We start from the raw sequence: 65,513 nt of genomic DNA, 5'->3' as shown, positions 1-65,513 counted from the left end.
GAGATCAATGACACACCTATGGTTCAAACCCCGGAGATTCCAGACTATTAAATAACCAATCAGACAAAAACGATTAACACACACCTAAAACAATTTCCTCAACACTTGGAAACATCGAGACGGGATGGCTAAGGTCGAATACTGTAAATAAAGTATTAGCATTTGAATCGCAAACTGCACTGAAGTTCAGGTATAACTATAGCCCCCTGCGAGGGACGGGCAGAGCGCTTTCGGGACAGTCCGATTGTATGTCCTGACTGCGCTTCTCTGTTGACGTAAAAGACAATAAAGCTGTGCCGTTATTGAACTTCACCCTGAGTCCATAGTGGTCGTTTCGCCCACTCGTGCTAACAACACCAATGATTGATGTTACAGCTCATGAATATTAGTGGAATCATCGGCAGTGACATTTACACAGCACAGTTTCACAGCTCAGTATAACCACAGCGAGTCATAGCCAGATTTCCAAAATTCGGTTACTTGCAAGCTAATCAGAAGTGAAATATCAGTTACTGTCCATACAATCTCTTTTGTGTAGAACTAACAAACATTGACATGTGGAAATACCACAGATTTGACACGTGGTGTTTTTTTTTAATAACAGTGAGTGTTTGGTTTGTACCAAATGTGCCAAATGACGCACAATGGATGTTGACTAAAAGACAGATGCTGTGGAAATGAAACATGGTTGGTTAGATAGCCCAGAGCAACTGTTATATTTTCCATTTATCTTCCACTTGTGACTTCATTTTTTTTTAAATGTGTGAAGGTGAACTCCTTCCATTCTTGGTGAGACGCATCAAGTTTAAATCCAACTTGGATTCAGAACCTTCTGGGAGGGATTTCAGGTCTTGTAGACAACAATTTGTATGTACATTTTCAGAATTGTAGAGTTATACGGAACAGGAAGTGCCCATTGTGCATGTGCTCGTTCTTTGATGTTTATCCAACTAGTCCCAGTACATTCCCTTTCCCCAGAGCCATGCAATCTTTTCCCCTTCAATATTTAGCCTATTTTCTTTTGAATGCTGAGGTTGAAACCACTTCTATCATACTTTCAGGCAGGGTGTTCCAGGATGACACATATTTTTGACAGACTGAGATAGCAGCCATTAAAGCTGAGGTTTACACTCATTTTGTGACCTTGTCATGTTGCAAGGTGATTTATATCCAAAGAAATGCTTTTGAAGTGTAACCACTGGTGTAATATAGAAAATGAGGCAATCAAAGTGTGTACAGCAACTCCTCACAGACCCTAATATGATAATCTGTTATTGTAACAGATATTGGCTGAGGAATAATATTTAATTCGGTGGAAGGGAGTTAGGAAGAACTTCTTTGCTATTCTTGGAATAGTCTCATGGGACCTGAAGCCACAACCTTCTGACCGGATCAGCAAGCTGCTACAGATCCAAGACTAACACCGGATACTCATGCTTCTGGCTTATCACACAGCTCTGTTGTTAAGTGAGTTACCCAGTGGGGACAGCAGCAATGAATTCAAAGGTTAGCCCTGTTCTTCCAAGAGCTGTCAGTCGATGTTTCTTCATGTGACGTCCTTCACATAATCAGAGCATCACAGCTGCTTCCTGCATGGTGCCCATGGACACTCCGAGTGATGCTTCTGTCATCTGTATCACTCTTAACATGTCTGACCACAGAATTATGTACATCATTGTTTCAAAGCGAGTACGGCAGCACAGTAGATATGTTACTGGGCAATAATCCAGAGGCCTGGACAAATATTCCAGACACGTGGGTTCAAATCCCACAGCTAATTAAATAACTCTGGAATTAAAAAATAATGGGTGAGATTCTCCCAGTCTCCTGTTTTCCACTGGAGGAAGGTGGCACATTGTTTGTTAGTGGTGGAGTTCTCTGGTCTCACTGCTATCCTTGACGTCACCCTACACCAGCGGGAAAACCTTGGCACAGGCATGTGCTGCCGGAAGGACCAGAGAATTCTGCTGGCGTGGATGGCCGGAGAATTGCGGCCAATTTTGTTGATGTTAGTAATATAAAAGAAATCAAAACTGTGTACATCAAAGTTAAAGCAATTTTGCTGAACCAAAAGATGGCTGCCACAGGCCGCATGATGCACAGGATTGGCCATTTGTTTTGGCAATTTACAACAGGAGTTACAGGAACTAGAAGAGTTCCCCTCTCATCCTTGTGGAATCTCATACACATTTGTACAGATCTTATAGTCAAGAAAACAGAGGACTCCCAGAGATCAAACTCATTATCCCTACAGAATTGTTAACAGATTCACCTCCTACCTGCGACTGTTTGGTCCCTTTCAAAAGGTGATCAATCAGGTGAAAAAGGGCATCATTTCATATTACCCCTATAGCTGAGTGATAGGATCCGCCCAGGCAATAGTTCCCCTCAACAAGGTCTTCAATATGGATCTCATAGTTAAGGATTCCCCTCAGGAAATAATGATTACAATATGAAAGAGTTTCGCACTTAGCTTGAGTTTGAGAAAATTGGAACTGAAATATTAGCGTTGAACTTACAGGAGGGGAATTAGAAAGGTATGAGGATGGAATTGGCCAAAGTGGACTTGTCGTATAGATTGATAGGCAAGACATTAGATTACATCTGACAGTGCCCTGCTTAAGGATGTTTTCAAGTACCCAAGGTGTTGTTGTTGACTTCTCCAAACTCAGATGTGCAAGAACTTCATGACCATGTGAATATCCTTCACACTCCTTTGCAAATTAAGCATTTCCTGTGTGGTTACTGGGTCTGGCCAGCTACATGAAGGTCTATGTTTGTGAGAGGAAATGAATAAGATGTGGCTTTTAGAAGGATGTCTATAGGATTGAAAGAAAACTTACCCTGACGTAGGGCCATCTGACATTGTAGTTTATGGAAATCTTCAACAATGGAGGACAAATAAGAATTGTTCCAGAAAATTTTCGGATCTGTCCAATTTATTATATAGCTACCGATCTGAGATAAATAACAATAATAACCTGCATTTAAATATTGCTTTCAACAGGATGAAGCATCTCAAGACACCTCACAGGTGTGTTATTAAATAAAATTTGGCATCACACCATATAAGGAGATATTAAGACCTGTAATCAAAAAACCATGTAATCAAAGAGACAGGGTGGGATTTTCCTGTTGTTTTCCTGTTGATCGTCCAGTCCCGTTGATGGCAAGTCCCCGCCTTGGGTTCCCCAATCGCAGGGGATGCAGACACAACAGGAAATTCTGTTGACAGTGGCAGGACTGGAGGATTCCGTTGCCAGCCAATGGCAGACCACCCCTGATGCTGCATAGGCTGGAATTTTGCCACCTCGCAGAATGGGCTTCCCCGTTGGCCCGGAGCGGTGTTTATGAACCTCGTCCGAGTGAGGTCGTAAAGTCTCAGCCATAGTTTTTAAGGAGAATCCTAAAGGAGCAAGAGAAGTGGAGAGGTTTAGGGAGGGAATTCCAGAGTTCAGGAAACCAGGCAGCTGAATAATCTGAAATGCTCATGAAGCCAGACTTTGGGGGAGTGGGGAGATTGTCTGCAGCTACGCACAACCCTCCCCAGGAATGGTCACACTTTCATTTAAGAAGCAAATCCAAGGTTCAAGTTTGAAACTCAAGTTGTTTGACACACTGTTGGATCGAATTTCAGACAGTGTCACAGACAATGTGAGGTTGTTCCTCAATCTGTGTACATCTAACTTACAGTCAAATCTACAGTCCTAGCCTAACCGCTGGGACACTGGCCTCACTGTGGTTTAAGTGCAGCCCACCCCAGTGGTACAGGTCTTTCTGGCCCTAGTATTGGTGCCAGTATCCTTTGGAATAGAACCCCTCGTTCCCACTCTCTCAGCTACACTGACACCTTCCTGATCTGTCTAACCCCACAGCTTGGGTAACACTGACGAGACTAGTAACACGTTGTCCTGCTTGCTGACTTTGCTCCTTAACGGGATCTACACCCTTACATCATCGATCCTGACACGGACCACAGCAATGGAACCTTTTCCAGCCCAGAACCATAGAAACGGCACGGTGGTTAGCATCGCTGCCTCACAGCGCGCAGGGACCCGGGTTCAATTCCAGCCTTGGGTCACTGTGTTTATGTGGGTTTCCTTCCACAGTTCAAAGATGGGTGGGTTAGGTGGATTGGCCATGCTAAATTGACCTAGTGTCAGGGGAATTAGCATGTGGAATTATGGGAATAGGATCTGGGTGGGATTGTGGTTGGTGGACTCGATGGACTGAATGGCCTCCTTCTGCACTATAGGGATTCTATAAAACAAAACAGTGTAGGGAAAGGCCATTTAGCCCACCATGTCTGTGCTAGCCAAAAAAAAAAGAGGTAGTAGCTGCTCATTTAATCCCATTTTCCAGCACTCGGGCCTTGCAGATTCCTGCACCTCAGAAGCAGTTCCAGCTGCCTTTTAAATTTCAGCCTCCACTACTAACTTAGACAGTAAATTCCAGACCCCCCTCACCTTCTGGGTGAAATAACATTTCCTCAAGTCCCCACTAATCCTTCTACCAATCACTATCAATCTATGCCCCTTGGTAATGGACCCCTCAGCTAGGAGGCCAATCAACCTAATCAAAACCCTACTCTGAAACCCCAAAGGAAGCCTAAGTAAACACAAATGCATTAACATGGTTTTTAAAGTCAATCATTAGTGTGCATTCTCGACATGGGGCTGCATGTTTCTCTAGACAAATTGGCACTGTGTAAAACGGAGCTAAATTTTAAAGATGCCTCTTACAAGAAATGTATTTCTTAAAGGCGCTGATTCGTCACACCAAGAAGATTTTTTTTAAATACCTCTTAATGGAGGAATAACTGAGTGGAGTTACTCTCCAGTTGGTGAATATCTGGTCTCAAATGGACCACACACAGGAAATTTCCTTTCAAACATCTGCTGTGATCCCAGGAAAATTAACCTTCACTGAGGTAGCTATGATAAAGCAGTACCCATAAAACAGCTGAAATCACCACCAGAATTACTGCCCATCTACAAACACAGACTGACAGAAATGGGAAATGGAACTGCATCAACTGAAAGAGGATTTGACCTTTCCAAATAAAACTGACAATAAGGAATTGAAAGCAGGTTTTGTAATCGCAGTCATCTGAAAGCTCTGCAAATCAGTGAAACATTGCATAAAGTATATGGACTGAAACACCCCAGGACATTGAGTGTATTTAAGACAGAGATGAATAGGCTCTCGATTGGTAAGGAGGTCAAGGGTTATAGGGAAAAGGCAGGAGAATGGGGTTGAGAAATTTATCAGCCACGATTGAATGGTGGTGGAGCCAACTCGATGGGCTGTGAATGGCCTAATTCTGCTCCTATATCTTATGATCTTATGACATTGTCATCCTCAATGTACACTTATTCCACATCAATCTCTCACTGTTTCCTTTCCTTCACCATCTGGTGCTTCTCTCCTCCGTATGTGTTCCTCGGTTTTGTGAAAAGTTCCACTTATATAAAAAACATCCTGCTTTCTCACATTGAGCTTGTTGGAATTGTTAATGTGATAGCATTTACCCAACTTTGCTTGTGGTAATAGCAACGAATAGGAATCCGCCTTATCAAGGACAGCACAGTGGTTAGTACTGCTGCCTCACAGAGCCAGGGACCCGCGTGCGATTGCCGGCTGGGGTCATTGTCTGTGTGGAGTCTGCACATTCTCCCCATGTCTGCATGGGTTTGCTCCCACGATCCGAAAAACGTGCTGGTTAGGGTGCATTGGTTGTTAAATTCTCTCTCGGTGCACCCGAACAGGTGCCGGAGTGTGGTGACTAGGGGATTTTCGCAGTAATTTCATTGCAGTAAGCCTACTTGTGACACTGATAAATAAACTTACATTTGTTTTGAGGGATGGGATTAATCTCCATGGCTGGGCAAGAAACTGATGAGGAATTTGGCACAGCGCCTAATGTCCGGTTCCTGTTGCCAGTTAGGTGCCATCATTTGACGTGGTCAGTCCAGCTTCTTCTAAACCCACATCCACTACCACCTAGAAAAATAAGGCCAGCAGCCAACTGGGGACACCACCACCTGCAAGTTCCCCTCCAAGCCACCCGTCACCCTGATTTGGTAATACCTCGATCATTCCTTCACTGGGTCAAAGTGCTGGAATTCCCTCCCTAACAGCACTGTGGTTGTACCTGTACCTCACGGACTGCGGTAACTTCAAGAAGGCAACTCACCACCACCTTCTCAAGGATAATTGGTGATGGACAATGAATTCTGGCTTGGCTAGCAACACCCACTTCCCATCGAGTTCATTGGCGTTCTTTAGGGAGGGAAATCTGCCATCCTTCTCTGGCCTGGCCTACATGTGACTCCAGAGCCACAGCAATGGGGTTGACTTTCAACTGAACAAGGGCAACTGGGAATGGAAAATAAACGCTAGCCAGCCAGTGGCGCCTGTGTCCCACGATTGAATGAAAAATAAATAAATTTTAATAAAAGGAGGCGGATGTAAATCCGGGTTGATTTCAGGTTGTGTAAGGCTCTTTAACTGTTTTGGTTTGCTGGACAATTCCTGAAGCGGCCAGTGAAACGGGTGCTACCGAATGCAGACACCATCACACCAAACTGGCAGGTGTACAGAAGAAAAACCACCCTCTAAGAACTAGACAATGGAGAAGTGGACATGTTGGATGTAAGCCATGGAGCAGATTCTTCCTCAGACAGTTAGGGATCTGACGTCAGGACCATTTCCCAGTCCTTGTTCGAGGACATTGTGTGACATCCAGCTCAATCTTGCGGCCAATTAGTGGGAGGCCTTTGTGACCTTAGTCCACTTAAAGATGGCAAGGTGGGTTCAGGAGCCCCATTGCCAGATTCAGCCTCAATTATAACCACCTCAACTGCAAAACTTCCTTAACGTTTTTGAAGTTTATTTATTAGTATTACAAGTAGGCTTACATTAACAGCACAATGAAGTTACTGTGAAAATCCCCTAGTTGCCACACTCCAGCACCTATTGGGGCACACTGAGGGGGAACTTAGCGTGGCCAATGCGCCCTAACCAGAGCGTCTTTCGGACGGTGGGAGGAAACCCACGCAGACATGGGCAGAACATGCATACTCCACACAGACAGTGACCCAAGCCGGGAATTGAACCCAGGGCCATGGCGCTGTGAGTCAGCAGTGCCAACCACTGTGCCACCCTAACCGTGGCTACGGACTGACTGAATACAGCCCCAGCTCTCACAGCCAGGGAACCCTGCTCCCACTGTGGGTAATCTGAAGCAACGAATGATCTCCTCACTGCTGATGGCTCACTTTTACACAAAAGATTTCACTTCCACTTTAGTCAAAGGTTCCTTGCTGTGGGAGTTGTTTCCTTTTTAGAACAGGATACCAACTCAATGTGGGGCCCATGGGTCTCTGATAGCTACTGCATCTCGGTGACAGAAAGCCTCACAAGAGCCAGCTCAGCTGGTTTCTCTGGAGCGGCGGAGGCTAAGGGGAGATCTGATAGAAGCCTATCAAATTATGAGAGGCATAGATGGGGCAACACGGTGGCACAGTGGCTAGCATTGCTGCCTCATAGCACCAGGGACCCGGGTTCAATTCCCGGCTTGGGTCACTACACAGAGAGTGGTAGGTGTCTGGAACATGCTGCCAGGGGTGGTGGTAGATGCAGATACGATAGGGGCATTTAAGGGGTTTTTAGATAAGCACATGAATATACAGGGAATAGAGAGATATAGAGCGAGGGCAGGGAGAAGGGATTGGTTCAACGTGGCATCATGTTCAGCACAGCATTGTGGGCCAAAGGGCCTGTTCCTGTCCTGCGCTGTTCTGTGTTCTATGCCTGCCCGCTGCTTCTGGCTCAGTGTTATCCCTGAGAGCCTGCGATCTGGAAAACTCACCGCAATGCGTTGGACAAACTGCACACCGTCTCCATGCACCAACTTGCCAGCCAAGCCCGGCTCCGTGGCACAAATCAGCACAAAATCTGAGAGCCAGGAAAGGGTTCAGAGAAATATTCAAGGGACAAAAGATTCTCTTTAAGCTGCTGACAGCATCGCGGGTGGGAGGAAGCTTTGGTGAAGCGGTAACAGCATTGGGTCAGTCGGGCTGAATGGCCTGTATCTGTGCCATAATTCTCCACACGGCCCTCAGCAGATGTCCAATACAGCACTGCACCCTCACAAAGTAAACCACAATAACCTCCACCACCTCATGGTAACGCATAGCTTCTTATGTTATATTTGCATCAATACAGATGGCTGCAGCTTTGAGGTAGAAATTGGCCAACGCGTGTCACATTTTTAAAAAAAATAGCACCCACTTTATTAAGTGTTTCAAAATGTGTTACCCAGCAGTGGGTTAGTCAACGTGCTATTTTTAAACCTGTCTCTGACTGGCATAAGGGGAAGTCAGATATTGTCGGAATGCTGGGATGACGTTGCTAACAAACCACATAAGAAATGTTTACAGGAAGTTTTTTTTTGTGTATCGCTCAATGCCAACCAATGTCCCGGGAGATCAGAGTTCCTGCGCACTGAGTCACAGAGTCGTAGGGTGGAATTTTCTCACCCTGCCCGGGCTGTATGCAGAATGTGCAAATGTCCATTGACCTCGGACGGGATTTTCCAATCCAGTGGCAAGAGCGACTGGAAAATCCCAGAGTTGTACATCGCAGGAAAGGCCCTTCGGCCCATCGAGTCTAAACCCATAATAATTACCACTAAATGCGGGCTAGTCCCACTTTCCTGTATTTGTCCCATTTCTTTGAATGTTATGATATTTCAAGTGTTCACCCAAAATATTTTTTAAAGGTTTCTGGTCTCCATTACCTTTCCAGGCAGTGATTTCCAGATTCCCATCACTCTCTGAGCAAAAAAATGTTCTGAAATCTCCTCTGAATCTCATGTCCTTCACTCTCAAACTCTGCCCCCTCGTGAATGACCCCTCAACCAAGGAGAACAGTTATTCACTCTCCCCATACCCCTCATAATCTTATACACCTCAATCCTGTCCCCCCTCAGCCTTCTCTAATCTAGAGAAAACAATCCAAGCCTATCCATCTCTCCTTATAGCTCAAATGTTCCATGCCAGGCAACATCCCGGTGAACCTCCTCTGTACCCCCTCGACTGCAATCACATGGCGACCAGTCGGATTCTGCTGAAAGATTTTGCCAAGAGGTTTGCGTGACAGATTAGGCACGGCCAATCCACCTAACCAGCATGTTTTTCGGACTGTGGGAGGAAACCAGAGCGCCCGGAGGAAACCCATGGGGAGAACGTGCAGAAGGGGCAATTTAGCATTGGCCAGTCCACCTAACCTGCTCATCTTTGGACTGCGGGAGGAAACCGGAGCACCTGGAGGAAACCCATGCAGACATGGGGAGAATGTGCAAACTCCACACATTTAGGCAAAATAACTACCACATGTACAACACAAAAACAATGTCCGTCCAAATTTTAATTCCATCTCCTGCCATTGTAAATGGTCTACGTTTAACTCAGCGGTTTAATTTTCATATCCATTGCCCAATTGGTTTACCCCAGTGTTGTTTGATGCCAGATATTTAGGCTTTTCTATTTCACCCATTCAGCTGCAGTGTGTCAGCTGCTCAATTTTAATACCACATCCAGTGCTTACTTCTGCAAATCCACCCACATTCAAATGTGTTTCTGCTCTCTGGATTATTTTGGTTGCTTAACTCGTGTCAAACTATATGTGACATCCGAGAGCAGTGCTGGATTAGATCAAAGTGTAAACTTATCACAGTTTGCCAAACGCTCACCGCAGAGCAGAACAAAGATCGAGCATAACAAAAGCCCATTCAACCTCCCCCACTTTGCTTTAAATCAGGAGAAAATTAGTTCGGATCACAAGATTATTTACATTTATATCACCAGGCTCTCGACAGGGTGGCACGCTGGGGTTAGCACTGCTGCCTCACAGCGCCAAGGACCTGGGTTCGCCTCCCGGTTTGGGTCACTGTCTGTGCGGAGTCTGCACATTCTCCCCATGTCTGTGTGGGTTTCCTCCAGGTGCTTTGGTTTCAAAGAGTAAATAAAATTACAGCACAGGAACAGGCCCTTTGGCCTTCCAAGCTTGCACCGACCATGCTACCCGTCTGAACCAAAGCCTCCTACCCTTCTGGGAGCCATATCCCTCTATTCCTATCCTATTCATGTATTTATCAAGACAACCCTTAAAAGTCACTACAATATCTGCTTCCACCACCTCTCCCACAGCGAGTTCCAGGCACCCACCACCCTCTGTGTAAAAAACTTGCCTCGTACATCTCCTTTAAACCTTGCCCCTCGCACCTTAAACCTGTGCCCCCTAATAATTGACTCTTCCACCCTGGGAAAAAGCTTCTGATTATCCACTCTGTCCATGCCCCTCGTAATCTTGTAGACTTCTATCAGGTCTCCCCTCAACCTCCATCGTTCCAGTGAGAACAAACCAAGTTTCTCCAAAGCCTCTTCATAGCCAATGCCCTCCATACCAGGCAACATCCTGGTAAATCTTTTCTGTACCCTCTCCAAAGCTTTTACATCCTTCTGGTAGTGTGGCGACCAGAATTGAACACTATATTCCAAATGTGGCCAAACTAAGGTTCTATAAAGCTGCAACATGACTTGCCAATTTTTAAACTCAATACCCTGACCGATCAAGGCAAGCATGCCTTATGCCTTCTTGACTACCTTCTCCACCTGCATTGCCATTTTCAGTGACCTGTGTATCTGTACACCCAGATCCCTCTGCCTAGCAATACTCTTAAGGGTTCTGCCATTTACTATATATTTCCTATCTGTATTAGATCTTCCAAAATGCACTATCTCACATTTCTTTAAAAAGAATTATACCTCTAAGACAGCCGTGACCCAACCCATCATACTTTCCTGGTATTAATAATGTAATGACTTCAACGAGGGTCGTGAGTTACCTGCTGGAATATGAGCTCTCTGATTGAGGACTGTTAAGGCTGCTTGGTCAGGGAGCTTCACAGACACATATAATGTGGAACGCCTGGGTCACTGGCGCTGGGGCGAATACTCGGTACCGCGGATGGGACAGTGGCCCAGTAGTCAGCACTGCTTCCTCACAGAGCCAGGGACCCGGGTTCGATTCCCGGCAGGTTCACTGTTTATGCGGAGTCTGCATGTTGTCTGTGTGGGTTTCCTCCGGGTGCTCCGGTTTCCTCCCATAGTCCAAAAGGTGCGCTGGTTAGGGTGCATTGGCTGTGGAAATTCTCCCTCAGTGTACCCAAACAGGGTGTGGCGATTTTCACAGTAACTTCATTGCAGTGTTAATGTAAACCTACTTGTGACACTAATAAATAAACTTCAAAAAGAAAAGGACCTAGCTGTGTGTTGTAAAACCATTGTAAATAAAACCGCTTTAGTGAAGGGACACCAGTCTCACAGAATCTATTTTAAAGAGAAAGCAGGAGTGTGGGAAATTGGATAAGCTTGGGAGAGGGGGGAAGAAAGGAATAGAAGATAGAGCCAGATGGACAGGGGTGGGAGCAGACATGTGTGCAGCCAAAACACCAACATCGACTAGATGGGCTGAATGGCCTGATTCACAGCTGCAAGATCATGGTGGCACAGTGGGTTAGCACTGCTGCCTCACAGTGTCAGGGACCCGGGTTCGATTCCCGGGGGCACAGTGGCACAGGGGTTAGCGCTGCTGCCTCACAGCGTCAGGGACCCGGGTTCGATTCCCAGGGGCACAGTGGCACAGGGGTTAGCACTGCTGCCTCACAGTGTCAGGGACCCGGGTTCGATTCCCGGGGGCACAGTGGCACAGGGGTTAGCACTGCTGCCTCACAGCGTCAGGGATGCAGGCTCGATTCCCAGCTTGGGTCACTGTCTGTGTGGAGTCTGCACATTCTCCCTGTGTCTGCGTGGGTTTCCTCTGGGTGCTCCGGTTTCCTCCCACAGTCCAAAGATGTGTGGGTTCTTCACGACACACGACAGCGCAGAGTCGCTGAACAGAGACACATGAGGACGGTCTCAACAGGGATCTTGGGTTCATGTCGCACTATCTGTAACCCCCGTGACTTGCCTGGGTTTGCAAAACCTCACTCACTGTACTGTCTGGAGACAGTACACATCTCTTTACCCTGTGATCAGTGCTCCTTCCACTCACATTGTCAGCCACTTCAGGTCTTGAACAGCAGGTTAGGTGTAAGGATTCGCATTCTAATCAGTAATCTCTAAACTGTCTGTGCTTTATATGCTCTGTCTGAGGCCAGAACTCTCCATTCACCTGACGAAGAGGGAAACCTCAAAAGCTTGTGAGTATTATCAAATAAATCGGTTGGACTAAAACCTGGTGTTGTCAGACTTTTTACTGTGTTAGATGGATTGGCCATGCTAAATTACCCCGATTTGATTTATTATTGTCTCATGTATTAACATACAGTGAAAAGTACTGTTTCTTGTGCGCTATACAAAGCATGCCGTTCATAGAGAAGGAAACAAGAGGGGGCAGAATGTAATGTTACAGACCTACCTAGGGTGTAGAGAAAGATCAGCTTAAGGCAAGGTAGGTCCATTCAAAAGTCTGACGGCAGCAGGGAAGAAACTGTTCTTGAGTCGGTTGGTACGTGACTTCAGAATTTTGTATCTTTTTCGTGATGGAAGAAGGTGGAACAGAGAGTGTCCGGGGTGTGTGGGATTCCTTGATTATGCTGGCTGCTTTTCCGAGTCAGCGGGAAGTGTAGACAGAGTCAGTGGATGGGAGGCTGGTTACCCCGCGGGGTCAGTGGGTTTAGTAAGGTAAATGCATGGGGATAGGGCCTGGCTGGAATTGTGGTTGGTACAGACTTGATGGGCCGAATGGCCTCCTTCTGCACTGTAAGGATTTATGAATTCTGTGTAACGGTGATTTGGTAAGGGGTGGATTTGAATCAAAAATAAAAGGAAGCGTTGATGTTCAGACGGAAGAAACATTTGATTGAACAACTGGTGTGACAAGAAACACATTTTGTTCCGATAGACTCCCGTGAAATGTTCTGGGACATCTCACTACATAAAAGGCGCTATATAAATACAAGTCACGGCTAACCAGAACAGGGGACGGCTTTACGAATGTGAACGAGAAAGAAAACATTGAAATACTTCCACTGCGGTTACCAAAATGAAATGTTTATTAATAAACCGATGGAAAAACTTTCTTAGTATAATCATTTATTAAAGAATTTTTCAACTCTCGCAATTTGACTTTCATCAAACGCTAGTCCAGCAATCTGTATTAGATTTTTCAGTTAGAAAACACTCTTGTGGACATCACAAACAAAGAGTCTCAAAACAGAAAAGGCTGGGAAATCCCAGCAGGTCAGACAGCATCTGTGGAACGCGGTAAGAAGTCTCCATCAGTCTCGCAGCAGACACAGAAGAATTCATCAGGCGGAGAGACTTCTGACTGTGTTTACCCCAGTCCAACGCCGACATCTCCACATCACAGCGTCTGTGGGGGCCACGAGGTGGAATTGCTGGGGTGGGCACAGTAACAAGTCTCACACAACACCAGGTTAAAGTCCAACAGGTTTATTTGGAATCACGAGCTCATCTCCACCCATTCATAACCTGGCTCTCTCCTTATTATTTGACGACTGGACTATGTTTGAGGTCTGATATAGGGACTAATAAAAGACCACGGGGTAAGCGGAGGTAAACTAAATGGAATCGGGAGCTTCCAGAGCGCTGCTCAGGTGAGTGAAGCGGTGCTCCAAGAGCTCCTGATTCCATATAAACCTGTTGGGCTTTAACCTGTGAGATTTACAGCATCTGTGGGGAGAGAATAGAGCCAACATTTCGGGTCTGGTTGACCCTTCATCGGAGCTAAGAGCAAAGAAAATTGGGAGAGATTTTTAAAACGTTGGGGGGAGCTCTTAGCTCTGACGAAGGATCATCTAGGTTTGAAACGTTGGCTCCATTCTCTCCCCCCAGATGCTGACAGACCCTGCTGGGATTTTTCCAGCACTTCCCGTTTTTGTTTCAGATTCCAGAATCCACGGCATACAACTGGCTCGTATCGTTCGCATTACTTTTCCAGATGCCAGGAGCGGGAGTGTATGTCCATTCACTACATCAACGTCAGACAGTATTAACCATAAATATGCTATTAATATTTGGTACAAATAACAGTTAAGAAGGTTTTAGAATAAAGCCTGCGATGAGGGAAGAGGACGTGAAACTCAGCTGATAATTCCAGTAGCAAAACTGTTCACAAGTTACTGAAACACTATTTTAGTATTCACACAGCGTACATGTATTACTTATGTTGCTGACCCCAGCAGTAAAGGGGTCATTTATTTTGAGTGCTAGTTAATGTTATATGCTTTAAATAGCTCTAGAACACCAGCGAGGAGGCATTTGTTGAACTCTGCCTTTACTTTCCAGTACTTGCTACAGTTTTAATCACTTTAATCCAGTCAGTGAGTTCTTCTCGTGTGGCAGCCTGTATCAGGTAATGCACTTCATCCGCGGTGATTATCTCAAAGAGGTTTCCCTTCACCTCTGACTTTTTTCCTGTGAAGTAAATTCTTTGTGTGAGACACTCGGCGACAAATAGTCAACATTTTTTTTCCATCGGTAAGCACCTATTTACAATAAACTCCCCTCCAACTTTTCTAAAGCAGTCTTTGTAAAAACATTGGGTGGGATTTTCAGGCCACGCTTAACCCCAAAGCTGGAAAATTCCTCCCAAGGTGAACAGACCTTTCCATGGCCCACCCAATTGCTACCATTCCCATGGCGGGCAGGCAGGATGAGAAAATCCCCCCGTTATATCTAAAGTGTTTTGATGTGGAGATGCCACTGGAGTGGGCACAGTAAGAAGTCTCACAACACCAGGTTAAAGTCTCGCAACGCCAGCTTAAAATACGGGCCAATAAACCCCCACCCTCTACTAAAACACTTTTGTTCAACACATTTATTTGGAGCTCACCTCATGAAGGAGCAGTGCTCCAAAAGCTTGTGATTCCAAATAAATGTGTTGAACAAAAGTGTATTAGTAGAGGGTGGGGGTTTATTGGCCTGTATTTTGTCTGGACAGATCCCTGAGGTTATCAAAGATATAAAACCTATTTCCACCCATTCATAACCTGGTTCTCCCCCTTTTTATTTAACAACTGGACTGAGTTGGAGGTCTGATATAGGGACTAATAAAAGACCTCGGGGTAAGTGTAAGTAAACTAACTGGAACAGTTTATTTACACATCTATTCTCCGAGCACAGTCAGTACTAGACTGGCTCGACAAGATCCACCCAGGGTTGAGATTAAGTCCTGGGTCACCGACCCATTCTCTTAAAGGGCCATGCCCCAACATACATAACAGATTGTTTCTGCCTCTACTGGCACAGTAGCTCAGGGTTTAGCACCGCTGCTTCACAGCGCCAGTGACCCAGTTCCATTCCTGGCTTGGGTCACTCTCTGTGTGGAGTCTGCACATTCTCCCCGTGTCTGTTTGGGTTTCCTCCGGGTGCTCCGGTTTCCTCCCACAGTCTGAATGATGTGCTGGTTAGGTGCATTGACCCAAACAGCATCAGGGATTTTCACAGTAACTTCATTGCAGTATTAATGTAAGCCTTATTTGTGACTAATAAATAAAACTTTAATTTTCTGTTTTTGTTTAACTCCTTCCCTTAATTTCACTCGACCTGTGTTATGACTTCAATCAGATCACTCAGGTTGGTCTATTGGAATATGAACTCCTTGATTAGAGAGTTTCCTGGGTCTGGCAAGGTGTTCCATCTACAGGTCCAGGCAGCGGGTGATTAAGGGGGTCATCCAACCTGACCATTTGCTCCTCTATCGTGGCTATATTTGCGGCCGTGTGTCCATGGAGAGGGAGCATGCAGTGTCCAAAGGCACAGCTGATGCCTTCCATGCCCGCTGGGCACCGCCGGGGCTGGGGTGTATTATTGACCCCCTTAATCACATTTTAATTTGATGTTTTAAGCTTCCTTTCTTTCAGCTTTGTCTTTCATTTTGGGCAGTTCCCCTCCTTTTAGGGAGTGCCCTTTCTGAGTTGTCCCCAAGTTAAATTGATTTTATTTATTTGGTCAAACACAAAATATATCCCTGATTAAGGAGTCAATTGATGGGTCAGTCAGGGAGTCTTTTCCTTGGATTTATCCAGGAGTGTCAGTTCCTCTGGAACTCCCGAAGGTAGACTGCTGGCTGTGAGCACTCTGTGTACTGCTATTGGAATTGTAAATAAAGGGATTTGGGTGAAGGAACTCTGCCTCCAAAGACTCATTATAATCTGTTCAGTCTCCCACGTGTCTTGCAAAATGTGCCTCCTATAACTTGCTGATTGGCCATCAACTCTCCATGGTTTAAACTGATATCTCACTGCATTTGAACGATCTCTTTGGCTTTTTAGTTAGCTTTGAATATTTTCATCGCTTGCTTTTCTGCAAACATTACTGTGATGGGCAATAGAAAGGTTAGGCGTTTAGGGATCTTTCAGCATGAAAGCTGTTCCAATTTTCACTCCCCACCATCCAGATTCCACGCTGAAGCATTAGATATCTGTCAACAACAACTTGCATTCAAATAGCACCGTTAAAGTGGTAAAATATCCCAAGACTCTTCATAGGAGCAGTATGAACGTTTGACACCAAACCACGTAAGGAGATACTTGGACAGGTGACTACACACTCTGTCAAAGAAGTAGGTTTTGGCTTAAGGAAGAGAGAGGCACAGAGACTCAAGGAGGAAATTCCAGAGCTTGGGGGACTAGGCAGCTGAAGGCATGGCTGCCAGTGGTGGAGGGATTAAAATTGGGGATGGTCACGGGGCCAGAATCGGAGGAGAGCAGAGATCACCCAAGACTGCAGGACTGGAGGAGATTGCAAAGATAGGGATGAGACGCGCAAGAGTCAAAGCTGTGTGGGTTAAAGTTTATTTAAAGTTTTTAAAACCTTATTTATTAGTGTCACAAGTGGGCTTACATTAACGCTGCAATGAAGTTACATGAAATTCCCCCAGTCGCCACACTCTGGCACCTGTTCAGGTACATTGAGGGGGAATTTAACATGACCAATGCACCTAACCAGCACATCCTTTGGATGTTCAGAGGTGAGATAGGTTGGCCATCCTAATTGCCTCTTAGTGTCCCATGGTAAGGGGTTAGCAGGATAAATGTGTGGGGTTGCAGGGTTAGGGTCTGGGTGGGTTGCTGTGTTGGAGAGTCGGTGCAAGCTCGATGGGACGAATGGCCTGTCTCCGTACTATGATTGGAAAACAAAGATGGGAATTTGAAAGTTGAGACGTTGACGTCTCAGGTGAAATTATTCTGAAGGCATTTCCCTTGATGAGTAACCGGGGATAATGGTCTCTTGGGTCAGAACAGGAGGGACACCTACCATCTGGGAGACCATCTGTTGCGGTCACCACACAACTCCGCAAATGAATGGAACCAAGAGGCTGATCCTGATCACCCTGCACAGGAAGGAAATGGGAAAAGAGTCAATAAATTCCAGCACAAAGCAGGGGCCGCACTCTCTAGCCACACGGAAGAACAAGCAAAGAGAAGTACAGCACAGGAACAGGCCCTTCGGCCCTCCAAGCCTGTGCTGATTATTACGCTTAAACTATTTCCTCCCGAATCATGCATCCATCCAGAAGCCTCTTAAATGTTGCTAATGTTCCTGCTTCCACCACCTCCTCTGGCAGCGCGTTCCAGGCACCCATCACTCTCTGTGTGAAAAAACTTTCCCCACACATCTCCCTTCAACTCTCCCCCTCTCACCTTGAACCTGTGACCCCTTGTAACTGACACTTCCACCCTGGGGAAAACACCTCCGACTATCCCCCCTGTCCGTGCCTCTCATAATTTCTTGAAGGTTTTGATCGAAGAAACGAGAAGAAACCATTTCGGGTGCGAGGAGGCACAGGCGACCTGGTGGCACAGTGGTTAGTGCTGCTGCCTCACACCACCAGGGACCCAGGTTCGATCCCCAGCTTAGGGTCACTGTCTGTGTGGAGTTTGCACATTCACTCCGTGCCTGTGTGGGTTTGCTCCGGTTTCCTCTCACAGTCCAAAGATGAGCGGGTGAGGTGGATTGGCCGCGCTAAATTGCCTCTTAGTGTTGGGGGATTAGCTAGGGTAAATGCATGGGGTTATGGGGGTATGGTCTGGGTGGGATTGTAATCATTGCAGGTTCGATGGGCCGAATGACCTCCTTCTGTGGGATTCTATGATTTTACTATGACAGAGAAAAGGAACCAAAGATTAGGTGAAGAAAAGAATTTGCAGCGATCTGGAATAATAACCTTTAAAAGAGAATTGGATAAATACTCCAAGGATAATGATTTCCAGAGCTGGGGAAAGAGCTCAGGGGGAATGGGACTGATTATATCGCTCGACCAAAGAGTAGGAACTGGCATGATGGACTGATTGGCCTCCTTCTGGGTCATTCTGTGACTCTCTGAAGTCAATTATTAAATGAAATGAGTTACACCTCCTTTCTTTACATTTGTGGACGGCACGATGGCACAGTGGTGAGCACTGCTGCCTCACAGGTCAGGGACCTGGGTTCGATTCCCAGCTTCGGTGACTGTGTGGACTCTGCATGTTCACCCCATGGGTTTCCTCTGGGTGCTCCAGTTTCCTCCCACAGGAAGACACATTGATTAGGTGCATTGGCCATGCTAAATTCGCCCTAAGTGTGCTCGAACAGGCACTGCAAGGTGGCAATTGGGGGATTGTCACAGTAACTTCATCGCAGTGTTAATGTAAGCCTACTTGTGATTAATAAATAAATAAACCTTTTCTCTCAAACTCTCTTTCATTGCGCTGTTATCTGGAGCTATGATACTGAATGGGCTGTTCTGCTATTGTCAAAGTCATCCTGCCAACGTATGGAGATAATCTGGGGAAAGCAATGGTCCAGGGCTTCTTGGTGAAGTCTGGAAGCGTATTCCACCAGGACACGGCAGGAAGGGGACTATATGTTTCACCTCGGCCTGGTTTCTTCCAAATGGGAGGTGTTAAAATTGCACCCTGGACCTTGGAGGTGAGGATGGTGCAGGAGCAGTGAGGTTTCAGAAGAACAGTGTACTCGATCCTTACCGCCGCAGGGTCATAGTAATGCAAATAGGCCGGATCATCTCGCAAGACAAACTTCCGAACTTTCCAGTTTTTCCTCCTGTGACCCTGTTGGGGAGAGAAAAAAAAAATGACAGAGTCAACATCCTCAGTGAAACCTTTGGCACCACATCCGTGCCCAGTGAAAGCTTCGAAATCGGATCAACTCCCAGTGAAACAGGTCAAAGATCAGCGTTTCGGCATTTCTGAAACCAATTAGTGTGCCAAAGCTCGCCGACAAAGATCAGTGGTGACCAGGCCTGTACGCCAAGCCCTACCAGATCTCACCACTAACGGTCTGCTGTTACATTTTACTATTTGTGCCTTTGGTAATGCCACAGTGAGTGTCATTGGGCCTCTGAATGCTGTAGGCATGGACACACAAGGGAACATTAGCAATCAGTGTTTGCAACACTGTGCGACACCAGGCTGATTCCGGGGATGGCGGGACTGATGTACGAGGAGAGATTGACTAGGTTAGGATTGTTTTCGTTGAATTTCAGACGAATGAGGGGAGAATCTCACAGAGACTTATAGAATTCTAACAAGTCTAGACAGGATAGATGCAGGAAGGATGTTCCCAATGGTGGGGGGAGTCCAGAACCAGGGGTCACAGTCTAAGGATTCATTTAGGGACGGAGATGAGGAAATATTTCCTCACCCAAAGAGTGGTGAGCCTGTGGAATTCATTACCACAGGAAGTAGTTGATGCCAAAACATTGAATGTATTCAAGAGGCGACTGGATATAGCACGTGGGGCGAATGGGATTAAAGGTTATGGGGAGAAAGCAGGATTAGGTTATTGAGTTGGACGATCAGCCATGATCATAATGAATGGCCTCCTCCTGCTCCTATCTTCCGTGTTTCGATGACGAGGTAAGAACCCAGGTTAAGTGCAGATAGTCTCAGGGAGAAGTTACGGGGAAAGAGAAAGCAATGAAGAAGAGGGGAGAAGGGGTTTGAAAGGAGAAAGAGCGCCAGTCTGGACTGAGGGAATGGAGGCAAGATGGCCAAATGAAAGAAAAGAAAGGCTTGAATTTATATAGCGCCCTTCACAATAATTGGACATTGCAAAATTCTTCACAGCCAATCAAATCCTTTTGAAATGTAGTTACCATCGTAATGTAGGAAAGAGTTAATTTGCACACAGCCAGCCTCGAGCAGCAGGATAATGACCAAATAATCTTCATTTGTGGTGTTGATTGAGGGATGAATAAATATTGGCCAGGACTCTCCTCTGCCCCTGTTCAAAATACTGCCATGAGATCTTTTCCATCCACCTGAGCAGGTAGATAGGGCCTCAGTTTAATGTCTCATGCAAAAGACAGCTCCTCCAACAGTGCTGCACTCCCTCAGTACTGAAGTGTCAACTTGGATTATTTTTTGTGTTTAAACACCAGAGTGGGATTTGAACCCTGTGCCTAGTTATTCAGAGATGAAAGTACTATTCATTGATCCTCGGCTGCCTCACCATAGAATCCCTGAAGTGCAGAAGAGGCCTTTCAGCCCATCGAGTTTGCACTGACTCTCTGACAGAGAATCTTACCCAGGCCCTCTCCCCCGGCAGATCCTTGTAACTCCATACATTTACCATGGCGAACCCATGTAATCTTGGGACACTAAGGAGCAATTCAGCATGACCAATCCACCTAACCTGCACATCTAAGTTTAAAATGTATTTATTTGTGTCACAAGTAGGATTTCATTCACACTGCAATGTGAAAAGCCCCAAGTTGCCACACTCCGGTGCCTGTTCGGGTACACTGAGGGTGAATTTAGCATGGCCAATGCACCCAACCAGCGCAACTCTGAGACAGTGGGAGGAAACCAGAGGAAACCCAAGCAGACACAGGAAGGATGTAAATAAGATTGAAAGAGTGCAGAGAAGGTTCACAAGGATGTTGCTGGGACTTGAGAAGCTGAGTTACAGAGAGAGATTGAATAGGTTAAGACTTTATTCCTTGGAGTGTAGAAGAATGAGGGGAGATTTGATAGAGGTGTATAAGATTTTTATGGGTATAGATAGAGTGAATGCAAGCAGGTTTTTTCCACTGAGGCTAGGGGAGAACAGAGGGCATGGATTAAGGGTGAAAGGAGAAAAGTTTAAAGGGAATATTGGGGGGGGGGGGGCTTCTTCACGCAGAGAGTGTGGAATGAGCTGCCAGATAAAGTGGTAAATGCGGGGTCACTTTTAACATTTAAGAAAAACTTGGATGGGTTCATGGATGAGAGGGATGTGGAGGGATATGGTCCAAGTGCAGGTCAGTGGGACTAGGCAAAAAAATGGTTCGGCACAGACAAGAAGGGCCAAATGGCCTGTTTCTGAGCTGTAAATTTTCTATGGTTCTGTGGTACATGGGGAGAATGTGCAAACTCTGCACAGTGACCCAACCCAGGAATCAAACCTGGGTCCCTGGGTCTGTGAGGCAGCAGTGCTCATCACTGTACCATCCCTGGCACCCATTGCAATATATCATGTACTGGGTTAAGCAGCCAGTGATACAGTAAAATAATATAGGTTTGGCACTATACAGTTATCCATTTACTGGTTCTACCCTGGTTCCACCTGTTGCAATGCTGCTGTCCATGTATCCCTGGGCTCTGGTGTTGTAATGCACATTCAGTCCTTTATCACCAACCTGTTTAAGCAAACATCCTTGTTTGATAATAACTCCTCGAAACTCCTCTTTTAAAATTTCATCTTCGTCACTTGAACTTCCCTCACTGAAAAAGCCACTATCCGCCTGGAAGATGGGGAAATGCAAGATAGTTAGACACACGACCATTAAACATCTTGCCAAAGCAAAAGCAGTCCACACAATCTCACCAAAGCCATCAAGACCTGGATGGAATTTTCCAGCTCTTCCCGCCAGCAGGATCGTCCAGTCCCGCTAACGGTGAGCCCCTGGGATTCGCGGTGGTGGAGGATATGAACAACGGAAGACCCCATTGACAGCAGTGGGACTGGAAGATCCCACTGCCGGCCAACGGTAGGTCACCCCCTCTGCCATAAACCACGCTGCGGGGAGTAGGGAAAATCCTGCCCCTGATCTTTATCTGTGCAACAAAAGGGAAAATTTGCAGGAAACACAAACATAAAACAAAGGAGATGGTTGTCAAATTCAGGAAGTGTAGTGGAGAACATGTCCCTTTCTATATCAATGGGGGTGAAGTGGAAATGGTTGAAAGCTTCAAGTTTCTAGGTGTCCAGATCACCAACAACCTATCCTGGTCTCCCCAAGCCAATGCTATAGCTAAGAAAGCCCACCAACGCCTCTACTTTCTCAGGAGGCTAAGGAAATTCAGCATGACTCTCCACTATGACTCTCACCAGTTTTTACAGATGCACCATAGAAAGTTGTGTCACAGCTTGGTCTGGGCTCCTGTTCTGCCCAAGACCACAAAAAACTACAAAGAGTTGTGAACGAAACCCAGTCCATCACTCAAACCAGCCTCCCATCCATTGACTCTGTCCACACTCCCTGCTGCCTTGGAAAAGCAGCCAGCATAATCAAGGACCCCACGCACCCCAAACATTCTCTCTTCCATCTTCTTCCAACCGGGAAAAGATACAAAGGTCTGAGGTCACGTACCGACTGACTTAAGAACAGCTTCATCCCTGCTGTCATCAGGCTTTTGAATGGGCCTACTATATATTAAGTTGATCTTTCTCTACGCCCTAGCTATGGCTGTAACACTATATTCTGCACTCTGTCCTTTCCTTCTCCTCTACGTTCTCTATGAACAGTATGCTTTGTCTGTAGAGCGTGCAAGAGCATGTATCCCAATACATGCAACAATAATAAATCAAATCAAATCAAATCATTCTCAAAACATAGCCCTTGAGAATTGTGTAATGGACTCGTCTGATTTGTTGTGAGGCAGTGTGAGGGGGTCCTATGTTAAAAATGGTTGCTATTGAGGGAGTGCTGCACGGATGACGCAGTTAACGGTGGGACAGCCTGTCCTTTTAACTACACAAAGCCCTGGTGAAGCTTCACCTGTGAGCATCCTGGACACCACTCAGCAAGAAGGATATATTGGCCTTGGAAAGAATGCAGCCTGCATTCCCCAAAATGATGCCTGGACTCCAAGGGAGTCAGGGCTAAACAAGTCAGGGTTATATTCCCTGGAGCTTAGACAGTTAAAGGGCAGTTCGATTGACATTCACCAGATACTAAGAGAATGTAGAATTCCTGCAGTGCCGAAGAGGCCATTCAGCCCATCGAAACTGCACTGACTCTCTGACAGAGTATTTTACCCAGGCCCTCTCCCCCCGCTTTACCCCTGTGACCCCACTCAATTACCATGGTTAATCCATCAAGCTTAAACATCTTGAGATGCTAAAGGACAACTTAGCATGGCCAATCCACATCTTTGGACTTTGGGAGGAAGCACTCAGAGGAAACCCACGCAGGCATGGGGAGAACGTGCAAACTCCACTCAAACAGTGACCCAAGCCAGGAATTGAACCCAGGTCCCTGGCGCTCTGGGGCAGCAGTGCCAACCACAGTGCCACTGTGCCTCTAATCTATAGAAATAAACATTTCAAACTGGTCGAAATCTAGGAGAGGGGAGTTAGCCTGTAAATTAATAAAACTAATACTTTTTTTTATTATTGAAAGGTATTAAAGGATATGAGGTAAAGGTGAGTGTATCACAGATCAGACAAGATCTCATGGAATGGTGGAACAGGCTGGGAGGGTTGAAGGGTCTCCTCCCAATTCTCTGCTCCTATATTCCTATGTTTTGATGAATGTCAGTTATTGTGTGACAATTTGAAGGGTTATTCTCCTAATGTCTCAGGTGGCAATTATCCCCCAACTAAGATCGCTCATATAAAAGCACATCTAATCATTCAATCTCATTACTCCCTCTGGAACATTGCTGTGAGCAATCTGGATTGTGTGTTTAAATGGGCTGCACACCTCAGAAATGGGTAGAACACAGTTATTAAGCCAGTGGGAATCAGGTGAAGAATTTAGCGACACAAGCAATGTTTTTTTAATTGGAGAACAATTAATAAAGATCAAGGGTGGAAGAAATTGACACTATTTATTTCACCAGAGTGAAATGAAGGGGACAGGAGAAGATCATCTGTGTCCTTGAACCATTCAGTGCCTGATCTGCACTTTAACCCCATTGACCCATCTGAATTCCCAAACACCCTTCATCATCGAATTAAGGAATGTTACAGCAGAGAGGAACAGAACTTGACCCACTGGCTGGAATTTTACTGCAGATTTCAGGGCGGGTGAGGCTCACAAGACGAAATTCTCCATTGGCCTCAAGCGGGATTTTACAAGCCTTACCCAAGCGAGCTCGTAATACCCCACCCGTGGTGTCTGAGCTGAATCGCTAGTTGAATTATCCAAATAAACTCACTTTCCGCTTGGAATCATAGAGTCTCTACAGTGTAGCAGGAAGCCATTTGGCCCATCGAGTCCGCACTGACACCAATCCCAGCCCCCTAACACCACAATCCCATTTACTTACTCCATAATCTCCCTGGCACTAATGGCCAATCTAGCATGGTCAGTCCTCCTAACCTGCATACCTATGGACTGTGGGAGGAAACCGGAGCACCCAGAGGAAACCCACACAGACACGGGGAGAATGTGCAAACTCCACACAGACAGTGACCCACGCCAGGAATCGAACCCAGGTCCCTGACACCGTGAGGCAGCAGTGCTAACCACTGTGCCACCATGCCAGCCCTCGTTGCTGTGTAATTTTTCAATTTTCTTTTGAATGTTACTACTGAATCTGGTATCTGGTTCCTCTAACTTATCCAGCAGCGCATTCCAGATCACAACAACTCGCTGTGTAAAACAACAATGTTTCTTCATGTTGCCTCTGGTTCGTTTATTAATCATTGTAAGGGGCGGCACAGTGGCACAGTGGTTAGCACCGCCGCCTCACAGCATCAGGGATCCGGGTTCAATTCCGGCCTGGGGAGACTGTGCGGAGTCTGCATGTTCTCCCTGTGTCTGCATGGGTTTCCTCCGGGTTGCTCCAGTTTCCCCCCACACTCCATAATGTGCAGGTTGGGCAGATTGACCATGTTAAATTGTGTCAGGGTAAATTTGTAGGGTTATGGAGATAGAGTGAGATTGTTGTTGGTATGGGCTTGATGGGCCTAATGGCCTCCTTCTGCAATGTAGAGATTCTATGTTCCTGGTATCTGACCTGCACGCTACTGGAGAAATTCTCTCCTTATTCACTCTCCCAAAACCGTTCAGGATTTTAACTGCCTCTACTAAATCTCCTCTTAAAGTTCTCTGCTCTCTGAGGAGAACAATCCCAGATTCTCCAGTGTCTCTGTATAACTAAAGTCCCTCATTAGTGGGTTCATAGAATCCTACAGTGCAGAAGGAGGCCATTCAGCCCATCGAGCCTGCGCGGGCCACAGTCCCACCCAGGCCCGTCTCCTCATAACCCCATGTATTTACCCTGGCTAGTCCCCTAAGTCTAAGGGGCAATTTAGCACGGCCAATTCACCAACTGGCACACCTTTCGGGAGAAAACCAGAGCACCCAGAGGAAACCCACGCAGACACGGGGAGAACGTGCAAACCGGTGCAGATCCATTAAATAACAGATTTGTCAAATTCAATTTCACACAGGCAGTGACCCAAGCCAGGAATCGTACCGGGGTCCCGGGCGCTCTGAGGCAGCCGTGCTAACCAGAGGTGCCGGACGGCAAAAGAATCAAACAAATTTCCTGACCACTTACGAAATAATAATATGCATCAGAGTCGTCGATGAAGCAGCTTTCCGCGATCTGTTCTGCCGCAGCTTTGGCTTTAACCTCAGCGGGTTGGATATATCCATCACAGATCAGCGCTGAAGCCAACAACATCCCCTCTCGGCGATTCCGCACAAAGTTTGAGGATAGCAGCCAATCAATCACAGAGGCGCCTGCAACCAGATTGAAAATGGATGAAAAGAAAAAGCCCCTGATTCTTTTCCCGGGCATCATTTATTCTCCGCAACACGGGCAAAGGTGGGAGCCGTATCATTTAATGCCCACCCCTATTTCCTGCCTAGTTGTACCAGGGCAGTTAAGAGTCAACCACGTTGCTGTGGCGCTGGACTCACGTGTCGGCCAAACCAGGTAAGGATGGCAGATTACCTTCCTTAAAGGGGTATCCAAAGATATGCGGGTCAGGTTGATTGGCTGTGCTAAATCGACCCTAGGGTCAGGGGGACTAGCAGGATAAATATGTGGGGGTTATGAGAATAGGGCCTGGGTGGGATTGTGGTTGGTGCAGACCCGATGGGCCAAATGGCCTCTTTCTGCACTGTAGGGATCCTATGACATTAGTGACCCAGATGGGTTTTTCCAACAATAGTTTCACGGTCATCAGTAGATTCTTAATTCCAGATTTTTTTAATTGAGTTTAAATTCCAACCACCATGGCAGGATTCGAACCCAGATCTCCAGAACGTTAGCTGAAGTTTCTGGATTAATAGTCTGGCGATAATACCACGAGGCCATCGCCTCCCCATGTTGTTTATCAGTAGTTAGAGCTTCACATATAATTAACCCAACTACATCTCATCGTCAAAGCGGTTTTAACAGCGGAATGACAGTGTGATCGGGGATGTTCTCATCAATTCTGTCATTTCTAAAGATTTCTATCTGTTGGGGCTTCAAAAATGCATCCTGTGGGGGAGCAAAAAATCACAGACAGCAGCTTCAGGATTTCCGCATTCAGCTGCTTATACGCGAATGCTAGAAGTTGCTCTCAGTTTCACCAGAGATGACATCAAAAGCTGACAGTTTCGTTACGACTGTAAACTTCGGTCCATAACTTTCTCTTTCTGAATGCTTTCCAGCAGGATGTCAGGCTCACTGGCATAGCTCACAAATGTTTGGGCATCAGCTCATCCAGGTAACAGAATACATTAAACCCATCATCGTAGACAAGTTCATCTGCTCACTCAAGAATAAATTCATTCGCAGAGTGCCTTTGAAGAATCAAAGTGTCCCAAGGCACTTCCCTGCCCAATTAAGGACCCGACATACCACAGTCATTCTCTCTTCCACCTTCTTCCATCAGGAAAAAGATACAAAAGTACCAACCAACTCAAGAACAGCTTCTTTCCTGCTGCCATCAGACTTTTCATCGAATCATAGAATCCCTACAGTGCAGAAGGAGGCCATTTGGCCCATCAATCCTGCACCAACCACAATCCTACCCAAGCCCTATCCCCTATCCCCATGTATTTACCCTGCTAGTTTCCCTGACACTAAGGGGCAATTTAGCATGGCCAATCCACCTAACCTGTACATCTTTGGACTGTGGGAAAAAACTGGAGCACCCAGAGGAAATCAATGCAGAATGGGGAGAATGTGCAAACTTCACATGGTCACCCAAGGCCGGAATTGAACCCTGGTCCCTGATGCTGTGAGGCAATAGTGCTAACTACCGTGCCACTGTGTCGCCCCATGGACCCACCATATATTAAGCTGATCTTTCTCTAAACCATAGCTATGACTGTAACACAGCATTCTGTCCCCTCTCCTTTCCTTCTCTATGTATGGTATGCTTTGTCTCTGCACACGCAAGAAACAATACTTTGTATTCAAACACATGTGACAATAATAAATCAAATCAAAATTTGACATTGAGACATATGAAGAGATATTAAGATAAGTGACCAAAAGTAAAGATTTTCAGAACTATCTAAAACAGGAAGAGCTCCCTAGAGAGGCAGAGATTTTAGGGAGAGAATTTAAGAACTTAGGGTCCAGGCAGCTGAAGGCATGGCCATCAGTGGTAGAGCAATCAAAATTGGGGATGTGCTGGAGCCAGAATTAGTGGAGCGCAGAGATCACGTAGGGCTGTGGGATTGGAAGAAACGACAAAGATTTGCAAAGAGGAATGAAAATTTTAAAATGTAGAAGAGTTGTCAGACCAGATCAGTGAGCTTAGGTCTGAAGGGTGAAGGGAACTTGTTATGAGTTAGGATATAAGCAGCAGAGTTTTTTTCACAAATCATTCACAGCAAACAGCAAGTAATTCTCTTAAAAAATAGAAGCAAGACTCGCAACAGCAGCGTAAAATTTGGCACACAGGAGACGACAGCCAAGTGGTATTACCGCTAGTCCATTAATGCAGAAACTCAGCTAATGTTCTGGGAGCCTGGGTTCGAATCCCACCACGGTAAGTGGTGAAATTTGAACTCAATAAGAAAGGAAGTATCTGGAATTTAGGATTCTACCAATGAGCACTGAACCATTGTCGGAAAAACCCATTTGGTTCATTAATGTCCTTTAGGGAAGGAAATCTGCTGTCCAAAGATATGTAGGTTAGGGGGATGGTGGGGTAAATACATGAGGTTATGGGGATATGGGCACTATCAGACAGTCAGTGCAATCTCGATGGGACAAATGGTCACCTTCTACACTGTAGGGATTCTATGGAGATGTTGTTGGCATGAATCTACTTGGTCACACCACCGATGGGTTTGATGAACATGAGCCCTGAATAACGAAAGTCTGTGCGCCAACGTGACAGAGGGTTATGAGTTTACAATGTTGTGATGAGCATGTAAGACATTGGCTCAATGACACTGTCACAGAGAGGAAGACATTCTCTTGTTTTGAATTTACCTGCAAAGCAATGATTGAAGACTTTCTTGCTTTTTTGCAGTTTCAGCTCTTTGACTCCCGTCTCCTGATCCTTCATAGAAAGATATAACGCTCTAAACATACAGGAGAAAGAAGATTTCAAAAATAAGGACCCGGAAGCCAGTCTCTTAATTCACAGCATTGAACACGAGTTCAAATTCATTTTTAATAGGACAATCGCTCAGTCTGCATTTCATAGAATCCCTACAGTGCAGAAGGAGGCCATTCAGCCCATCGAGCCTGCACTGACCACAACCCCACCCAGGCCCTATCCACATACCCCATATATTTACCCTGCTAATCCCCTGACACTAAAGTTCAACTTAGCATGACCAATCAATCTAACCCGCACACTTTTGGAGCGTGGGAGGAAACAGGGACACCCAGAGGAAACCCACACAGACACGGGGAGAATGTGCAAACTCTACACAGACAGAGACCCGAGGCCGGGAATCGAACCTGGGTCCCTGGTGCTGTGAGGCAGCAGTGCTAACCACTGTGCCACCATACCACTCATGAATATTTGGTGAGAAATGCAGAATAGATCATCCCAGGATGCTCTTCAGCAAAGACCTTTATTTTCATTCATTTGTGACATTGCTGGCTGGCCAGCATTTATTACCCAACCCTACCAACAAATAAACTCAAGAAAACTGGATGGGGGAAGTAATGGCGGCACGGTGGCACAGTGGTTAGCACTGCTGCCTCACAGTGACAGGGACCTGGGTTCGATTCCTGGCCTGGGTCATTGTTTGTGCAGAGTCTGCACATTCTCCCCGTGTCTGCATGGGTTTCCTCCAGATGCTCCAGTTTCCTCCCACAGTCCAAAGATGTGCGGGTTGGGTTGATTGGCCATGCTAAATTGCCCCTTAGTGTCAGGGGGACTGGCTACGGTAAAATGCATGGGGTTGTAGGGATAGAGCCTGTGTGGGATTGTGGTTGGTGCAGATTCAATGGGCTGAATGGCCTCCTTCTGCACTGTTGTGATTCTATACTAAGTTGAGCTAATAACACACCGCAGCTAACTGAAGAGCTTTGATTTCCACTTGAGAGCGATTCATTTCTTCTTCAGATAGTTTAGTGGTTTTGTACAAACTTGCAGCCACGTGCACACACTGGCACACACACACACACCTACACATGCTACGGCAAGCTACTTAACTGAAGAGAACATTGTAGCCAATTTTTACCATGCATGCTTATTTTACATCAAGAATCAGAGAGAGAGCAGGAAGGTAGATAGCTACTCTGATTGATAATGGGGTGACTAATGGGGTGAGATTTTCCAGCCATTCTCACCCTAGGCTGGAAAATCCCACCCAAGGTCAACGGACCTTTGTACAGCCCTTGTCCCTCTCGAAGGGAAAATTCTGGCCATGGTGTCCGATTGGGGTCTGTATTGGGGCTTCAATGATGTAGCATATTGATGACTTTGATAGAACGGTAGAAAGCCACACATCTAATTTTGCCAATCACACAAAACTAGGCGACATTGTAATCAGTGTAAAGTTACCCAGTGGTTTGCTAGATTAAATGAATATTGTGGTGAATAGATTTCAATATAGGAAGATGTGAAGTTATCCACGTTGGACCCAACAAGGATCGAATGGGAGACTTCTTAAATATGGAGAAACAGCAGAAGCTTGAAGCAACTTGGATTCTAAGTAAACAGATGATTAAAATATCAAAAACAGGTACAGAAAATAATCCAAAAGGCCAATGCAAAGCTGACCTTTATATCTACAGAATGAGAATACAAGGAGGTAAAAGTCATGTTTCAGTTGCAGGAAGCCCTGGTCTGACTGTTCCTGGAGTACTGTGAGTTGTCCTGGACACCACTCCTTAGGAAGGATATGTTGGTCTTGGATGGAGTGCATTGTAGATTTACCAAAATGGGTAGTGGCTGAGTTCCAAGGATTAAAATACTAGGGAATAATGGGCAGCACAGTAGTTAGCACTGATGCCTCTCAGTGCCAGGGACTTGAATTCTTGGCTTGGGTCACTGTCTGTGTGGAACTTGCGCATGCTCCCCGTGTTTGCCTGGGTTTCCTCGGGGTGCTCCGGTTTCCTTCCACACTCCAAAGATGTGCCAGTTAGGTGGATTGGCCATGCTAAAATTGCCCCTTCGTGTCAGGGGGGCTAACTCGAGTAAATGCATGGGAATAGGGAGTGTATTCGGTGTAGACCTGATGGACTGAATGGCCTCTTTCTGCACTGTAGGAATCTATGATTCTAATATTATTTTGGTGGTTTTGGTGATAGACTGGAAAGGGGGTTTTGAGGCTCAGATTAGGTTAAGTAGGGCACAGAAGATGAGATGTTGAAGAGAATGGTCTTTGTTTGCACAGTCCATAGATTGAACGTTGGCCCTTCCTGGTTTGTGAAGTCCTCACAACACTCCTCACAATGCAGGGATACGCTTTGAACAATATTATTTTACTGCCCCAAAAAGTTTTTTTTTACTGATTTTTACCGAGAGGATGACCAGGTAAATTGGACGGTCAATGGGGTGAAATTATTGCAACCAGTGTATGATGATATTGGGTTATTTTGAAATATTGTATGTTTAAGGTGAGGCTTCTTTAAGAGGCAGCGTTTTGTTACAAGAGTTGATTTGTCTGGGAAAACATGCAACAGATGCTGAGAACGCAGACTAATAACCGATTTTAGTAAGGAATGTGTTACTTGGTAGAGTTAATGAACCTTTTGTTTATTTAAGTTCTCCTAGGAGTTTAGACTAGTTATTCAGAGTTTTGATTAAGTTGATCAACAGGGAAAGAGTCATGTTATTAAAGGGAGGAGCTAAAGGCAGGAAATAAAACTGTTTCAGTTTCATTTTAAAATCAAGAGGAGTTGCTGCTGGAACTGTTAGTAGAAAGCAATGTCTTTCTGTTTCTCCAGAGGCTTCCTGAAAGCTCCAAGACTGGTAACCTAAGTACAAACAAGTAAGCATGTGTGTTGCTAACTAATTTTAAAGGGGGGGGGGTTTAGGTCCATAAGAAAAATATTGCTTGTTTGGAACTAATAGTGATAGGTTAGCAGTTAAGAATAGTATCTTATGTGATGTTAGTGTATCTTGAAGAAAGTTTTTTTTAAAATTATGGTCTCTGCAGCTCTCACAGCATTAGTGTTTTCTCAGCTCACAGCCTTAGCACTGAGTTGTCTGTGAGGAGTCCTTTAATTGCTCTGTAAGTGGCTTAAACGGGAGCCTCAGGTACTATCTGGAATTGGTTTTATGATCCTGCATTGGGGAAAAAGAGGCTGGTGGGTCAGTGATAAGAGTTCTTTCATTCTTAGTTCTGAGCCGCAGGTTTGAGTTTTTTAGAAGGGACAGCAAGCTGGAAAGAAATGTTTCTCTCTCTCTCTCTCCCTTGGTTTTGGAAATTCTGCAGGTAAGCTGAAAGCCTTCCTGGAGTGGAAAATCTGCTATTGGTGACTTGACCAGAGTCAGCCTGGGATTCTGGGAAGTTAATCTAACTTCAAATTGTTCTGCATGTACCGGGGGGAGGGGGGGCACTTCTGGAGCTTACAAGCCTAAGAGTTTTCAATTCTCCAATCAGAGGACACAATTCCAGTATCACGTGAGCTTTAGTCTTTGCTGTGTTGAGCCTGTTTAAAGGGTTTAATCTATGGCAAGGGTTTTGTTTGATTAGAACATTTCAGAGATATTTGTTAAGGGTGATACATTGTTGTGGTTGTTTTCCTTTTGTTTGTAACTGATAACAAGTTATTGTTAATTTTCTTACTACACATGTTAACTATATTATTAAATAAACTTTGTTTGATTAAAATCTCCCTGATGGGTCTTTTGACTAGAGTCTCTGAGACACTGTCTTACCTTTAAACTACTTGGCGTGAATCCAGAGCACTGTAGACTTCAACCAAAGAACTCAATTTCCTGTATCACATCAACATGAGTCTGTGCTCGGGGGGCAGGGGGGGGGGGGGGGGGGGGGGGGGGGGCAGTTTAGATTGGAGTTGAGGAGGAACTTCTTCACTCAAAGGGTGGTGAGTCTCTGGAATTCTCTGCCCGTTGAAGTGGTGGAGGCTGCCTCGCTAAATATATTTAAGACACGGGTATTTAGGTTTTTGGTAGGCAAGGGGATTAAGGGTTATGGGGAGAAAGCGGGAAAGTGGAACTGATCCACTTCAGATCAGCCATGATCTTATTGAATGGCGGGGCAGGCTCGAGGGGCTAGATGGCCTACTCCTGCTCCTATTTCTTATGTTCTTACGTGCTGTGTTAACCCTGTTTAAAAGGGTCTTTTGTTTACGGGATAGGTTTGATCGGAACATTGTCGATATTTTTGTTTAGGGTGATACATTATCTTGATTATTTATTTCTTATTTATAATTGATAAAAGTTATTGCTAATTTTCTTACTATACATATTGACTATATTCTTAAATAAACTTTGTTTGATAAAACCTCCCTGGTGGGTCACTTGAATCATCTCATGTCAAATTCAAAGTGGAAAACATATGATCCAGGCAGGCTCCATAAAACAATTTGGAGTTTCTGACCTGAACTTGAACAATACACTTGTCACGTATTGTTTACTTGTTCAGTTACCATTAAGATACAATCATTCTGTTAATCTTATCGTATTTAATCTTTACACCCTCATGGTCCCTACACTGAGAATCCCTGTAGCCACATTCTTCAAAACACACACACCGTCATCTTACCAGATCTGATAAAACCAACGTCACAAACATTTGCTAACAGTTATTTTAACAATAAAATTTAGCCAGATTGGGCCAACTGCACAGATTACTCAATTTGCTTCTGTATCTGTAGATAGTGTAGACTGGAAAACATTGACGTTTTTACCCCAAATTGATATTTTGAGGCAACTTGACAGACTTCCTTGTTGACTTGCGTGCAAACTTCTGACCACCTTCGATACACTGAATGGCCCTCTTAATGTCCTTCACCCAGGCATCACGTTCTTCAACATGGGTAGCCTGCAGATAATGGTCCTGATTCTTTGCAGTGTGAAGCTTGAAGACAAACTGGGAGAAAGAAGACATTACGATAAGGAACTACAAGGTGGTCAAATCGATCAAAGACTAAAGATGCACACTACTCTGAGTTCTTGTGATCTGGGGCGGCATGGTGGCACAGTGGGTTAGCACTGCTGCCTCACAACGCCAGAGACTGGGTTCAATTCTGGCCTCGGGTCACTGTCTGCGTGGAGCTTGCACATTCTCCCTGTGTCTGCGTGGGTTTCCACCGGGTGCTCCGATTTCCTTCCACACACCAAAGCCGTATGGGGTAGGTTGACTGGCCGCACTAATTTGACCCTAGTGTTAGGGGATTAGCAGGGTACATATGTGGGGTTACGGGAATAGGGCCTGGGTAGGATTGTGGTCAGTGCAGAGTCGATGGGCTGAATGGCCTTCCTCTGCACTGTGTGGTTTCTATAGAATGTACTGCTTGAAAGGGTGGTGGATGCAGGTTCAATACAAGAAGGAAATTGGATAAATACTTGAAAGGGGACAATGCCATGGTAAAGAGGGGAGAACAGGGAGTGTGAATACAATTGATTCCTCCATCGAAGATAGGCAAAGACTGTTACTGAATTACAACAAAAGTCCAGTCGTTGGGAGGGGAGTGTACTTTTCTGCTGCACTGCTCATCAGCACCTATTAACATACCTTACAAAAATTGTATTATTAACATGACTTACTCGACATTTACACAGACCATGATGGAAATTACAGTTTCAAAGCTTGTATTGTTTGGGTCAGACCCGAACGGAAAGGGAAACTGAACTGTCAGGTTTCCAGGGAAACGACAACGGAAACTGAAGCTTAGAGTGCGATTTTCCAGCCCTTCCACTGGTGGAATCTTCCGGTCCCTCCGAAGGCCACCCCCAGCGGCGGGTTCCCCAGCAGGGGGACAGACGGGCCACGCAAAGTGACGCACACATCAACAGGACTGGAAGACCCTGCCGGCGACCAAAAGGCTCTGTGGCTGGAAGACACATCGCGGCGGGGCAGGAAAATCCCATGTCCCACAAATGAATTTTTAAAAATTGAATCTGATGATCGGCCATGTTCAGAATAAATGGCAGAGCAGGCTTGAGGGGCTGAATGGCCTACTCCTGATTCTGGTTTCTATATTAATGTGAAATCTTATCCATTGTTTTTCTCACTGGGGTTGTTTGATAAATTTGGTTATTGGCAACCATACGAATCATAACAATATTGTTATCATATATTTCTTACTAATTAATAATTATAAGCAGACCCCAAAAAGAGATACAATCAAGTTGGACTTACGCACCATTCTCTTGCTGTAGTCCTGACACGGAGATGTAATTGAACTTCCCTTTAACGGAATGACTCCTTTGGGATTCCCGTCACCTTTCTTACTGTAAAACTGAAATTCATCTTCTAAAAGAATCACCCAAACTGCCTTCCAGGAATTAAACATATTTCCCTAGAGTAGAGAGAAAAGAAAATACCACATCAAGAGAAATTAATACTTGGAGTTTCTTCCCAGTGGCTGACACAATGGTTAGCGCTGCTGTCTCACAGCGTCAGGGATCATGGGTTCGATTCTCGGCTGGGTCACTGTCTGTGTGGGGTGTGCATGTTCTCCCCGTGTCTGTGGGGGTTTCCTTCAGGTGCTCCGATTTCCTCCCGCACTTGGAAAGACGTGCTGGTTCGGTGCATCGGCCGTGCTAAATTCTCCCTCAGTGTACCTGAACAGGCGCCGGAGAGAGGCGACTAGGGGATTTTCACAGTGACTTCATTGCAGTGTTAATGTAAGTTTACTTGTGACAACTAATAAATTAATAGACCACAAAATGAATGTTGATATTGGGGAAGATTTTATTTTGGGCTGCCAAACTTGCAAACCTCAATCTTTCATACCAGGCTCATTCACAGCCAACTGCTTAATATAGCTCTCCATGTAATTATATGCCCCATTTGCCTCCAAAGTCCAGACTGATGTATCAGTACAGATTGGAGCATTGTTGGGTTCATTCATTCATTTGAAGAGACAAGGGGTCAGCACTTATACGAGTTTTAAAATGGCTTTCTTTTATTGAAAAGAACTTAAAAAATTAATGTGACAGTAGCAAAACAAAAAGCAAATTTGGAGACTGGCTTTTAAGCCAGTTCATCTAATCTAAAATTTGAACTTAACTGAATTTACACACTCTAAAATCAAACTATATTTCAACCCTTATCTTGTTATTGGAAGTATTTTTCACATGCTGTCTCCATCTAGAAAAACAATTGTTGCAGCTGCTGTTGTTTGTCTGCATTGTGTACCCTTCAGGAATGCAGTCAATTTTTTTTTAGCTAACCAATCATGCCAACTGATTCTACATGTAGTTAAGTTAGCTACAGTTGTCCAGCTTAGCGGAGTTAGTTAGCCCGTATAGTCTAGCATTTAAATGAAATTGGCCGAAATGTCTTAAGATGAAGTCTTTGCACAGACTGAAACAAACAGGGTTCTCAAGCTCCATCACCCTTTCCAACAAATCCACATTGGTCCTGGAGATCACAGTGTGGACAAAAGAAGGCTGTCTATTACAAGTTAGAAGTTTCAAACCATAGAGGAGAATGGTATGGGCACCGCAATCTTAACCACAGAAAGTAGTTGAGGCCAAAACGTAGTGTAATTTCAAGAAGAAATTAGATATAGCTCTTGGGGCTAAAGAGACCCAGAGATATCGGGGGAAGGCAGGATCAGGACGTTAAATTTGATGATCAGCCATAACCAAAATGAACGGCAGAGCAGGCTGGAAGGGCCAAATGGCCTCCTCCTGCTTCTGTTTTCTATGTTTCTGACCTGGGCTGGGAATTTGCTGCAACTGGGAAATGGTTAAAGTTTATTTAATTTGACGCAAGTAAGGCTTACATTAACACTGCAATGAAGATGCTGTGAAATGGTAGGGACACTCTTCATTCAGTGGAAATACTGAAGGAGTCAGCAAGCTGGATTTGGCATTTGGCAGATTAGATGTTAATCAGCAAATGAGGCAGAAACTCTCATAATGTCTAACTATCTGGACTGATAAAGTAAAAGCAGCTGTGTCAGAGTATCAAATCCAAAAAAAACACCCTTATTCACCCCACCTCCTCCTGGTGGCTATTGGCTCTAAGATCTGGGATCCCTCCCTAAACTCTTCCTTTCTCTGCCTTTTTCGTTCCTTTAGCACACTCCTTAATCTATCCCTTTGCCCATACTTTTTAATATCCTAATATCGCCTTCTTTGTTTGATATCTTGTTTGATAATCAGTTCCTGGGGATTCCCCTGGGTGGTTCTTGCTGTTGTTTGCAATAGTTCGTTAGCCTGCTTCACAAAAGTCCCTGTGTTTGGTTTAGTGAAGTGCTCTTATACATTCTGAAATGAGAAGGCGTGACTTAAAATTGTTTTCATTTTACAATCTCAACCACCTTTGGCCGACACATCTAACCAGCACGTCTTTGGAGTGTGGGAGGAAACGCACACAGACACGGCGGAGAACATACACAGACAGTCACCCGAGGCTGCGACTGGACCCAGGTCTCTGATGCTGTGAGGTAGCAGTGCTAACCACTGTGCCACCGTGCCACCTGAGAGATCCTATGTATACTTAGCTGTGTTTGCTTCAGTTAATGCAACGGCTTCATTTTAAGACAGTTCTGCCAATGCAATTACAATCTAGACCGCAGGGGTTAACTAACACTGCTAACTTTGAAAGCTAAATTTACTACATTTTAAGAAGGCATACTGGGTTAGCTGAAAATTGATCGCATTCCTGACAAGTACAAGCAAAACAAGCTTTGATAACAACAGCTGAAAAACAGAGACAGACTGCAAGAACACACAATAACAAGATAAGAGTTAACAAATAGTTTGGAACTGTGTGTTCAGTGGGCAGTTTGTTTCTCCAGATCCTGTCCAGTACAGTACAGTCATAGCCAGTCCCAAGTTTACTTTTCTTGTTTTCGTAATGATTTAACTTTTTTTAAGAACATAAGAACATAAGAAATAGGAGCAGGAGTAGGCCATCTAGCCCTTCGAGCCTGCCCCACCATTCAATAAGATCATGGCTGATCTGTCGTGGCTCAGTTCCACTTTCCCGCCCTCTCCCCATAACCCTTAATCCCCTCTCTTATCAAAAACCCATCAACCCGCGTCTTAAAAATATTTAGCGAGGCAGCCTCCACCACTTCAACGAGCAGAGAATTCCAGAGATTCACCACCCTTTGAGTGAAGAAGTTCCTCCTCAACTCCGTTCTAAACCGCCCCCCTTTTATCTTGAGGCTGTGCCCCCTAGTCCTACTGTCTTTTTTGAGCGGGAAGAGTCTCTCCACCTCTATCCTATCCATCCCATTCATCATCTTATACGTCTCAATGAGATCTCCCCTCATTCTTCTTTTTAAGTTCTGTTCAATAAAATAAATTTATTTAACTCCGTACCACTGCTGTCCTCATCCGTTGAACGGAAAGAATAGACTCTACACTACCCAAATGCCAAAGAGCTCAATCACTTTTGCGTGAACTGCCTTTGGAAGCTTCTGAAGATCAGCTGGCTGGATAAAAGGAGTGTCTTCTCACAGAGGTCAAAGGGATTGCTACGAGAACACACTGAAGATTTCACTTATGAGTTTCGATATTGACATCCAATCCTGGGAGAAACTTATCCAGGGTCACTGTGACTGTTAGAACCAAATCAACAGTGGTTCAGCCTTCTTCGCGAGCAACATCATATCAGAGCCAGAGAGAAAATGGATAGAGAGGGAATCCTGAGACAATCGTCTGCTGAGTTCTGTCCTATCTGCAGCAGAACCTTCCGGATGCAGACCAGCTTAGTAGTCAGCTACATATCCACCGGAACTCTACCAAACACTCCGGATAATAAACATGGTCATCTTCATCTTGACTTAATTTGATTTATTATTAAAGTAAAGCTTATTTATTAATCACAAGTAAGGCTTATATTAACACTGCAATGAAGTTTCTGTGAAATTCCCCCAGTCGCCACAGTCCAGCGCCTATTCGGGTCAATGCACCCTAACCAGCACATCTTTCAGACTGTGGGAGGAAACTGGAGCACCCGGAGGAAACCCACGCAGACACGGGGAGAACGTGCATACTCCACACAGACAGTGACCCAGGCAGGGAATCAAACCTAACCACAATGCTAACCACAGTGCCATGTATCAGCATTCAGTGAAAAGTATTGTTTCTTGTGCACTATACAGACAAAGCATACCATGCATAGAGAAGGCAAGGAGAGAGTGCAGAATGTAGTGTTACAGTCATAGCTACAGTGCTGAGAAAGATCAACTTAATACAAGGTAAGTCCATTCAAGAGTCTGATTTCAGCAGGGAAGAAGCTGCTCTTGAGTCGGTTGGTGCATAGCTTCAGCCTTTTGTATCTTTTTCCTGATGGAAGAAGGTGGTAGAGAGAATGTCCAAAGTGTGTGGGGTTCTTGATTACGCTGGCTGCTTTCCCAAGGCAGCGGGAAGTGTAGACAGAGTCAATGGGTGGGAGGCTGGTTTGTCTGATGGACAAACAAGAAGGTACAACCCTGCTACAGAAGCATTGAAATGAAGGTGGCCTAGTATCGAACTGGCCGTGGGAGCACTGGGTCCTTGATTTCTTTCCAATTAGCCAGAATCATTTAGAATTTTAAAGCTCTATTAGACCACAAACAGCCACCATACATGTATTTGAGAAGCCTCCCAGCTGCTCCCAGCTTGTGACTGAGTGTCTAAGTCACACTCTGGCTCATTAAGCACCCTCTGGCTGATTGAAGCAAAATACTGTGGATGCCGGAATCTGAAACAAAAACAGAAAATGCTGGAAAGGTTCAGCAGGTCCGACAGCGTCCATGGAGAGAGAATAGAGCTCTGACGAAGGGTTCATCCAGACGCGAAATGTTGGCTCTATTCTCTCTCTGCAGATGCTGTCAGACCTGCAGAGATTTTCTGTGTTTGTTTCTGGCTGGTGCACATGTTGCCCCTCGGGGGCAGTGTGGAAAGTGTTGTGTGTGTCAGCCTAGAGGAGGTTTACTAGGCTGATACCGGAGTTGAGGGGGTTGAGCTATGAGGAGAGGCTGAATAAACTAGGCTTGTACTCGTTAGAGTTTAGAAGAATGAGGGGAGATCTCATTGAGACGTATAAGATGATGAATGGGATGGATAGGATAGAGGTGGAGAGACTCTTCCCGCTCAGAAAGGACAGTAGGACTAGGGGGCACAGCCCCAAGATAAAGGGGGGGCGGTTTAGAACGGAGTTGAGGAGGAACTTCTTCACTCAAAGGGTGGTGAATCTCTGGAATTCTCTGCCCGTTGAAGTGGTGGAGGCTGCCTCGCTAAATATTTTTAAGACGCGGGTTTTTGATAAGAGAGGGGATTAAGGGTTATGGGGAGAGGGCGGGAATGTGGAACTGAGACACGACAGATCAGCCATGATCTTATTGAATGGCGGGGCAGGCTCGAAGGGCTAGATGGCCTACTCCTGCTCCTATTTCTTATGTTCTTATGTTCTTTGATTGCGCAATTCTCAAACAAGAGAATACAATGCAAATCCCTGCATTTCAGAGTCGTGGTTCAGAACTTCCGGCTGGCCAGCTTGCACAGATAAGCCAAAAGAACTGTCATTGTGAATTGGTATCCACAAAGGGAAGGACAGGAGGTTACAACCTTGCAAGCGTTGGTTTCAGAAGATGGAAATACAGGAATTTCACTGTTTTATACTCAGCCTATCAGATGTGAATGTTACATGATTATTCACCCCGTGCCGTGTTGCCAATGGCAACTTCTTGTTGATTGTATACAAGGTTTTCATCAAACCCACTGCCAGTCATTCTGGACCCATTGCAGCTTTATCGCTAAACGGAGCAGTCAGTGCGAGGGAAACGTCAGCTGTTGCTGGAGGGTCACCAACTCGGTGAAAGATGTTCTTTGGTCAGCCCCAAACGTGCTGGCTCCCTGCGCAGAGTTATCCCCCACCAAGTGTTACAGACTGGAACAATACAAAGCCCAGGACAATGTGCTGAGGGGCGCGCTAAAGCTTGGGGCAGCAGAGGGGGAAGGAAGGTGGCTAAGACCTTTGAGTTGGACTTTTGTTGGATTTTAACCTGGCGTTGTGAGACTTCTTACTGTGCTTACCCCAGTCCAACACCGGCATCTCCACATCATTCAGAACTTTCAGCCTCAGTGAAAGGAGGGGAGGGGAATTGTACAGGCCTCCCTCCTGTGCTGTGTGATTTATATTGAATGTGTATGATGAAAATGACATGTATCACAATTGTAATGAAACACTCAGAGTGCAGCTTGATCTGTGCAGACAACTTAAATACCTTCACTCCATTTGTAATGATTGCATTCAAATATCTGTGTTTTTTTTTACTTTATTGAAGTACCTCCTGGTACAACATGATCTATCTGGAAATATTATTGCACTTTGAAATATTCTTTCAGATATTTTATGAATAAATTTTATAATTTTGCAGCAGGAAAGATATCAGTTGTGACTTAATGAGTGGTACTCATGTCATTAAATCAGGTGATTGTAGCTTCAAGTTTCACTCCTGGATTTGAGAAAATCTCTCATTGTCAGACATATCGAACTCTGCCCTCTGCACACGGCAGTTTGTGCTGTCTTCAAGATGAGTCAAGGAGTGATCTGGCCAACATTTACCCCTCAAATCAACATCACCATAACAGATTATCTGGCTGTTATCACATTATTGGCTCACAAACTGGGGCAATAAAAATAAAATACTGCAAGGACTGGAAAACTGAAATAAAAACCGTGCTGGAAAAACTCAGCAGGTCTGGCAGCCCCCTGTGGCAAAAGAAACGGAGTTAATGTTTCCAGTCCAAGATGCCTGTTCTTCATCAATGGGTTGCATTGCAGTTCTTTGATTTGCAGATGGTTTAATGCCTCAATTAGTTATTGCTGAGAGTGTTTAAAATTCTACAAAAAGTGAGCATTCAATCCCTTAACTGAACTCTCACACAAAGTAGCATAGGAGGAGGCATGTATTATTACAAGGGGAGGGCACTGTCTGAGTGGAATCTGCACATTCTCCCCATGTCTGTGTGGGTTTCCTCAGGGTTCTCCTGTTTCCTCCCACAGTCCGAAAGACATGCTGGTTATGGTGCATTGGGCCATACTAAATTCTCCCTCAGTGTATCCAAACAAGCGACGGATTGTGGTGACCAGAGGATTTTCACAGTAACTTCATTGCAGTGTTAATGTAAGCCTACTTGTGAATAATAAATAAACTTTAAACTTTACTCTTATTTCCCCGGCTAATCCTCCTGACACTAAGGGGCAATTTAGCATGGCCAATCTTCCTAACCTACACATCTTGGGACACTAAGGGGCAGCATGGTGGCGGAATGGTTACTGTCTGTGTGGAGTCTGCACGTTCTCCCTGTGTCTGCATGGGTTTCCTCCAGGTGGTCTGGTTTCCTCCCATAGTCCAAAAGTGTCTGGGATCGGAGGGCTGGCCATGCTAAATTGAATCATAGAATGCCTACACTGCAGAAGGAGGCCAATCAGCCCATCGAGTCTGCACTGACCACAATCCCACCCAGGCCCTAATCTCGTAACCTCACTTATTATTCATTTTGCTAATCCCTCAGACACTAAGGGGCAATTTAGCATGGCCAATCAACTTAACCCACACATCTTTGAACTGTGGGAGGAAACCAGAGCACCCAGAGGAAACTTACACAGACACGGGGAGATTGTGCAAACTCCACACAGTCACCCAGAATCGAACCTGGGTCCCGGGTGCTGTGAGGCAGCAGTGCTAACCACTGTGCCACCGAGCCATCCCTCATCTCGGCCTCAACTCCACATACCTGCCTGTTTGTCACAGCCCTTCAAACACTTAGTAATTAAAAATCTGCTCACCTTTTCCTTAAATTTACTCAATGTTCCAGCAGCCATCACGGAATGGGGTAGTGCACTCCGGAATGGGGGTAGTGCATTCTGGAATGGGGGTAGTGCATTCCGGAATGGGGGTAGTGCATTCCGGAATGGAGGTAGTGCATTCCGGAATGGGGGTAGTGCATTCCGGAATGGAGGTAGTGCATTCCAGAAGAGGGGTAGTGCATTCTGGAATGGGGATGTGCATTCCGGAATGGGGGTAGTGCATTCCGGAATGGGGGTAGTGCATTCTGGAATGGGGGTAGTGCATTCTGGAATGGGGGTAGTGCACTCCGGAATGGGGGTAGTGCATTCCAGAAGAGGGGTAGTGCATTCTGGAATGGGGATGTGCATTCCGGAATGGGGGTAGTGCATTCCGGAATGGGGGTAGTGCATTCTGGAATGGGGGTAGTGCATTCTGGAATGGGGGTAGTGCACTCCGGAATGGGGGTAGTGCATTCTGGAATGGGGATGTGCGTTCTGGAATGGGGGTAGTGCACTCCGGAATGGGGGTAGTGCATTCCGGAATGGGGGTAGTGCATTCTGGAATGGGGGTAGTGCATTCCGGAATGGGGGTAGTGCATTCTGGAATGCGGACATGCATTCTGGAATGGGGGTAGTGCATTCCGGAATGGGGGTAGTGCACTCCGGCATGGGGGTAGTGCATTCTGGAATGGGGATGTGCATTCTGGAATGGGGGTAGTGCACTCCGGAATGGGGGTAGTGCATTCTGGAATGGGGATGTGCATTCTGGAATGGGGGTAGTGCACTCCGGAATGGGGGTAGTGCATTCCGGAATGGGGGTAGTGCATTCTGGAATGGGGGTAGTGCATTCCGGAATGGGGGTAGTGCATTCTGGAATGGGGACGTGCATTCTGGAATGGGGGTAGTGCATTCCGGAATGGGGGTAGTGCATTCCGGAATGGGGGTAGTGCACTCCGGAACGGGGCCGTGCACTCCGGAACGGGGCAGTGCATTCCAGAACGGGGGAGTGCATTCTGGAATGGGGTATCACATCCCACGTTCTTGCAAACCTTTGAGAGAACTAACTTCTCCTTATTTCTGCTTTAAATTTGCCAGCACTTTGCCTAAAACGATAACCTGGTGTTCTAGATTCCGATCATTGCCCCGGTTAATCCATTCTTGAAAATCTCAATGTAGTACAGCTTTTGGCGGTATCTTGTGTCACCCAGTTTGGCGGTATCTTGTGTCACCCAGAAACTGAAGCTAAATGATTCACTGTGTGGGGTGGAGTGGGTGCACCCCAGTTTCAACATCGCAGCAACTGCCCCGAGTGAAAGAACATAAGAACATAAGAAATAGGAGCAGGAGTAGCCCATCTAGCCCTTCGAGCCTGCCCCGCCATTCAATAAGATCATGGCTGATCTGTTGTGGCTCAGTTCCACATTCCCGCCCTCTCCCCATAACCCTTAATCCCCTCTCTTATCAAAAACCCATCAACCCGCGTCTTAAAAATATTTAGCGAGGCAGCCTCCACCACTTCAACGGGCAGAGAATTCCAGAGATTCACCACCCTTTGAGTGAAGAAGTTCCTCCTCAACTCCGTTCTAAACCGCCCCCCCTTTATCTTGAGGCTGTGCCCCCTAGTCCTACTATCCTTTCTGAGCGGGAAGAGTCTCTCCACCTCTATCCTATCCATCCCATTCATCATCTTATACGTCTCAATGAGATCTCCCCTCATTCTTCTGAACTCTAACGAGTACAAGACTGGGGTATGTTATTTCACAAGTCCAGCAATACGCAGGTTGCAATTGGCGATTGGGGTTAGGCTTAGGGTTAGGGTTAGGTTTAGGGTTAGGATTATGGTTAGGGTTAGGATTAGGGTTAGGGTTAACCAGAGCAGATAAAATAGGAGAGAATTGTTTGTTAAGACAAGGGAACAAGACAATTGTGTCACTAGCTGCAATGTGTCCAAACCTGCAGCAAGATTGATGAAAATGGTCCGTGGCAATGAGCACCAGCAGTTAGGGAGATGGATTGGAGAACTTAGAACTGCTTCCAATAGAGAAGATAAGGTTGAGAAGAGATTTGATCAATGAGGGGTCTGGGCAGTATTAATGAAGAAAAGGTTGCCACTGGTGATAGGATTTTTTTTTATTCACTCTTGGTACGTGGGTGTCGCTGGCTGGCCAGCATTTATTGCCTATCCCTAGCTGCCCCTGTTCAGTCAAGTCTCAACCACATTGGCTCTGGAGTCACATGTAGGCCAGACCGGGTAAGGACGGCAGATTTCCTTCCCTGAAAGACGTTCGTGAACCAGGTGGGTTTTTCCGACAATTGACAACGGTTTATTGTCCCATCCCTAGTTGCCCTTGAAACCGAGTGGCTTGATAGGCCATTTCAGAGGGGCAGTTGAGCGTCAACCACATTGCTGTGACTCTGGAGTCATATGTCGGCCAGACTGGGTAAGGACGGCAGATTTCCTTCCCTAAAGGGCATTAGTGAACCAGATGGGTTTTGCTGACAATGGTTTCATGGTCATCTGTAGATACTTAATTCCAGATATATTCTATTGAAATCAAATTCCACAACTGCAGTGGTGGGGATTCGAACCCGGGTTCCCAGAATGTTAGCTGAGTTTCTGGATTAATAGTCAAGCGATAATACCACTAGCTCATTGCCACCCCCCGAGAGAGGGTATAGATTTACAGTAATTAATCGGAGAAGTAATGTTGATATAAGGAGAAACCTTCTCATATAGTGACTGGTTAAAGTACAGAATACATTGCCAGAGAGTGTGTTGGAGGTAGTTTCAATCAAGGCTTTCAAAAAGGAACTAGGCTGTTATCTGAAAAGGAAGAATGGGCTGGATTATGCGGAGAAGGCGGGAGAATGGAACTAAGTGAGCTGCTCATTGAGGAAGCCAGTGCAGACATGATGGGCCAAATGGCCACCTTCCGCGTTGTGACGGTTATTTCTGCACAAACTTTAGATTAGCTTCCCTGAGCTGAAACCTCTGAGGGATTTTTTTTTTTGGAAAGTTAGCTGAGTGTGGTGAGCTGAAGGCAAGATTATAAATAAAATGCAGAAGTCATGTCGAGAAAAAGGACTGCAAGGCAGCTCGTTTTCACTCGACCTGACAGCTCCAGGTTCTTTCAAAAATTGAGAGAAAAGGAGGAAGTTGTAAAATAACTGTTGTTTTCTGAGATGGAACATTCAGATACGGAGATAGCCAAATTCAGCGTTACTGCTTTCTCATCTGATAGTCGCAAGGAACAAAGAATTAGACCACAAACACCAAAGAGACAGCATCAATTCTGACTCCGCTAATGAGGCACTTGTGAATGCCAATTAAACATTGCAGAGATGGTTCTGGTCTCTTTCTTGCCCTATTTGGAGACAGGACGGTGACGGGCACAGGTGAAACTGCTTTGACAGAAATAGCTGAAAGCGTTGGATACGGGAAAGGCAATATTCCTGACAATATTCCAGCAATAGTACTGAAGATTTGTGTTCTGGAGTGGCACGGTGGCACAGTGGTTGGCGGCTTCACAATGCCAGGGACCCGGGTTTGATTCCCAGCTTACTGTGTGTGTGTGTGTGTGTGTGTGTGTGTGTGTGTGTGTGTGTGTGTGTGTGTGGAATCTGCACATTCTCCCCATGTCTCCATGGGTCTCCTCCGGGTGCTCCGGCTTCCTCCCACAGTCAGAAAGACACGCCGGTTAGATGCATTGACCCGAACAGGCGCTGGAATGTGGCGCTTAGGGGAAGTTCACAGTAACTTCATTGCAGTGTTAATATAAGCCTTACTTGTGACTAATACATAAATAAACTCTAGAATTTGCTGTGTCCCTAGCCAAGCTGTTCCAGTACAGCTGTAACGCTGGCATTTACCCGACAATGTGAAAAATCCCCCTATGTGTGCCTTGGATATCAAAAGCAGGACAATTCCAACTGGGCCAATTATTGCCCTATCAGTCATCATCAGCAAAATGATGGACAGCGTCATCAACAGCGCAATCAAACAGCACTCGCTCAGTAATACCCTGCTCACTGTCGCTCAGTAATAACCTGCTCACTGTCGCTCAGTAATAACCTGCTCACTGTCGCTCAGTAATAACCTGCTCACTGTCGCTCAGTAATAACCTGCTCACTGTCGCTCAGTAATAACCTGCTCACTGTCGCTCAGTAATAACCTGCTCAGTCACTCAGCAATAACCTATTCAGTCACTCAGTAATAACCTGCTCACTGTCGCTCAGTAATAACCTGCTCACTGTCGCTCAGTAATAACCTGCTCACTGTCACTCAGTAATAACCTGCTCAGTCACTCAGTAATAACCTGCTCACTGTCACTCAGTAATAACCTATTCAGTCACTCAGTAATAACCTGCTCACTGTCGCTCAGTAATAACCCGCTCAGTCACTCAGCAATAACCTGCTCACTGTCGCTCAGCAATAACCTGCTCAGTCACTCAGTAATAACCTGCTCACTGTCGCTCAGTAATAACCTGCTCACTGTCACTCAGTAATAACCTGCTCAGTCACTCAGTAATAACCTGCTCACTGTCACTCAGTAATAACCTATTCAGTCACTCAGTAATAACCTGCTCACTGTCGCTCAGTAATAACCTGCTCAGTCACTCAGCAATAACCTGCTCGCTGTCTCTCAGTAATAACCTGCTCACTGTCGCTCAGTAATAACCTGCTCAGTCACTCAGCAATAACCTGCTCACTGTCGCTCAGTAATAACCTGCTCACTGTCGCTCAGTAATAACCTGCTCACTGTCGCTCAGTAATAACCTGCTCACCGTCGCTCAGTAATAACCTGCTCAGTCACTCAGTAATAACCTGCTCACTGTCACTCAGTAATAACCTGCTCAGTCACTCAGTAATAACCTGCTCACTGTCGCTCAGTAATAACCTGCTCACTGTCTCTCAGTAATAACCTGCTCACTGTCACTCAGTAATAACCTGCTCAGTCACTCAGTAATAACCTGCTCACTGTCACTCAGTAATAACCTGCTCACTGTCACTCAGTAATAACCTGCTCAGTGTCGCTCAGTAATAACCTGCTCACTGTCACTCAGTAATAACCTGCTCACTGTCGCTCAGTAATAACCTGCTCAGTCACTCAGCAATAACCTGCTCACTGTCACTCAGTAATAACCTGCTCACTGTCTCTCAGTAATAACCTGCTCAGTCACTCAGTAATAACCTGCTCACTGTTGCTCAGTAATAACCTGCTCACTGTCTCTCAGTAATAACCTGCTCAGTCACTCAGTAATAACCTGCTCAGTGTCGCTCAGTAATAACCTGCTCACTGTCACTCAGTAATAACCTGCTCACTGTCGCTCAGTAATAACCTGCTCAGTCACTCAGCAATAACCTGCTCACTGTCACTCAGTAATAACCTGCTCACTGTCTCTCAGTAATAACCTGCTCAGTCACTCAGTAATAACCTGCTCACTGTCTCTCAGTAATAACCTGCTCACTGTCACTCAGTAATAACCTGCTCAGTGTCACTCAGTAATAACCTGCTCACTGTCGCTCAGTAATAACCTGCTCACTGTCTCTCAGTAATAACCTGCTCACTGTCACTCAGTAATAACCTGCTCACTGTTGCTCAGTAATAACCTGCTCACTGTCACTCAGTAATAACCTGCTCGCTGTCTCTCAGTAATAAACTGCTCACTGTTGCTCAGTAATAACCTGCTCACTGTCACTCAGTAATAACCTGCTCACTGTCACTCAGTAATAACCTGCTCACTGTCACTCAGTAATAACCTGCTCACTGTCGCTCAGTAATAACCTGCTCACTGTCTCTCAGTAATAAACTGCTCACTGTTGCTCAGTAATAACCTGCTCACTGTCACTCAGTAATAACCTGCTCACTGTTGCTCAGTAATAACCTGCTCACTGTCGCTCAGTAATAACCTGCTCGCTGTCGCTCAGTAATAAACTGCTCACTGTTGCTCAGTAATAACCTGCTCACTGTCGCTCAGTAATAACCTGCTCACTGTCGCTCAGTAATAACCTGCTCACTGTCTCTCAGTAATAAACTGCTCACTGTTGCTCAGTAATAACCTGCTCACTGTCGCTCAGTAATAACCTGCTCACTGTCACTCAGTAATAACCTGCTCACTGTCTCTCAGTAATAAACTGCTCACTGTTGCTCAGTAATAACCTGCTCACTGTCGCTCAGTAATAACCTGCTCGCTGTCGCTCAGTTTGGGTTCCATCAGGCTCACTCAGTTCCTGACCTTATTACAGCCTTGGTTCAAACATGGACAAAATACTGAATTCCAGAGGTGAGGTGGGAGTGACAGCCCTCAACATCAAGGCCACATTTGATCAAATGAGGCATCAAGGAGCCCGAGCAAAACTGGGATCGATAGGAATCAGGGGGAAAACTTCAACTTTTACAGATGCACCATGTAGAACATTCTTCCTGGTTGTATCAGAGCTTGGTGTGGTTCCTGCTCTGCCCAAGACCACAAGGGACTACAAAAGGCCGTGAACAAGGCCCAGTCCATAATGCAAACCAGCCTCCCAACCACTGACACTTCCCACTGCCTCGGGAAAAGCAGCCAGCATAATTAAGGACCCCACACACCCCGGACATTCTCCCTTCCACCTTCTTCCTTCGGGAAAAGACACAAAAGTCTGAGATCACGTACCAACTGACTCAAGAACAGCTTCTTCCCTTCTGCCATCAGACTTTTGAATGGACCTACCTCGCACTGAGCTGATCTTTCTCTACTCCCTAGCTGTGACTGCAACACCACATTCTGCACTCTTTCCTTCCCTTCTCTATGAACGGTATGCTTTGTCTGTATAGTGCGCAAAAAACAATATTTTTCACTATTACATGTGACAATAATGAATCAAATCAAATCAAATCACTGTTAAATTAATGCCCAGCATGAAGGAAGATGGTTGAGGTGGTTGAAGAACAATCGACCCAGTCCCAGGGCATTACTGCAGGAGTTCCTCAGGGTCCAGTGTCCGAGGCCCAACCATCTTCAGCTGCTTCATCAATGACCTTCCCTCCATCATAAGGTCAGAAGTGGGGGTGTTCACTGATGATTGCACAATGTTCAGCACCGTTCACAATAAGGGGTCAGTGGCCTGAAGGAAATGATGTTTGTGTAGACCGCAAATGAACCGAGCAATGACAAATTCAGGAATATTGCGACACAACTTTTAGTCACACCACGATGAATCATTGGGGATCAGTGAGAGTGACTAGAGACCTACAAAGCGGTTAGGATTGTATTCACTGGAGTTCAGAACAGTGAAGGGGAAATCTCATGGAAACCTACAACTAGGACTAGGCAAAGTAGCTGCAAGAAGGATGTTCCTGATAGTGGGGGTGTCCAGAACCAGGGAACACAGTCTGAGGGCACAGGATAAACAGTTTAGGGCTGAGATGAGGAGAAATTTCTCCACCCAGAGAGTAGTTAGCCTGTGGAATTCACTACCACAGAAAGCCAAAACGTATGTTTTCAAAAAGGAGTTAGATACAGCACTTGAGGCGGAGGGGATAAAGGGATATGGGGTGGTGGGGAAGCAGGATCAGGCTATTGAATTGGATACTCAGCCATAATCATAACGAATGGCGGAGGAACCTCCCAGGGCAGAATGGCCTCCTCCTGCTCCTATTTTCCATCATCCCAAAACTTTGTTCTAAAAACAGGAGGCAGAACTGTCATCACTGAGATGTCGGGAGTGACATTCATGACCAATAAAAGGTGAGGCTGAATTGTAAAGCTTTTCATACACATGGAGCTGTACTCATTTTTACTGCAGTTAGCTGCTTAAACGTTGATTTCAACTGTGTCAGATTTGTCCAAGACCTTTTAATCCGTAAAGAAATAGAACTTGATTTTTCAAAGCAACTGAGGATTTAAAGTAGGAATTTTGGCCTTGTCTGGGAAAGGATTAAAGATTTTTTAAAAATATGTTTCAGCGTGCCAAGACAATAAACTATACACTAATTCCCAGTGTTTACAGGAAACATACAATTTATAAGTAGGAATGTATACAAATGTTACTTTTTTGATTTGATTTATTATTGTCACTGGATACAGTGAAAAGTATTGTTCCTTGCGCACTATACAAACAAAGCACTCTGTTCATAGAGTACATAGGGGAGAAGGAAAGGAGAGTGTACAGAATACAGTGTTACAGTCTTGGCTAGGATGTAGAGAAAGATCAACTTCATATAATGCAGGTCCATTCAAAAATCTGATGGCAACAGGGAAAAAGCTGTTCTTGAATCAGCTGGTATGTGACCTCAGACTTTTGCATCTTTTTCCTGATGGAAGAAGATGGGACAGAGTATGTCTGGGGTGTGTGGGGTCCTTGATTATGCTGGCTACTTTCCTGAGGCAACGGGAAGTGTAGACAGAGTCAATGGATGGGAGGCTGGTTTGCGTAATGGGCTGGTCTATGTTCACAACTCTTTGTGGTTTCTTGCGATCTTGGGCAGAGCAGGAGCCCATCCCAAGCTGTGATACAACCAGAAAGAATGCTTTCTATGGTGCATCTGTAAAAATTGGTGAGAATTGTAGTGGACATGCTGAATTTCCTTAGCCTCCTATGAAAGTAGAGGTGTTGGTGGGTTTTCTTAACTATAGCGTCAGCATGGAGGGGTCAGGACAGGCTGCTGGTGATCTGTACACTGAGGAACCTGAAGCTCTCGATTTCGTCCCTGCTGAAATAGACAGGGGCACATCCTCACTGCGCTTCCTGAAGTCGAAGACCATCTCCTTCATTTTGTTGACATCGAGGGAGAGATTATTGTGAGAGATTTTTGTGCTGGTGTTTTCCTGACACATCGCAGAATGAAGAAACTCAATCTCCTTCATTCCCATAGCAACCATGTTTTATGGAACAAGTTATCCAAAAATATCCAAAGGCAGATGGATCTCCGTTGATTTTCTCTCTTAGCAAAACAAAGAACCATTTCTGAAATGTTCTTTTCACTTTCTCTGTGCTCGGAATCAGGAGTGTTAGATGGGCTGAATGGCCTTTGCCCTGTCCCTAAAAGTGACCAATAGCCTAATCACAATGGGGTCCGGTGCAGTATTTTCCTCTCCCTAAGCAGCTCACAGGAAGATTGAGCATTCTGAACAGTATTAATCATTCTGAAAACTTTGCCTGCCGTCCTATTTACTGTTTCCTTTCAGAGGGTAAACCAGGGGTGTGTCTCCTGCATCTTGTCTAACAGACCATTCTTTGGGGTTCAAATTCCTAAACAGCAGCGGTATTAATACTTCAGCTTAAATGAGTTAACATCTGCTTTTGAATCTTAAAAAGTTTAGTTATTAGTCACCAGTAAGGCTTACATTAACACTGCAATGAAGTTACTGTGAAATTCCCCTAGTTGCCACACTCCAGCGCCTGTTTGGGTCAATGCAACTAACTGGCACGTCTTTCAGACTGTGGGAGGAAACTGGAGTGCCCGGAGGAAACCCATGCAGACATGGGGATAATGTGCAGACTCTGCACGGACAGTGACCCAAGCCGGGAATTGTACCCGGGTCCCTGGTGCTGTGAGACAGCAGTGCTAACCACCATGCCACCTGGTCTGAGGACTATCATTTGAATGCGAGGGATAAACTCACCCTGCCCACAGCAGTCAGCAATCCATAACCACAAAATTCAACACTTCCAACCCAATGCTTTATTTACAATCCGCAACTCTCAGCATCCCCAGTGAAATTCTTCCCATTCTCTCATTTTACAGAAAACTGGCAGAAACCTCGGGCAAATGTTTGGCCACGTAAGGCGGCACCGTGGTTAGCACTGCTGCCTCGTAGTGCTCAGGGATCCAGGTTCGATTCCCGGCAGGGGTCACTGTCTGCGCGGAGTCCGCACATTCTCCCCGTGTCTGCGTGGGTTTCCTCTGGGCGCTCCAGTTTCCTCCCACAGTCTGAAAGACGTGCTGGTTAGGGTGCATTGGCCAGGCTAAATTCTCCCTCAGTGTTACCCAAACAGGTGCCGGAGTGTGGTGACTGGGGGATTTTCACCCCAACCACTGCCCCGCCCCCAACCACTGCCCCACCCCCAACCACTGCCCCACCCCCAACCACTGCCCCACCCCCCAACCACTGCCCCACCCCCAACCACTGCCCCACCCCCAACCACTGCCCCACCCCCAACCACTGCCCCACTCCCAACCACTGCCCCACTCCCCAACCACTGCCCCACCCGCCAACTGCTGCTCCATTCCCAACCACTGCCCCTCCCCTTCTCCCCAACATGAGGACATTCCAGCAGAACGGACCACTGCCCCTCAGTCCTCCTGAGGTCAGCTGAATCGCACCTAGTCTCCTGACACCTCCTTTGGCAATGAAGTTCCACAGAATTGGGCACTATAATGAAACATGTGCTGTGCACTAGCGTGTCTAGTTCCTGTTCCAGTAAGAGTCACAGGGAGGAAGTAACAAGCTAAACAACGGTCAAAGAATCATATCAATCGGTCTATTGGGTCATAAGTGCTCAAAGATTTTATTCATGATGTGTTCCCTGGTGCCACTGTCCAAACATCAGCTATTAATACACTATCTTCTAATACAATCTTTCTCTACACCCTAGCTATGACTATAACGCTATATTCTGCACCATCTCCTTTCCTTCTTCCCCACATACTCTATGAATGGTATGCCTTGTCTGTAGGAACAATACTTTTTACTCTATCCCAACACATGTGACAATAAGAGATCAAGCCAAAAGGTCTCTCTTTGCTACCAAAACATCATCTTAAAAAGCGGATGAGGTTGACAGCTGAAGGGAGCAATGAGAGTAACAAATGCAACAGATGGCCATGTAGGGAGAAGTCAGGATCCACGGAAGGACAGGATGGTTGCTTAGCAACAAGAAAGAAGGCAAAGTTCAAAGCAACAGTGAGAAATACCAACACGACTGAGATATGAACAGGGGTGTTGGGTGTGAATTAACACAATGGGCAGCAACAGGTGACATGCTAGCCCTTCACATTCAAAATCTGAATGGTTTCGCAGAATGGTACAATGCAGAAGGGCAGCACGGTGGCACAGTGGGTTAACACTGCTGCTTCACAGCTCCAGGGTCCTGGGTTCGATTCCTGGCTCAGGTCACTGTCTGTGTGGAGTTTGCACATTCTCCTCGTGTCTGCGTGGGTTTCCTCTGGATACTCCAGTTTCCTCCCACAGTCCAAAGATGTGTGGGTTAGGTTGATTGGCCATGCTAAGAAATTGCCCCTTAGTGTCCTGGGATGTGTAGGTTAGAGGGATTAGTGGGTATAATATATGGGGGTAGGGCCAGGGTGGGATTGTGTTCGGTGCAGACTCGATGGGCTGAAGGGCCTCTTTCTGCACTGTCGGGTTCTATGATTCTGGGTCATTCAGCCCATCGTGTCTGTGTTGGCTCTTTCAAAGAGCCAAGACCCAGTTAGTACCACTCCTCTCTGGCTTTCCCCATAATTCATTTGTCGGTGAGCTTTTATCAAATCCTCCTTTGAATATGTATCTGCCACCCATGGTGTCACAGTGGTTAGCACTGCTGCCTCACAGCTCTAGAAACCCAGGTTCGATTCCCGGCTTGGGTCACTGTCTGTGTGGAGTTTGCATGTCGTCTGCATGGGTTTCCTCCAAGTACTCTGATTTCCTCCCACAGTGTGAAAGACACGCTGGTTAGGTGCATTGACCCAAACGGGTGCCAAAGTGTGGTGACTCCGGGGAGTTTCACAGTAACTTCATGGCAGTGTCAATGTAAACCTTATTTGTGATAATAAATAAACATTACTGTTAACAGACAGTGCGCTCCAAATCCTAAAACACCAAAATGCTTCAGAAGTCTAAACACCTTCAATAAATCTCCTCTGAGCTCTCTCTCTGCTCTGTGGAAAACAACGCCTTGAATCCAGTGTACAGAACACACAGCCGGCAATCCTGAATCAATATTTACTAAAATCAGGAATGATTAGCTGATGGGGGGGCGGGAGAGGGAGATGCTGGGGATGATGGCAGGATGAGGGGGAAATTCTGGTGATAATTGGGGGTGGGGGGAGAGGGAGTAACTAGCGATGACTGTTTGTGGGGGGGTGTTGGGGTAGTGGGGGGGGGGGCCTTGGTACCTCCATGGAAGGGGAGACGAAAGGTTGCTTTTTGACTCTGATCAAGGCACTCTTTTCGCCGGCATCTTCACCACACAGACCCTCATAGTGACAGCGTGCTTTTGTTTTCAACAAAGTCCCATGAGATCAGGAGTGAAAATCCGTATGTATCTAAGAATCAGGAGATTCTTAATTCCAGATACTTTTTATTGAATTTAGGTTCCACCGTCGGGATTCGAACCCGGGTCCCCAGAACATTGGCTGAGTTTCTGGATTAATAGTCTGGCGATAATACCACTAGGCCGTCACCTCCCCTATTGAACATGGTGCTCGAGATGTAATCTCTTCAAAACCAATATAACCCTAAGGAGACATGTCATCTGAGTCAGGAAGTTTCCTAACTCAACCATGCCACCCTTTCCAGAAAAATTGGTATTTAGTCATTGAAACGTGGGTATGTGCTTCACAGCAGAAGTTAAAAGTGGGCTTGTGACATATCCCATTCAGTGCATTCCTGACGTGAAGTCACTTGCAAATGACTCAAGGGTTGGACCTATGACCTATCAGGCCTGCGTGGTTTAGTGTCAGACCATGTTGGACATTATCCTCTGACCCACATTTTTCCATCAGCCCCCAGGAAGGAAAAAGATATTTCATTTCCATCACAATTCTTCATTGCTAATGTGTCATAGGTCTTGTGTAGCCGATGAGGACTCAATCATAGCACAGAAGGAAGTCCATTGCGCACGTGCCGATTACTGTGTTAATCCCGATCAGGATGTGGAGATGACGGCGTTGGGCTGAGCTGGGCACAGTAAGAAGTCTCACAACACCAAGTTAAAGTCTAACAGGTTTATTTGGAATCACGAGATTTTGGAGCGCTGCTCAGGTGAGTTGATGAAGGAGCAATGCTCCGAAAGCTCGTGGTTCCAAATAAACCTGTGTAACGTTAACCTGGTGTCGTGAGACTTACAATCCCAATCAGGACATGGAGAGGATTGCTACAAATTAACCTTGGAAATGAAATCCGCTATGGTTTCTCCTCCTGACCCCAGGAAATAATTTACTATTTTTTGTTATCTTTTCCAGGGCCACTGTTTAGGTCACTCGACACTTCACAGAGGGCTTTGTACATTGACCACTTTGTCTCCATACCATAACTACACAGGAAAGGCCAATTCTATTTCAACACTGTGAGAAACCAATGCTTTGTGGTCACTTCCTGTCAAAGAATTAGGGGTGTTGCAACTTTTGTCTGATCTGCATGTGGTCATTGTAGCGTATGAATGCTAGTGTGGTGACAATGCCACATAACTAGTAATCTCAAAAGGCCCAGGCTAATTTCCTGGGACACAGGTTCAAATCTGACCATGCCAGTGGACGGAGATTAAATTCTATTACTAAATCTGGAATTGAAAGCGAGTCGTGGTAACTGGGAAGCTTTCACCAACTGTTATAAAAGCCCATTCTGACTCACCTTTTAGGGAAGGAAGTAGAAACGTAAAAACTAGAAGCAGGAGTAGGCCATTGGCCCTTCGAGCCTGCTCTGTCATTCATTTTAATCATGGCTGATCGTCACATTCAACGTCAGAGTGAGGCGACGGCCTCGTGGTATTATCACTGGACTATTAATCCAGAAACTCAGCTACTGTTCTAGAGGACCCAGGTTCGAATCCCACCACGGCAGATGGTGGAATTTGAATTCAATTTAAAAAAAGCTGGAACTAAGAATCCACTGATGACCATGAAAACATTGTTGATTGTTGGGGAAAAAACCCATCTGGTTCATAATGTCCTTTAGAGAAGGAAATCTGCTGTCCTTACCTGGTCTGGCCTACATGTGACTCCAGAGCCCCAGCAATGTGATTGGCTCTCAACTGCCCTCCAAAGATGACTAAGATGGGCAATAAATGCTGGCCAGACAGAAACACTCATGTCCCATGAATGAATAAAAATATCCTGATCCTGCCTCCCCACCCATGTCCTTTGATCCCTTTAGCCCCAAGAGCTCTGTTTAATTTCTTCTTGAAATCTTCCGTCCTTACCTAGAATCATAGAGATTTATAGCATGGAAACAGGGTCCTCAGCCCTACTTGTACGTGCCACTTCTTTATTTTAATCACTAAGCTAGTTTGGTCCATATCCCTCTATAACCGTCCTACCCATTTAACTGTCTAAACGCTTGTTAAAAGACAAAATTGTACCCACCTCTACTACTACCTCTGGCAGCTTGTTCCAGACACTCCCTGTGTGAGAACATTGCCCCCCTGAACCCGTTTGTATCTCTCCCCTCTCATCCAGTCTGGCTTACATGTGAATCCAGACCTGCATAAATGTGGCTACTCTTAACTGCCCTCCGAAATAGTCCAGCAAGCTATTCAGTTCTAGGGTCAATTAGGGATAGGCAACAAATGCTGGCCCAGCCAGCGATGCCCATCTTCCACGAAAGAATACCACAACTGCTGGTAAACCTGAGCTCAATATTCAATGTGTTCTCCCGCGGGAACACATTACAGATAGAACCTGTGTTCACCGTGACCATTTCAATCAAGTGGTGCATTTAAAAGGAAGCCTGCAGCTAAAGTTAACAGCTTTCTATTTGGGTGGATTTGAACAATGGAACTAAGAACATTTGACGTGTCTGAACCTCAACAGAGGGTCACTTACAATACGCATTTCTACATTTATAAATTGATATTTATAATTAGTTTATTCACCACTGCAGTCTTTAACTGTGGCCCCTCGTTCAGCCACACAAAAGCCACATCAGTAAGAGCAGGAAATAACCATCTAAGCTCCGAATCAGACTGCTGATGCGAAATGCTGACAGGAAGCTGAAGGTTAAAAGTTACTCTGGGTGTTTTAATTGTGTAGCGCCTTCGGAAATAGTCGCTGCTTTGTGTTTCGCCAATAGCACCACGCACAGCAAGCAGGTGTTTCGCTTGTGTTGGTGTGCCTAGACCATGGAAGTCGGGGAGCGTTGACTGAACCGCGTCTCAGGATTTTTGTAGGCATGAGAAAAAATCTTTTGACAGCAACATCCACAGCAACTTGCATTCAAAGAGCGCCTTCAACATCATCAGACCAAAGCAAAGGAGGAATGAGGAAGGGAGGCCAAGAACACCCCGGGGCTTTAAAAAACACTTAAAGGAGTTTAAGTTTTCATTTATTTTTAGGTATCACAAATAGGCTTATACTGCATTAAATTGCTATGAGAATCCTCTAGTTGCCACACTCCGGCACCTGTTCGGGTACACTGAGGGAGAATGTAGCACGGCCAATCCACCTAATCAGCATGTCTTTCAGACAGTGGGAGGAAACCAGAGCGCCCAGAGGAAACCCATGCAGACACCGGGAGAATGCGCAGACTCCGCACAGGCAGTGACCCGAGCCCGGAATTGAACCTGGGTCCCTGATGCTGCGAGTCAGCAGTGCTAACCACTGAGAGAGTGTGGTTGAGAAGTGGAGGAAATCAGATAAGGAATTTCGGAGTATTGTGACCAGACAGGCAAAACTGCAACTGCCCAGTGGCGGACAAATAAGGGGTGAGATGCGAATGCAACAAGAGTCAGAGGAGTGGGGCGGCACGGTGGCACAGTGGTTAGCACTGCTGCCTCACAGCGCCAGAGGCATGGGTTCAGTTTCCGGCTTGGGTCACGGTCTGTGTGGAGTTTGCACCTTCTCCCCGTGTCTGCGTGAGTTTCCTCCAAATTCCTCCCGCTTTCCAAAGTTGTGCAGGTTAGGTGGATTGGCTAAAATGACCCGAGAATCGGGGGATTAGCAGGGTAAGTATGTGGGGCCTGGGTGGGATTGTGGAAGGTGCAGACTCGAGGGGTCGAATGGCCTCTTTCTGCACTGTAGGGATTCTATGAGTAAATAGTTCAGGGGTGGCGGGGAGAACTTCGGGGCCTGGGGGAGATGACGAGGATGCGGTGGGCTGAGGGAAGAGGGGATTTAAACACAAGAATTTTGGATTAGAGGTTTTGAAGAGCCAATCTGGGTCAAAACATCAAAGATATTTGAGCAGAGGCTTGGACGCTGGCATTTGAAAGAGTTGAAGTATACACAGAGAGGGGACATCAGCGAGGAGAGATTGACATAGGTGAGTCTGGAGGTGGCAAAAGGGAACAGGAAGAAGGCAGAATTGACATTTCTGGTAAAGGATCGAAAAAACTGAAGTGACCTTCCACTGTGCTGCCTCATATAAAACCCAAATAACCACATTCTCTGGGCAATGTGGGCTCCACGCTGTGGGAAGGCAATAAATTTGTGGCAGCTGTGAGCTAGGATGTAGAACGACAAATAAGAGAACCTTGTAAAAATGAAGCAGTTCTCATTTAGACGGAGGAGATGAAGGGGCAGTTTGATAACGAGATTTAAAATGAGGAAGGGATTAGGCACAGCAGATAGAAAGATGCTGCTTGCAGTAACTGAGACATCGACATTGAGGCTGAGACATCTCAGGCTGGGCTGTCGGTTGAACCAGTCTGGGCATTAGCTCTGCCCTAAAATGGAAACCTAAGTGTTGAAAAGGGGTTTGTCCCCCGAGCAAGGTGGGTTTTCCATCCCGTTAGTAGACACAGTGGAAGAGTGTGCTGGCCACAGAGATAGGAGGGCCATGGTGAAGTCACTTCCCACCATTCATGGGAAGCTGCCATTCATTACTGCCAAGCAAGGAATTCTCCTTGTCAACGTCATAACTTTCCCAAAACCAGCTGTGTGGGAATAAAATTCTCTCTGTTGTGTTTAGGAACCAGCGTCTGGTGGACTGAAAACGCACTCAAGGCAAGCTTTTCTCATATAGTAGAACCTGGTCATCCAAACCAGCCTTTTTCCCATCTCCATCTATTGTTTGGCTGGTGTAACCTTCGAATTTTACATTCAGGTGGTTAAGTCAGATAATTGTGTAAGAAGAGTGTATCGCTGCGGTACTTCCATTGCGAATCCAGAATTGAATGGCTATTTGTTCTGGGTGACCACACTCCCTCGCTAGAGAGGTTTTAACTTTCCACTTGTCCATTAAAGTACCTTTGAGGCGGCACAGTGGTTAGCACTGCTGCCTCACAGCGCCAGGGACCCGGGTTCACTTCCAGCCTTGGGTCACTGTCCTTGACACGGGGAGAAGTTTGCACATTCTCCCCGTGTCTGCCTGAGTTTCCTCCAGATGCTCCGGTCTCCTCCCACAGTCCAAAGATGTGCCGGTTAGGTGGATTGGCCATGCTAAATTGCCCCTTAGCGTCGGGGGACTGGCATGGAAGATATGTTTGGTTACGGGGATAGGATCTGAGTGGGATTGTTGTTGGCGCAGGACTGTATGGGCTGAATGGCCTCCCTCTGCACAGTAGGGATTCTATGATAAATCATCCATGGTTTGTGTGGATATGGCTTATAGGTTCACCCATGAGCTGGTTGGGTCATCAAAACCAGGGATCTACTACAAGTGACTTTTTGAGAACTTCCAATCAGCTTCTCCAAACCTCATCAGGAGTAAAGTCACACTGTCAACTGCATGGGTCCAAAAAGGTTTGCATGTCTTCAAAGTGTTATAGGGAGAGGCCAGGCTAAGACTTTATTGCTTGGAATGTAGGAGAGTGAGGGGGGTAACCTTATTGAGCGTATAAAATCATGAGGGGCATCGATAGGATGAACGCACGTAGTCTTTGTCCCAGGGAAGGGGAGTTGAAAATTAGAGGACATAGGTTTAAAGTGAGAGGGGAAAGATTTAAAAGGGACCTGAGGGGAACTTCTTCACACAGAGGGTGTATGGAATGAGCTGCCACAGAAAGTGGTTGAGGCAAGGTCAGTAGCAACATTTAAAAGGCATTTGAATCAGTACATGGGTGGGGAAGGATTAGAGGGATATGGGCCAATCGTGGGCAATTGGGACTAGCTGGAATAGCACCATGTTTGGCATGGACCGGTTGAGCCGGGGGACCTGTTCCATGCTGTGTAGCTCTATGACTCTAAGTGTACCTGGGAAAGATGGTGAGGTCCTGAGGAAACGCTTGTGCTCCCATTATTTCCAAAACAGATTGGAACAAGACGAGGGATAAGCGATCAGATTAATTCTAAACTGAATCCAGCTAAAGCATGAATTAATCTGCATCCTTTGCAAAAGATGAAACGAGAATTGACCAAACTTGGGCAACGATGAGGAAGAATGAATTTCTATTTGAAATGAAGAATCTTTCGGTTCTCGATTTCCTGTGGGTTTTTCGAGAAATTTTGCAGGATCTTCATATTTCTTTGCTGGTTCTGTACATTCAGTACCTCTATCTGAGTGGCTCTGATTAAAGCAGTTTCTCTGCCAGCAGATTGGTTTTGAATGGGTCAGGCCCATTAAAGTTACAGACTCACACACACACACATACGATTCACGTTATATCCCACAGCACTCAAACCCAGTCTGTGTGGGAATCTTAGTGCAATTTAGTTTGAGTTCTCTGTCCAAAGGCAGCTCCAACTCACTGCACCATGGGTAAGGCAATGAGATAAGTGTCGAATCCCCATGCTGTTGCCACCAGTCTGATCCATACCAGCCTCCCCTAGGAGTCCAAATTGCTATGTCCACATTCACATTGTGCTCTGCAACTTGGGGACAGTGACTGTAGGGGCTCCAATGTCTTCCCATCATGTGAATCCCTCCTACTCTTACCACCTGCCATGGGCATTCATTTGGAAGGGTTTATACTCAACTGGTGAGGGCATATTATGAACTTCCTTGACCATCAAGTCTTAGAGGTGGGACTTAAACCTGGATCTTACACACCCTCAGAGGCAGGGACGCTATCCACTGCGGCACAAGGCCTCCTACTTGCAATTAGGGGAAAAATATGATTGGGGAAAGAGCGTGGTAATAACTGACTAGCTCTATGAAAGAGCCAGCACAGACAGACATGATGGGCCAAATGGCCAAGATCATACTTCTAATTAATTAAACAAAGCAATGGTGGCATGGCACCAGATGCACCTGCAGAGGGCCAGCATAGATGGGCAGATTGGCCTTCTCCTGTGCTGTAGCCACTCTAATGATTGTACAACCCTTCACAACCTCAGCAATGTAATACAGCGGTAAAAATGTCCAGCCCAGCTCAGCTGCTTACAGCTTCCATATCTCAAAGTGATTGCGATGGGTTTTAAACAAATGAAACCCTGAAAAGGCGAGTTTGTTACTGATTCCTGATGCACCGTTCACCACAGGGAAATTCCCTCCTAGACCTTCCTCATCTACCTTCTGCATAAACAGTGTCTCCACACACACAGAGTCACAGAAACCACCTTAACAGTGCTCTTAAAAGTTTGCAAACAGCTAACAGTCAGTGGTTTAAAAAGCCTGGCTCACATCAATAACTTACAGTCCCAATGTAAAAGAGTTTTGTTTCATGTCTGACGATGAATTTAATTATAGAATCCCGAAAGTGCAGAAGGAGGCCATCCAGCCCATCGAGTCTGTACTGACTCTCTGACAGAGCATCTCACCCAGCCCCTCTCCCCCACCCTACCCCCCGTAACCCCACACGTTTCCCAAGGCTAATCCATCTAACCGACACATCTTGGAACACTAAGGGACAGTTTAGCATGACCTTAACCTGCACATCTTTGGAGCGTGGGAGGAAACAGGAGCACCCAGAGGAAACCCACACAGACACAGGGAGAACGTGCAATCTCTACACAGTGACCCAAGGTCGGAATTGAACCCGGGTTCCTGGCGCTGTGAAACAGCAATGTTAACCACTGTGGTACATCAATATTATAGAACTAGGTAAGACGTACAGTACAAATGCATAGGCACAGTTTCTTAAACTAATTTTTGACCACTTACTAGTATCAAAAATAAGAGAAGGGTAGCAAACTGTAAAAACTAGAATTCACATTTACATTGGAAAATAATCAGGGATATCTAGAGGTTACATGTATTAATAAATTGTCCAGACTTTCACAAGAATAAATATCTTTCAATTGCCCAGAGATAGAATAGAGACAGATTCCAGGTCAATTTTTAAAAAGAATTGATTAACTGTGGATTAATTTTAATTAATCTCTTACAAAATATACATTGCCAGGGGTTCTGCTAGCACCCGCCAAGAGCAAGCAAGCAAGTTACAGATCTGGAAGTTACAGCCCCGAGAGACAAGACTTGATCAATCTACCTTTTTGACAAGATAACCCTCCCGGATAACTTTCGCCTCCACCTCCATGCTGTTGCTAGTCGCCTTCACAGGCTACAGACGAGCGTGAGAATGTCAGTCACTCGGTGCCTCTGTTATATTCACCAAATTCGCCTCCCACCCTCCCTCCCCCAACTTTTTTTTTTCTAAGCTATAAGGCGTTAGTTCCTCACTGACACATTGCATCACCAGTAAAAAAGTAACAGTTTCCGCTCTGTTAAAACCTCAAGAAATGATGGCTGATATGAATATCGCTTGTTCATTGAGTTTGGCTGTTAGAAACGTGGCCTCCATTCCCTCCAGACAACCTGGCGTGATGGACACTAAGCCATTCTGACGCTGCAGTCCATTTGTAGCATTTGAAATAGTTCTTAAAAAATGCAGTTTCAGCAGTCCCGCTTTGCTGGAGCTGCCGTTTAATGATTGATCTGAAAGAAGGTACCTCCGGCAGTGCAGCACACCCTCAGTACTGCACTGGACGGAGTGCCAGCCCAGATTCTGTGCTCAGGTCCTTGAAGGTAAGGCTTGCGAGGACCACTTTCCCACCCCCAGGTCGGAATGCTGCCACTGATAGAAGAGGTAATTAAAACTCTCCAATTTCTGTTGTGAACGCACCAGTTCAAACACAATTTAAATATAATCGACCCCCCCCCCAACAGAAGACAGAGATGAGAAGAACATCAAGACAAAAGAACAGCTTCTTTCCAGCTGCTGTCAGATTTTTGAATGGACCTACCTCACATTAAGTTAATTTTTCTCTACACCCCGGCTATGACTGTAACTCTCAATTCTTAGACTGTTATTAAAATTACATCAAACGTTTTAGCCACCACTAAGGTCTGCTCCCCACTTTAAATCTAGCTAATACAGAGTTCTCTTTAATTCAGAGCACTTTATTCATTTATCCTTGAAGTGTTTCAAACAACACCTTAGTTTCTATTCACTTAACTTCAGTCATCTAAAATCTTCCTTCTTTCCCAGTTCCCTGGTTGTCTGGACTGTATCTTGTTTCTTAAGAAGCCTGCAACTCTCTCCTTTCCTTCTCTATGAACGGTATACTTTGTCTGTATAGCGCGCAAGAAACAATACTGTATGTTAATACATGTGACAGTAATAAATCAAATCCAGTGTTTTCTTTCAAAGTGTTTTTTTTAATTCATTTGTGGGACATGGGCATCGCTGTCTGGCCAACATCTACTGCCCATCCCTAGTTGCCCTTGAATTGAGTGTCTCGCTCGGCCATTTCAGAGGGCAGTTGCGAATCAACCACATTGCTGTGGCTCTGGAGTCACATGTAGGCCAGACCAGGTAAGGACGGCAGATTTCCTTCCCTAAAGAACATTAGTAAACCAGATGGGTTTTTCCAACAATGGTTTCATGGTCTTCAGTTTTTAATTCCAGATATTTTTCATTGAATTCAAATTCCACCATCTGCTGTGACGGGATTTGAACCCAGGTCTCCAGAACATGAGCTGAGTTTCTGGATTAATAGTCTAGCAGTAATACCACGAGGCTATGCCTCCCCTTTAGCCCATGTCGTCCTCGGTATCTCCATTTAATTTGATTTCATTTATTGTTGTCACGTGTTAGTATATAGTGAAAAGTATTATTTCTTGCGCGCTATACAGACAAAGCATACCGTTCATAGAGTACATAGCAGAGAAAGAAAGGGGAGGGTGCAGAATGTAGTGTTACAGTCATAGCTAGGATGTGGAGAAAGATCAACTTAATATGAGGTAACTCCATTCAAAAGTCTGACGGCAGCAGGGAAGAGTCTGTTCTTCAGTCGGTTGATACGTGATCTCAGACTTTTGTATCTTTTCCCCAATGGTCCAAGGTGCGTGGGGTCCTTAATTATGCTGGCTGCTTTTCCGAGGCAGCGGGAAGTGTACTCAGAGTGGGTGGATGGGAGGCTGGTTTGTGTGATGGACTGGACTACATTCACAACCCATTGTAGTCACTTGTGGTCTTGGTTAGATTCAAGCTATGACACTTCCGGGAAGGACGCTTTCTCTGGTGCATCTGTAAGAAGCAGAGACAGACTGTAATTCATGTTTTCCCATCAGCATTCTGACCAAATTCAAAGCAATCTGTGGATCCCACATCAATCTCATCAGTTACAATGAATCAAAAATCCAGCAGGGGCTACCTGGATTATTGTGGTATAATGAATTCAGTGTGCAAAAAATGCAATGCTAATGCTGAAATAGAGTATCTTATTTATACAATGAGAAAGGGTGGTGACTGATGTTATCAGTTACACACAAAATTGCACAGTGCATACTATTAGGAAAGTAAAACCTACAGCTAGATTCATGCTGCACAAAGATATTTGTATGTGTGGGGGTTGGTTAAGGGACATGGGTTCGATTCCCGGCTCAGGTCACTGTCTGTGTGGACTTTGCACATTCTCCTCGTGTCTGCATGGGTTTCCTCCGGGTGCTCCAGTTTTCTCACACAGTCCAAAGATGTGCGGGCTAGGTTGATTGGCCATGCTAAAATTGCCCCTTAGTGTCCTAAGATGCTTAGGTTAGAGGGTTTACTGGGTAAAATATGTAGGAATGTTGGGGTAAGGCCTGGGTGGGATTGTGGTCGGTGCAGATTCGATGGGCTGAAGGGCCTCTTTCTGCACTGTAGGAGTCTATGGTTCTATGAAGTGCCAAAT

General features: G+C 45.7%; 1 protein-coding gene across 1 annotated transcript; it reads right to left on the bottom strand.

The window, feature by feature from the left end:
* Positions 1 to 12,908: 12,908 nt before the first annotated feature.
* Positions 12,909 to 62,900, bottom strand: plek (pleckstrin). The gene is made up of 9 exons (XM_080199715.1): positions 62,831 to 62,900; positions 35,006 to 35,161; positions 33,548 to 33,729; positions 28,697 to 28,788; positions 25,811 to 25,995; positions 21,715 to 21,819; positions 19,061 to 19,144; positions 17,352 to 17,427; positions 12,909 to 14,507 (listed from the first exon to the last, which is right to left on the bottom strand). Exons 1-9 carry the CDS (start codon positions 62,876 to 62,878, stop codon positions 14,368 to 14,370), a joined length of 1,068 nt encoding a protein of 355 aa, XP_080055841.1. The 5' UTR covers positions 62,879 to 62,900; the 3' UTR covers positions 12,909 to 14,367.
* Between the last annotated feature and the right edge of the window lie 2,613 nt (positions 62,901 to 65,513).

This window comes from Carcharhinus amblyrhynchos, chromosome 12, assembly GCF_965287045.1.
Source record: "Carcharhinus amblyrhynchos chromosome 12, sCarAmb.v2.hapA, whole genome shotgun sequence".
Taxonomy (NCBI): domain Eukaryota; kingdom Metazoa; phylum Chordata; class Chondrichthyes; order Carcharhiniformes; family Carcharhinidae; genus Carcharhinus; species Carcharhinus amblyrhynchos.
Note: the sequence above shows the minus strand (reverse complement) of the source record. Positions and strands in the feature narration are given on the sequence as shown.

Coding starts and splice junctions, on each gene's coding strand:
- plek (XM_080199715.1), bottom strand. CDS start 62,878: ATGGAGGTGGAGGCGAAAGTTATCCGGGAGGGTTATCTTGTCAAAAAG. Junction 28,789..33,547: donor CCTCAAAATATCAATTTGGG/GTAAAAACGTCA, acceptor CTGTATGTTTAG/AGCGTTATATCTTTCTATGA. Junction 14,508..17,351: donor AACAGATGGTCTCCCAGATG/GTAGGTGTCCCT, acceptor TTTACTTCACAG/GAAAAAAGTCAGAGGTGAAG.